This window comes from Pogona vitticeps, chromosome 4 (genome assembly GCF_051106095.1).
Source record: "Pogona vitticeps strain Pit_001003342236 chromosome 4, PviZW2.1, whole genome shotgun sequence".
Lineage (NCBI taxonomy): Eukaryota > Metazoa > Chordata > Lepidosauria > Squamata > Agamidae > Pogona > Pogona vitticeps.
Window position 1 is genome coordinate 189,606,051 of NC_135786.1, and position 72,089 is coordinate 189,678,139.

A 72,089-nucleotide genomic window follows, 5' to 3' on the forward strand; every position below is an offset into this window, starting at 1 on the left:
TCACATGACTGCTGAATAAAGCTAATGTTACCATGGGATGGGTTGTCAAACTACAGCTAAACTAATCATATGCACAGCACTAAGACTTCTAGCCCTGAAATCCCATTCTGTACAAATACTTAGATTTGACCCTTGGAGGCAGTGTTCAGGAGAGCACCAATGGAATCTATGCCCGCACAGTTTTCTTTCTCTTCTCACTTCATTGTGTTTCATCAAATCAAAGTGAAGGACAAGGTGTCAGTTTATTTCAGTCTAAACCATTGGCTCCTGTACTCTGCCGCAGTTGCCGGAGTCCCAGCCTAACTTTAATGCTTCATTCTGGAGTTGAGCAGTCACATGAGTGCTCAGGATCAAACGGAGTTTCATGATCAGGAGTTTCTGCTTTTGCGTGAAAGGAGGAAAAGGATATTTCAGTAAAATGAAAGCGTTTGCTCTGATACAGAGAGTTTGACAATAGTTAGGTCAAATGCAAAGGACAATGAGTGAAATCAAAGAAAATTCTCTTTTCCTGCCCCCTGGAGATTCTGTGTGAGAGAGTTGGATGGTGCTACATAAAAAGAGACAGAAAAAGAGACTAAAAGTTCAGACATATTGTGCACGTGTAGGGAGAAGTTGTGCTACCAACATATCTGAAAGTGAATGGGTTCACAAAATTAATATTTTTTCCTCATGACACTAGAAAGCATTAGAAATCCAAGGCCACTCTAAAAGTGGAGCGAATGTTGCTTTGGAGTGCTTTTTGTGTGTTTGTGTCTGTGCGTGCACGCAAGTGTGTGTGTGTGTGTGTGTGTGTGTGTGTATGTATGTAGTGATGCCTTGCTTAACGGGTGCCCCGTTTAATGACGAATCCACATAGCGATGTGGATTTTGTGATTGCAAAAGCGATTTCATTGCGATGTTTCCTATAGGGGAAAATCACTTTGTGATGATGGTTCCCCCCCCCATCATCGCAAATGGCCCATTTTTGCACAGCTGATCTTAGCAAAGGCCCCCATCAGCTGCGCGAAAACGGGGCATTTGCGATGAGGGGGGAAGCGATCATCCCAGAAAAGAGCCAGGAGCCACCCCCCCTCCCCCCCAGAGCCCCCCTCACGCTGCTTTCAGAGGCTTCCCCAGTGCATTTCCACTGCCTATTTACCTGCTGGGGAAGCTTCTAAGAGCAGCGTGGATCAGCTGTAAGGCGGGGAGGGGGAGGGGCCAGAGCGGAGAAGATGGCCATCCACTGTATTTTTGCCCAGATTCCTCACTTACCAGGCAGCGGAAATGGAGGCCGGATAGTGGATTTTCGCATAAAGGTGAGTTTTAAGCCCATAGGAACGCATTGAAGGGGTTTCAATGCTTTCCTATGGGCTTTTTTAATTTCGCATAGCAACGAATCCGTATAGTGACGATTTTGGCTGCACAGATTATCGTCGCTATACGGAAGGAGATTGTAATACATTCCTTCTCAAAATGAATCTAGGGGAAAATGTTGGTGATATACAATTGTGTGCTTGTGCCTCTGTGTGCCAGTCCATGTTCATATACACTGCATAGCTAGTAAGCCTTCAAGAATTAGGCTGATAAATAATGTTTCCATGGCCAAATACATTGTGTCATCTATGGGATCTTTCTGTAGCATTTCCCATTTCCTAGTGTGTCCAGGATGTAGTTATGTTAGTCTCTTGAAGCAAAAAAGAAGGAATCGGTTGGCATATGAAAGACTGGTAAGTTTTATTTGGAATAAGCAGATTGTAGTGCTCCTTCATATGCAACAAGATGAATATTAACAAGTGGGCTACAGTCCACAGAAGCTTATATTACATAAGAATATTTTAGTCTTCTAGATGCCGATGGACTCCTTGTTGTTCATATTGGTACTTGTCACTCTTGAAGTAGCACAATCATTTCTCTCATTAAGACTCAATGGAAAAAAATATGTTGAAATTACCATGATACTTTCTATTTTTCCCCAAAACACAGGCTAATACAATATGGGGCTAGCAAATAAGTATTTATATTGTGACCATGTCAATATTCAGCAGAGTTGATTGGCATTTGAATAGTAATTTCCCTGACTCTTTTGTTCTGGACACATGAGAGAGTTATTTATTATTATTCTGCTTTAGTCTTTAATTTACTTCTCTGACAAGAGACTGTTAATAAGCTCTTCAGCTGCTTCTAGAAAATGGAACAATGAAACTGAATGTACAAGAGCTAAGGATATGACCCCCATAATTTCATATGGCTTTTGCAGATGCATGGCAGCAAATTCATGGATCTGAACATTAGTTGTCATTTTCAAGCACTGTGAGATTTTTTTTATCATAAATGGAATATAAATGGATTGTTTGCTTGTTTGTTTTAAGAAATGAATGTGGGAGGAAGTAAAACTGACAGATTCCCTCAATCTCTAATTAGCCATGTCAGCTGGTAGGAGTTCTAATGCTGCCTAGATAATGCCTCACAGTAACACAGTTCAGTATGCAATGGCTTTGTCATAAATATTCCACCTACTATGCAGGTAAGACTTTCAAGCTTCTGAACTGGACATTCTGCTGTGTATAAACAAATCAGCAAAAGAAGTTGAGTCTGCATCTTCTGGAGGATTTGTAGATACATCTGTATCTTTTAGGGAGACATTTCATAGATTACCATGGATTTCTATTTAACAATAGCAACAAGAAGAAAATAATTTGTATGCCTGTAATGAGTAAGTCTTGGTGTAATCAGGAATGGCCTTGCATGTAGACTACGTTAAGTAGTAATATGAGAAACAAATTATTTGTGCTTAGGGTTCTTTAATTAGAACCTGTCATTTCTACAAGGCTCTGGTAGATCAATGTATGGGCTTTAGTAGAACACAAAGTGCATCTATCCATTCTGAAGTGTGACCATGTCTGATTCCTGGTGGAAGGAAGAGAGTTGTTAGTAGGAGATGACAGCCGGATAGCTGGATTTCCCACAATCATCAGGTGATTGGTCACTGCATAGAAGAGCATTCCTTCTGAATGGCATCAAAGACCCCTCCAAGAGTTTCTGTTTAGAAATAGGAGGCCATCACACAAAATGGTAATGCTCTTGTTTTAAATCTCTTTGAAGGCAAATCAGATCCATTCTGAAGGCACCTTACATAAACAGATGCAGCTGTGGGCAGCTTCTTGACCAGTCCTTTAGGACCAAACCAGACCCAACAGACCAAACCAGAGTGGGAAAAGAGTGGAAGCCCTGGACAGGGGTTCAAATAGTGTAGGTAGGACTAATCTGGGGATGGTTTGGTTCATTCCAGTGATTATATTATGTGATTACCAACAAAGAGTGAAGCAACTGTCCCTGTAGCAGACCTTGACAATTTGTCCAGTTGTGTCCAACTCTAGGGAGTGGTGTTCATCTCTATTTCCAACCCATAGAGCTAACTTTTCTCCGAAGACAATCTTCTGTGATCACGTGGCCAGCGTGACTAGACATGGAATGCCGTTACCTTTCCACCATGGTGGTACCTATTTATCTACTCACAATTTTGCATTTTGCATGCTTTCGAACCGCTAGGTTGGTGGGAGCTGGGACAAACAATGGATTAGATCTTATGACTGCAGAACTTCTGACCTTGCAGCACAGAGGCTTCTGCGGTTTAACCTGCAGGACCACCACGTCCCTTGTAGCAGACCAAACAGTGGGACAAATGCTTGTCTGATAAAGCCCTCAATGGTCCCTCTGATAGCAATCCCCTTTGCCAATTTACTCAGCTAAGAGGTGGGGAGGATAAAATGGTGAAGCTCTAATGAGGGTGCAAGTTCAACAAAGCAGCAGAAGAGCCTGAGTTTAGCTCACTAGTGATCTCGGCTCTTGCAAGGTGATTACTTAGCCCTTCCCAAATATTAGTGACTTCATCTCTAGTTTATTCTATCCTTTTAGCCATCAGCATTGACAGGCGTTAAATATCAGGCTACCTCCCTTATCACCCTAAGGTCCAAGGTCTGCTGGAGACAGAGAAATACCAAGGGAAAGGTTCCTTCAGAATCCCTTCCTCATTCTCCTCAAATCCAACATATCTGAGGGTTGTTTTGTCCCTCACCCATAAATCTATGCCAAGTATTCAAAATCGACAATAGTTACAGGGACTATAAGGACACAAAGATTTGTGTTAGAATACACCAAGTAGGATGTTGTTAACATACATGAGAGCTCACCTTTTGGTAGCGATCTTCAACACAAATTTATTTTATCTTACAGATTTACACCAGTATTTCACGGTCCACTCTACAAAATACTGCTTTTTCATAAAATTTAAAAGATGTTAAATTAATTTGTGCTTGCATTAAGAAATGTGATAGGTCCATTTAAACTCTGAATGTGTTCAAGCTTGGCTTCAATGGATTTCCAGGGGAGAAATAATTTTGTACCTGTGTAATAGCCATCAGTCCATCTCTCTTTATTCTCCAGCCATCTGGTGGGAAATCAGTTGAATATTTTCAGCTGGTTTAAATATCTTGAGCTTTGCAGCAATTCTCATGTCTCCACTGAATGTTTCCTCAGTATCCTCAATTACCTGTCAGAGATATAACCACTCCATCTCAATCTTGACTTCTTCTGTTACTCTATTAAGTTCATTAAGAGCATCAACAATGATAATGATAGTCAATCCTGTAATTCTGAAAGTACATATTTCTGTGAAGCATCAGGGGGAGATAACATGTACCATGTGTACTAGCCTTAGAAAAAGGAGCAAATTTCTAAGACATGTGCTGCCACTGAGTGTAACACACCTACACTGTTACAATACTGGGAGTATTGTCCTGTTTACCTGAGCAATAAGAACATGATTCCACCCAGACAGGCATTAAAAAAAGGTCAAATCAACATAGAGCCAAATCTGACCGACTCTTTGGGGTTGTGATATTAAGTTTAAGAGACGGTACTTGATTAATTATGCATAATTATGTTTTGAAGGCAAAAGAAGAATCCCCCTGGTATAAAAATACAGTTGCTGAGGAAGCGGCAGTGGTGATGATTGTACCCCAGAGTGGAAAATAGTGAACTTAGGCAATTTTACCTTTAAAGTTTTTTTCATCCCAGTAGTGTTTATGTATGAAATTATAGCACAGCATTAGCTGAGATGCATCTAAGGCTACATCAGGATCAAAAAAAACGCCATACTGATGAAAATTGGTCTTTACATCATGTGTTCAGTTAAAAAAAAATTGACTTCATCCATTTTAAACTTGAAGCAAATCCTGCAGTATTGACCATGTCGTTACAGTGTGAGAACAGTCCCTGGGACTGGGCATTCACTACAAATGAAGATACTACTACGCTGGCTGAATAGCTCACAGGTTTAGGTATCTGGCTGTGGAGCCAGAGGTTGGGAATTCAATTCTGCATGATATCTGTATGAGAAGAGACAACCTGTGTGGCCTTGGTCAAGCTGCACAGTCTCATGACATCCCCAGAAGAAGAGAATGGTAAACCACTTCTGAGTATTTTCTACTTGGAAAACCTTAAAAGGGTTTTTGTCGTATATCAAAATTGACTTGACAGTACATGATTATTATCATTAAGATACTACTAGTGCATTACTGAATTTGGAGAGTTGAACACACTACAAGAGGAGTACCTAGCCTACCTCCCATGTCCTCACTTTATTCATATGTGGTGATTATGGAACAAAGGAAAGGCTAATTGCCTTGGAGAGAGAGAACAAAGGAGTCGACAGCAGATGTCCAAACCATGGGAACCTACTGGCAACGCCCTGAGGACTCTTTTTATTGACTTAGCATGATTACATAGTATGTTATGAGAGAAACAGATAGGATACTAGTTACGTAATCATAACTAGGATTGGCTAAAATAACCCTTTGATCTTATGCTCTACCTCTAAGCAAAAGGGCAGAAGAAGGGGCTACCGTGTCTGCTGGCAGCTGCCACTTCCTGCCAGGAGTGTGTGCACGTCTCTGAAACAGAATGCAGCTACAACTTTTAGGCAGGAATTTCCCACACTCATATAGTCATTACAAAATTTGCAGAAATATTTCTGTTCATGCATAGGCACTGCACAAAAGCAAGGATCTTGGAAAATCTTGTTTACATGGAGAACACGAACATGAGCAAGAAGCTGTCCTCTTCAGGCACAGTGATGACTGTGTACAGCACAATGATGAAGGGGCAGGGATAATCAGTATTAACTGCATCCAAACCTCCATAACTGCTGAATAGGGTTTGAATGTTTTTGAATCAGAAATTGACTCCTCAGTTGTTTCTCTCTACCAGCACACATCTATTTGTGCATTCCATTTGGTAATTGTTGTTTGGTTATTTTAATAAGAGTTGTTCCAAAAACCAAGAATAGTTGGATTCCCCATCTTACAGCTGCAGAAATGTCTGTTACTATTACCTCACTTGCGGCAGGTCACAGCGAAATCAATTACTCTGAGCTACAAGTCTTTGGGTCTTTTTAAATGTTTATTTACAAAGCATATAAGAGCTCAATTAAATTAATGTATTAGGGTTTTGGTTTTTTCCATGACTGGTATTCACATTACTGAACTTGCCTGATTAACCTTTGATGAGCTTTTCTGTCTCCTTGAAAAATTTCCTTTGAGTTTGTTAGCATCAACCGGGCACAGGGCTTTTCAGTATGTTGTGACATCATAAATATTCTGATAATATCATCTGCCTCTGGAGACTGATGCATCTTGCTGATTTCCAGAATTTCTAGTATTCTCTCTAGTGATTTTCCATCTATTTCAATACTTTGTTTTGAGATCCCTCCCTGCTGTATTCATCTCAGCTCCAGCTAGGCTGCTGGCAATTGACACTTACCAAATGTGTTTTGATTAAACACTCCTCAGTGCTACACAGTGTTGAGGAGTTAAATGAGTTTCAACCAAAAAAAAATCTGCAGAGCAAGAGTTGCCCACATCTAAACTAAAGAAAAGAGGTAAGATTAAATAGCACAAGTGAATTTGAGAGTGTCATCCTACATATCCATGGAATTCAGCCTTTAATAACAGCAGCCTTTAACTCTTCTGCTACAGAATCTACATTGTAAACCTCAATAGAAAAGGCCCAGAATGGAATACCAGGTGTGGAGCCTGGAAATATCCCAACCCCCACTGGGAGGAAGGGTTTCCAGAATTCCTGGGGCAACATTGGCATGGTTGTAGTATGAAAATAATTTTCCTAAGTTCAGAGCAGAGGGCAACAGCTCTTCTAAAGAAAGGAGCACTATTCCACCATCTTTCTACTCTACTCTGAAGAAAATGCTGTCATTTATGTTATTTATATACCGACTTTCTCAACATTTTAATCAGTTAAGGATCATTGGGCAGGAATCATAATTTCCAAGGTCTCCAGTGGGAATGGCCAGTCTTGGCAATCAAGGGGATGTAGTTCAATCTACAGGATATCTCAGGCAGCAGAACGCCACTGTAACACACCCCTGTGTCTTCTTCAGATTAGGAAAGAAAGAAAAGAAACTTAGGAAATGTTCCAAGAAAGTTTTTGAGAGACTCAGCAGAGTTACTGTACTTGCTGCTACTTGCTATTCTGGGCTTAGTAAGTTTTCTTCTCTTGCAGATCAAAATCCTGTGGCAGGCTAGTGAGCGGGAAAGTAGCACTGAAATAGGCTATCTGCTATGACAATGTGATCTGTAGGAGCCTGACCAATTTTGCTCATAAATTCAAAGGATAGTGTTTACTGAGCAAGTATGTTTTCTTAATTCCTCGTAACATTCCTGATGTAAACCTCGATATTCTCTCAAAAGCCTCAGGAAATGTTGACCACCCTTATTATCTTGTGTTTTTTTAACTCGGGGTTGGACCAAATACAGGCTACAGGGTGCTGTAACCCCCAAAGCCATTAAAAATAATAAACATGTTCTATCATGTCAGTTCTACTTATTGCGACCCTTCTCAGGGTTTTCCAGTTAGTGAGTACTCAGAGGTGGTTTAACATTCCCTTCTTTGGGGAGCATCCTGGGACTGTGCAGCTTGCCCAAAGCCATACAAGCTGGCACTATCCACAAGAAGCACAGTGGGGAATGGAACTCCCAATATCTCACTCCACAGCTAGATACCTAAACCACTGAGATGTTCAGCCACCTCAAAAAACTCACAAAATTTATCAAATTGTAGCAACTGAAACCAGAATTCTGGAAACAGAGAGGGTCACTTCTTCCACATTTTAGGTACAATTCCTGGTGAGTACCGGGAACATAAAGCTAGTCTCCAGACCTACTAAAGTTGCCAATCCTTTGTAGTTGTTGTTTAACTAAGGATGCTATGAAATGATCTTGGGATGTTATGATAGTAAGCTATAGAATCCTCAGTAGTGTTACAACACATTTTGTGTCTCTTTATGGTTAAAGGCCCCTTGGGTCCTTTTGAGAAGACAGGTGGGTTATAAATAATTCAAATAAGAAAGCACACGAATAAAAGAATGAATGTTCTTTCTTTACTGGTTTGTTTGCAAACAAAAATCTACTCTAGTACTCTTTCTCAGAATGATTGACTATGTTTCATTTTGAAGGCAACCTATACCTCTCAGTCAGCTGCCTATAATTATTTGAGTTTGGATCAGCAGCCCTGAGCAAGAAGGGAGTTGGCAAAAAAGTTGGAACTCTCACAATTTTTTTCTGAACTCTCACATACTGATCTCTGATTTCTCTAGTCTTCATGGTTTACTCTTTATTCCGCCTTTTATCTGCATTTTAGAGTAACAGGCGCACATGGAAAAATAATAAATCTATGTTAGATTGTTAGTCAACCCTTTGTAAGGAAAAATAATAATTAGACGTAAGATGCAGACAAGATGCATTTGTAATTCCTTTTAAAATCTCTTGTCTCTTCTTTTTCCATTTCATTTGCAACAGTTTTAATTGCCTCACACAATTTGCAGGTAACAATTACCAATGGCAATTGAAAAAAATGTTATAATAATCTATATTCAGGAGCACATGGAGACTATGCATGAGCTGACATGATGTATCTTTTGAAATTGTGTTTCTTTTTCAAAGGAATGTTATGTCAACATAAGAATAATGTTTCTCGGTACACAGACCAAAGGAAAATTTAATAAAGTGGAAAATTTGTATAAGGCATTTGGTGTTTTCAGGTGAAAATACAAAGCCTTACATTGATTTGCTTGAGTCAACATCTAGGATTATTGGTGTATCTCTTTATATGAAATGGACTGTCAGTCTAGATTCAATCCAACAAGGACGAAAACATGGTGTATTTTAGCACACCCACTGTTGCATTTTTTAAATGCAGTGATCAAAATCTCAATATGACTGATGCAAAAAGTGTCAGTATGAAGTTCTCTCTCTTTTTGCAAATGTGAATTTAATATAAAACCAAAACTTGACCTGAACAGATCATAACAATTCAGAAAACTAGTTCTCTTACTGTACTTATGAGCTTTGTGACAGCATGCTATTGCACAAATGTTCACAAACATGAGCAGCTGGCAATAAATACATATTCTAGCTGTATACGTGGGAACCTACAAATAAATATCACACATTCCTAAACAACTTTGCACAGGAGAAGAGTGATATATGTAGAAAACAGTGCAAGACTTTTATGGAGAGGACTTCATGTGTAATCTGTAACATTGTTCATCTGCTCATAGATACTAGCATAGAGATTGGGACACTTTATGTAAACTCTATCAATCCCATTTCTAGCCTTCGGTCATTCACCAAAAGGTTTGGAAGAATCTAGTATACAAATCAAATTGGCCACCATGGGATTCTTTATTTATTTATTTGTTCTTATCGGTGTTCCACAATTTAAAATGATGGATACACAGGATATATAGGTAAAATAAAAAATAAATTAAAATGTTAAGATAGACTGTTTTTGACCAGAAGTGGGCTACTTAAAAGTGTTATCTTGGCCATTTGCTAGAATTTCTTTTGTACATTTGTTCAAGCATAAATTACATGCACATAGGAAATAAAATATGAAATTTACTGGTTTAGAAGTGTAGAAGTATGAGAAATAAATTGCTAACTTTTCACTTCAACTGGTTACATTTTTCACCTGTCAAGTATGAAATGACTGGTTATGACAATGATGGACTTTGAGTCTTTTTTCAAGTATAACCTAACCTTTAAAAAAGGAAGAGGAGGAGGTTGGCTCCTATTAGGGTTGGGACTGGAATTTTTAACAGGTTTATGAAATGTAAGATGTGTACATAAATCCTATCATGAATTCAAGCCCTGCTACACAATACATTGACATTCTTAGGGGCTCAGAAAATATCTCAGAAGTCAACTGAAAAATCTGTGGGATGCAGGTTATGTTGATGCATTTGTTTATTACATTTTATTCCACCTTTCTTTCCAATACATTTGATTTTCTTACAAGGTCCCCCCCACTTCTGTCCTGACAACAGTGCTATCAGGAAATGTGGTTTGAGAGCAGATGACTAGACCAATGTCATACAAAAAACTTTGTTGCCAATGAAGGATTTTAGCAGGAATATACAATGGAACCTCAACTTACGAACATCTCCACTTATGAACATTTTGAGTTACAAATGGCTCCGTTCGCAAAATGTTGCTTTGACTTGTGAATGGAGCCTCGACTTACAAACACAAAAAGGCTCTCTCCCGGCTGCGGTGGAGACAGCGGAGCACTGGGGGACTTAAGCTGGCTGGGTTTCTTTGGCTGTTCACCTCCCGGCTAGCCTCCTGCTCGCTCCTCACTGCCCTCCACCATTTGAATTTCCTGCCATTGGCCCACGGAGGGTGTCGTGGAGCAAGTGGAAGGTGAGCTGGGAGGCGAGCAGCCAAAGAAACCTGGCCAGGCTGAAGCCTCCCAGCAGCAGCGGTCACAGGCTTCAGATGGGAAAGGTGCTCCTTTTTCCTTTTTAAAAAACTGTTTTTGGGTGGGTTTTGGAGGGTGGGTTAGGACTGGGGGTGTTATGTTTCTGTGCTCTGTTGTCTTGTTTTTGGGTGTGGGTGTGTGTGTGTGTGTGTGTGTGTGTGTGTGTGTGTGTGTGTGTGTTTTGCAGCCCCGGCGTGGGACTTGCTCTGTTGTATTTTTATTTTTCATATTTTTTTAAATGCTGCAATGTATTAATCCCATTCCCATGCATTTCAATGGGAAATGGTGCTTCGACTTATGAACATTTTGACTTGCAAATGCCGTTCCAATATGGATTAAGTTCATAAGTCGAGGTACCACTGTATGGAGTTTTTAGGACTTTGGCTGTAGATAGTCCTCCTTTTCTGTTTCTCCGCCAACTTCCACCAAAAGGTCCTACCTTTTCATTCTGTTTCTGCCAGCCTAGCTACCAATCTTGCAGGATTATTCCTCTAAGACTTGTTTATTCAAGATGCAGAACAGGACTAAAAGCCATTCAGGGTTGTCTGTGTTTGGCATAAGCCATTTGGATTTAACAGTAAAATGCTAGTGACTGATTGCCCAGGTAGGCATACCACAGTTATGGTAATATTCTGTATGAATTATATTTGTTCAAATGTAGAACTGATTTGCACTGCAAAAGTGAGTCAGTTGTACCAACCATGAAGACTAAATAACTGAGTTTTCTGATATGAAAGCTTATTTGCTGTGTGGTATTATTCCTGAGATGTTTTTGCCTTTCAATTTAAGTACTATGCACCTAAATAGATAGCATGAAAAATCACCCCAGGGATCCCAGAAGCTGACATGTCCTAAGGGGAAATGTTATATATTCTGTTTTTGTGGAATGAAATACATGAGCAAACAAAAGCTTTATATGAATGTAACATCTTCCCTTCCAAACAAACCGCCATAGTGTATAATCCTGTGCAGATGGAAGAAAGAAATAAGATGGTGTAGGGATGAGAAACAAACTCTGACATTTCTGCGAATCTAAATAAGTTTTGTGGACGTGGAAGTGCCCATGTGAACACTAACTCTGTATGTTTTACCAGTGAAGAGTAAGGTAAACATTTTGGATCCCAGAAATCGCAAACTGGAAATACGTCTGGATAAAGTCATGAAATACCTCTGGAATTTGTCCTGGCCTCCCCAATACAGCATGTCTTGTTCCTGGAGAACAGCTCTGTAAAGATTATACGTATACACTTTTGACATATATGTGTGACAATCCATAGCCCTACTCATGGAAACTTAGAGCTAAAGTGCCATGATGGGACACACATCACAAAACATTCTTCCTTTCCCTTCTCCCTCGGTCCTCAAAGCTTCCCCCCAAATTAATTCAAGAGTTTTCCCCCAGTTCTCAGGATCTGGTTTTTGGTGTTCTCAGGGAACATCACTGGAAAGGAAGATCATTTCCTCTGACACAGAATGGTTGTTTCATGGTTGTTGTTGTTGTTGTTGTTTTGACTTACACACCACCCCATCATTCTGGAGCACCGTCTTGGCAGTTTGCAACATAATTATGCAAACAAAAGCTTGTCCCCACCCCACCAAGCTGAGTACTCATTTTACTGATCTCAGAAGGATGGAAAGCTGAATCAGTCTTGAGTCGGCTACTGGAACCTGACAGGATCCAACCAGGTCACGAGCAGAGGCATTTCTGTAGTACTGTAGTTTAACCACTATGCCACAGGGCTCTTTGGATTGGACTTTCAGGTTTAGATACAACCCCAAGGAAAGTCTTGCACTAGTAGAATTGACAGGATGAAGTTTTATAAAAATTATTGAATTACGAACAGGGCAACCACCAAACTGAATCATAGTCTTGCTTCACTCAGCCAATTAAAAAGACCACTGCTGACACGAAATACATGTTTTGAGAGCCCGTGTTTCCCAGCATGGAGAAGAAAAATCAATAATGTAGCAAAGTAGGATTAAGTAAAATCACAAATGCCAAACTTTGATTAATTGGAGGCATAGTACTGGCACATAGAATTTCTGTCCATTCCTGATATCCCTGATGGATAAAGGAGTTCCAGTACTATACTATTTTATCTTTAAACAAAGCAATGAGTTTGAATAAAAGCAGGCACATCAAATTTTTGGTACCACTGTGCCTGTCATTCACTTATCTTTGAAACAATAAATGAGTTCATTGGTGGGCTGAAGTATATTCATTAACATGTCTATCTCTATACTACCATGGGATATGAGTGTTAAAAGAAATGAGCTATTGATTTGCTGATTTAGTCCTTCATTTTTAGGCTCTTTCCACAAATGACACTAAGAGTGCTTTGGGGGCTTAAAGATACTCCATGAGAATATTTCAAATGTGGTAAAGAAAGCAAAAAGAGAGAGGAGGGGGCAGATTTCTATCTATTCATCCATCTATTTAGCTAACATATTCAAAGGCCAAGTACCTTGGTAGGTACCAAGACAAGTGTTTTCAAGACAGTGTACAATAAAACAATAACATGGTGAAATCATAGAGTAAATTGCTCAAAACAGCATGAAAATAAAACAGATAAAAACTAGGACTAGAACAGCTAATCCCTGAGACAAAAGGATGCATGAGAGGTTTGGCCTTGGCAGGAGTTTTTGCATTACAAATCTGGTAAATGCAAAACACATAACGAGTTGGGATTTTCCAGTACAGTGTGACTTGACCAAACAATATGATCAACTCTTTAGTTCACCTGAAAGCAATTTTTTTCACCACTTATCAAAAAATGCCTTGGACATTTTCTCTGACAATGTGTTTTATGTTCTACCACCTTTGCTCCATGTAGTGTGGGAGAACCTTTCTCCTCATCATTCATAGAGTAGCTCATAAAGAAAGAACAGAGCCCAATGAAGAAAAGACAAATGCGGCAAAAGAAGAATTAATCCACATGTCACTGAATGGGGTTAGGTCTGTTTACCTGATAAGGATTGGCAGATGAAACAAGTGGGAGGGAAGATGAGTTACCTCTGACCCAAACCCCTCTCAACCCATAGACATAGTCGCTGGGCTGGCACAGAAGTTGTTTCCCATTGGAAAGTGTCCTTTAGCTGCTGGCTTGCGGCAGTGCTGGTATTTTCCCCAAGCCATCTGCTAAAGGGCACTTTTCTGTGGGGACCCACTTTGTGTGCATATAACTCAAGAGGTCCAAAACTCAGTCTTCACCAAACTTGGAGGGACTGTAGAGGAGAATGTGATGTTGGTGTCTCTAAATGCCTGGGGAGAACTTTCCTGAGGGGAACTTTTTGTGGATGTATAACTCGAACATCCGAAACCTAAACGTCATGAAAGATGCAGGGCTTATAGAGGAAAGTCAGGGGAAGCTTCTCTGTAATGTTGGTGTCTCTAGGTGTCCTGGGGAAGTTATTTTATAATCTAGCAAATTAAAAAAAATCACTAAAATGCATTGATATATATTTATTGGGGAGGTGTTGCTTCTGACAAATAGAAATGAACAAATCAGTGATTTTTGACAAATTTTGTAATTTGTTAATTCATGCCCATTTCTAATGTGAAGCTTGAAGCATTTCAATGGCTGATCAGACTGCAATCTCCAGACCTTGACTCCATCTCCAAAATAAATTACCAGATGTGGCACAATACCAATTGTTAAGGAGGAAATGCTCTCTGAAAAAGATGGAAAAGAATGGAATGCAGCTGACTGTGATTTGGCTTTGAGATCAATGTGACCTCCCAAGACCTCAAGGCTCACAAAGTATCTTTCAGCTAAATCTTTCACAGAACTATGCATGTGTAAATTCTAGTGAATCAAAGTGGCTGCTGGCCACTGAACTGTGGATTGCCCCTGTCTCTCAGGAACTCAACCAAATGAAAAACTAGTGAGTTAAGTAGGAACATAAGAACATAAGGAGAGCCCTGCTGGATCAGGCCAAGGGCCCATCTAGACCAGCTTCCTGTATCTCAGGGTGGCCCCAGCAGATGCCTCTGGGAGCACATGAGACAACTAGATACCTGTCTCCTGATACCCCTCCCCTGCAGCTCGCATTTTGAGGTACCTTCCTTTTAAACCTGGAGATTATACTTTCCTATCATGGCTTGTAAGTTGCAATGGACGTTTCTGCCAGGAATCTGTCCTATCTCCTTTTAAAGACATCTAGGCCAGATGCCATCGGCACATCCTGTGGCAAGGAGTTCCACAGACTAACAACACATTGGGTAAAGAAATATTTTATTTTGTCTGTTCTAACTCTCCCAACACTCAATTTGAATGGATATCCCCTGGTTCTGGTTTTGCGTGAGAGGGAAAAGAGCTTCCTTCTGTCCACATTATCCACCCCCTGCGTAATTTTATATGTCTCAGTCATGTCCCCCCTCAGGCATCTTTTCTCTAGACCAGTGGTCCTAAACCTTGGGCCTCCAGATGTTCTTGGACTACAACTCCCAGAAGCCTTCACCACCACCTCTGCTGGCCAGGATTTCTGGGAGTTGAAGTCCAAGAACATCTGGAGGCGCAAGGTTGAGGACCACTGCTCTAGACTAAAGAGCCCAGAACACTGTAGACTTTCATCATAAGGGAGGGGCCCCAGTCTAGTCATCATTTCAGTTGCTCTCTTCTGCACCTTTTCCAGTTCTACTATGTCTTTTTTGAGGTGCGCAATGCTCCAAGTGCAACATTACCAGCATTTTGTACAATGGCATTATAATGCTGGCTGTTTTATTTTCAGTCCCTTTTTTAATGAAACCTAGCATTGAATTGGCCTTCTTCATTGCTGCAGCAAACTGGGTTGACACTTTCATCAAGCTGTCTACCAGCACACCAAGATCTCTTTCCTGATCCATCACGGACAGCTCAGAACCCATTAGCTGATATCTAAAGTTTTGATTATTTTTTTTTGCCCCAATGTGCATTACTTTACATTTTCCTATATTGAAATGCATCTGCCATTTTGCTGCCCATTCTCCCAGTTTGGAGAAGTCCTTCTTCTGGAGATCTTCAAAATCCCTTCTGGTCTTCACCACCTGGAAAAGTTTTGTGTCATCTGTAAACATGGCCAACTCACTGCTTATCCCTGTCTCCAGGACATTTATGAACAGGTTGAAAAGCACCGGTCCCAGGACAGATCCCTGTGGCACACTGCTTTTCACCTCTCTCTGTTGTGGAAATTTCCCATTGACATCTACTCTCTGTTTCCTGGTTCTCAACCAATTCTCAATCCATAATCCTGTCCTCTTATCCTCTGACTGTGGAGTTTTCTGTGTGTGTCACTGTGGCCAGATCAGACCTCTTCAGGAACAGGCACAACTGGCACATGAGTTTTAATTTTGCAAAGGTTCTCCTGGCCACCACCAAAACTTGGGCATCCAGACTCAGGGATGAAACCAGGAGCAGACCCAAGCTACATACCTAAGTTTTCAGGGGGAGTGTAACGGAGCCCAGTACAGACTGACGCAGCTCTATGGTGTAGTACCATTACATTTGTCTCTTCATTTTAAGTGTTTGGTCATACAGTGGTGCCTTGCTTAACAACATTAATTCATTCCAGTGAAATCGCTGCAGAGCGAAAACATCATAAAGTGAAATATAAAAGCCCATTGAGATGCATTGAAAACCATTCAAAGCGTTCCAATGGGCTGAAAAACTCACCGTCCAGCGAAGATCCTCCATGGGGCGGCCATTTTTGGTGCCTGTAGAATGAGGAATCATCCAAAAACACAGCGGGGAGCCATTTTGAGCACCCGGCAGCCATTTTGAAAACCCGACGACCAGCTGTTTGGATTGTCATAATGCGAAGAATCAGGGAACTGATCTTTGTAAAGCGAAAAAAACCCATTTAAAACATCGTCGTGAAGCGGATTCGTCGTTATACAGGGTAATCGTTAAGCGGGGCACGACTGTATTATGCTTGTTGCTGTTGCTGGTGTTGTTGCTTTCAGAACCTGGTTGCACTTCTTTTTTGATTATTTATCTGGTTTTATCATTATTGATTTATATGGTTTTATGTTGCACATTGCCTTCTGTACCATTAATCAAAGAGTGGAAACAACAACAAAGACAGAGCAAATAGTTTCACCCCCTACAATGTGTACATGCTCATGTGAAAGATCAATTAGAAGCAGACAGACTATTTTCATCAAGCTATTGAAAAATATTTACAATAACATAAAAGTCAGAAGATGAAACCAGTTTATTGGTAGGAAAAAAATCCAGTGTACCTATGCCCTTTAAACTACATTTTATGCAAGATGTGAAATTTCATTGGTAATACATAATCATGTCAAATATCTTTCTTGTATAATTTACCGATTATTTGTGGGTATCCCATATACCTTTTAGATACTGTAGCTATTTACTTTCCTTGGTGTTTCTGAATTTGAGCACTGAAAACGTGTAAAGATGAAAAAGAGCTTTGGTACCAAAATTACCTTGGCTGTAGGTGATATTGTGCAATATTAATAGCATAGCTTTTGTCGTAATATTTTATACTGAACAGTGTAATAAAAAGTAGCTGGCATCATCAAGTCTGAGAGTTATTGTGAGCATGAAGTGAGTTTTGAAACCTCAAGATAGAGGGTAACCACAATTCCATTAAAGTGGGGAATTGAGTCAAAGATGTTCCCATTACAACTGCACTGATATAACAAAATGAAATATGGCTCTATTTCCACACATCACTCCCATGATGAATGACAATATAAACTAACATTCACCATGAAGAAAAAATATATAGAAGAAATGGAGGGGGGCTGCATGGAACTTGCAGGCAAACACCATGAATTTTTGACACCGGGTTTAAAAATGAATTTGCTAAATTTGCTAAATTTATTTAAATCTAAACTGAAATCTATTTTAAAGCACAAATATTGAAAAAGTCCTTCTGAAGTCAATGAAATTTACTTCTGTCCAAACATGGTTAGAGCTCAAATGAAATATGGGAAAATTAAGATCAAGCCTGGAGAATCTGAGGACATAAAACAAATTGAAGTTATAAAGACAAATTTCATTTCCTGTTCATTACCCTCCTTTACCTTTCTTTCTTTTTCTTTTCAGATAGGAAGCTGAATCTGTGGGCCAAATTAGACAACACAGGATACACACTTAGAAAATATGCTTCCTCAGGTTGTGAAAGACACCTTTATGGCCTTCTATCACAGAAGATGATTTTCTTAAACTCTATATCATCTTTAACTTGCTTTGTTTTGTGATTGGCCATTGGTATGTGTGGCGATCACCTCTTTGTGGCCCCTATTTCCTTGGGCTCCACACAGGTAAACACGCCCTTTTCACTGCCACTAGGTATTCTCTTAATACCACTTCAAGTCCCACACAGGAACTGCCACCCCAAAAGGTCATATGATTTATGATTGATTAAGCATTCTTTTATTATTATTCAACAGGAAAATCATATGTGAATTGGTTCAGATGTTAACACTTTTAAGATCATGTAGTCAATCACTTTACTATCAATGTTGTATCTCTCTTGTTATGCTTAGGCGTTCATTCCTGCTTGTTACATGTGTTTTACTTTCAATATTCTCTCATAAACATCTTTAACCTGTTTCTAAACCCTAATACTCTCTGTACATCTTCTGGTCCCTGACTCTTTCTACCTCTCCCTGACTCCAACTGTCCCTAACTGTCCTTCAACTCCTTCTAACTGTCACTTCAGCTCTGCCCCTCCTGCTCTATCCTTGGCTCCTCCCTCTTAGCTGCTCTGGTTCCTATTTCTGAGGAAACCATCTCTGAGGAGGGGGCACTTGTTAATTATTCCTTCAGTTCACCTCAGTGCCCACCTAATTAGGTTGTAGTGCAGAGGAAGCCATATTTTTTTCAATTAGGATGGGGGACACCCCATACCAGGTTGTTTCAATGGAAACAAATCAATTGGTTTTTTTTCCTCCTGCCCTATGAGAATTCAGAAAAAATTAAAGGGGATGCCGCATAACCATTTTTGTTAAATCTTTTTTTAAAAACTAATCCTCAGAATAAATTGCTTACTTTGAGAATTTTAGTTTAATTATATTATTATATTTTCTGATAAATATTATATTTAAATATAATTTTGTTTCAGGGATGTTGTTCTAAGAACCACTGAAAAAATAATTGAACAGTTGAATAGTAATGGGATGGGCTTCTTTGACACCGAAAGTTGGCCTGAAGGGCCAAAAACAAGGATTATGTTGCTTCTACTCTAGAGTGAAATCACATGTATTTTCACTAGGTTTTTAGGAGGTAAATATGAAGTCTTCTTCCTCAGTTAATCTCACATATGTAAGTCACAACTAGTGGGGAATTAAATGCCAAAATGTAAATAAGTTCTGTTTATTCAGTGGACCTACACTAGTTGCAACTTCCTAATGAATTTCATCCTGTGTGTTTATCCTAACTTGGTATTGTTTCAATCCACATTTTCTTTTAATTTATAATTGATCATCAGGAAATAAACTGGACATTTGCTTATCTTATCTCTTAGGCATGTAACTCTGAAGGATTTGTGTTCCTAGTGGGATAACTGTTATACAAGCAGGAATATATATATTCTCCTTAATGCATGATCTGATCCTAAAATAGTCAAGAGGAATATGTTCTAGATTTTCTAAACACCCCCAAAGATTTATGTTTTACACTTTGTAGTTTAGTAACTAAGTCCATTGTCAAGAAATTCACTGAATTGGGATTCCATCACCACAACCACCACCTTTAATTCTGAACTGAAATCTGTGTCAATATAAATTATATTGTAGTTTCAAATGCAGTCTCTGGCAGAACAGTTAAACATTTAGGGGGAAATTATATGGCTTATGTGTTCACTTTTCAGAAAAAAACCAAAGCCATCTTGCTGTCTAACTATATATAAACATCTAACCATGAGAGTTTCAGACTGAAGACCTTGAATAAAACATCAAAAATCTTTCTATTTCTCTGAATTTTACAGCAGAAGTAAATAGAATAAAAAGTCATCTCGGAACAGAAGTAGCTATTTCCTTTTAAGCATAGGCAGCCTGTGCTTTGTAGCCTCTAATCAATAGGACCTTTCAGAATGAATAACAGTGCATTTCAGATAGATTAATCATTATTAGCAAGATGTAGGCATAATTTATTATTAAGGAACAGGCAATATACTACAACGCTTGTCAGGACAAGACCAAAGATGTCTGGACTAGGAGCCAAATTGAGGTCTAAATATATATAATTAACTAATTCTCATAAAAACTTTGTTATAATTCCAGCTTCTTTTGCTATAATCTACCTCACCCAACGAACATAATTTCCCTCTTCTTCTGACAGCAGTTACAGTCATGGCCAAAAGTATTGGCACCCTTGCAATTCTGTCAGAAAATGCAACCCTTCTCTCAGAAAATTGTTGCAGATGCAAATGTTTTGATACACACATGTTCCTTTCTTTGATTTGCATTGGAACAACACAAAAACAAGAAGAAAAGTCAAATCTGATACAATCCCACACAGAAACTCAAAAATCCACTGGCCAAAATTATTGGCACCCTTAACTTAATATTTGGTAGCAGCCCCTTTGGAAAAAAATAACTGAAATCAATCACTTCCTGTAACCATGAATTAGTTTCGTACACCTCTCTACTCTTTGGACCATTCTTCTTTTGCAAACTGTTCCATGGCCTTCAGATTTGAAGGACGCCTTCTCCCAAATGCTGTTTTGAGATCTCTCCACAGGTGTTTTATGGGATTCAGATCTGGACTCACTGCTGGCCATTTCAGAACTCTCCAGTACTTTGTTTGTAACCATTTCTGAGTGCCTTTTGAAATGTGTTTCAGGTCATTGTCCTGCTAGAAGACCCATGACCTCTGGTGGAGACGCAGCTTTATGACACTGGCCACTATGTTGTGCCCCAAAATTCTTTGGTAATCATCAGATTTCATGATACTGTTTGGACAGTCAAGGCATCCAATGCCAGAAGCAGCAAAGCAACCCCAAAACACCTTTGAACCTCCACCATGTTTGTTTGTACGGACTGTGTTATTTTCTTTGAATGTCTCATTTCTATTTCTGTAAACAGTGCCATTATGTCCTTTACCAAAAAGCTCTAGTTTTGTCTCATCTGTCCACAGCATGTTCTCCCAGAAAGATTGTGGTTTTGTCACATAAGTTTTGGCATACTCCAGTCTTGCTTTTTTATGTCTTTGTATCAGCAGCGGTGTCCTCCTGGGTCTCTTACTATAGCGTCCCTTTTCATTCAGATGGCGACTGATAGTGTGAGCTGACACTGTTGTACCCTGTGTCTGCAGATCAGCTTGAATTTGTTGGGAAGTTAATCTGGGTTCTGTACCATTCAAACAACCCTTTGTTGCTGTTTTTCAGTAATTTTGCTCTTCCGTCCATGTCCAGGGAGGTTAGCTACAGTGCCATGGGGTGCAAACCTCTTGATGATATTGCACAGAGTGGACACAGGAACATTAAGATCTCTGGAGATGGACCTGTAGCCTTGAGATTGTCAATGTTTTTCCACAATTTTTCCTCTCAAATCCGCAACTCTTTATACTTCATTCTTTTCTCCATGCTCAGTGTCACACACAACTCAAAGGTTGAGTCAGCTTTTCTCCATCTTAACTGGTTGCAAGTGGGATTGCTATATTGCCCACAACTCTTACTTGCGACAAGCGTGTCTAAATACAAATTAAAGGAACATCACATGCTTGAAAAGCAATTATTTCTTACAATTTAGACAGGGTGCCAATAATTCTGGTCAACAATTTTTTGGGTTTCTGTGTGGGATTGTATCAGATTTGACTTTTCTTCTCTGTGTGTGTGAGTACCAAAACATTGGTTCACCATTGGCAGCGCAATGACAGTGGCAAAACTATCCATTTTCATCTTGGCAATCCTCTAGTTGTTGACCTCCCTCTCTATTGATAGAAGGGATATATTGTGTCAAGGAACAGACCCTGTTCAGGACCTGTCAGGTTTCTGGCATCCCAGAAATCCAGCCAATCAATGCAATGCACAGCCAGTTTCTACTTGAAATGTATAGAAGTGTCTTTTGCATGTGATTTCCAGAGCCAAAACATGAACAAAATGAGGGCATTTCCAGGGTTTCTAACTTTTAGAAAGTCTAAAAGAAAAACACACATCTTCATTATAAATTACCAAAAAAAACCCAATTATGCTGAAGAAGAGATGTGTTGCAGGCCAACAATAGATAGCAATCTATAAATCCTCCCTCATTCTAGTTTCCCACAAATTGATAACTTGCAACAATCAAAATTGGTTTGAGAAATGAGGGGAAAATGAGTATGTTTATTCTGAAGTAAAAGGAAATAAATTAGGCCAGCGCAATGGACAGCCTACTTCTGCACATCTGACCAACCAGAATGCAATGAATGGACTATGGCAGCAATAAGAGACTCAGTGTGGAATTGTGGATAAGGTAATGGATTATGGCTCAAGAGATAAGAGTTCATATATTCACTCCACCATGGAAATTCAAAGGAGGATGGCAATGATAAGACATACACACCCTTAACTATCTGACTTGCCATAGAAACACTATTACGGTCACCATAAACTGGGTGCAACTTTATGGCAGCAAACAGCAACAACAAATGGTATCAATGGAGTGATTAAATCAATCAATCAATCAAGTGTCAGAGACAGCTGGGGACACTGGAAACTACAGCCATGGACAAGCATAGCCATACGCCTCTTGGCCTCTCTCTGAGAGGGGGTGGTTTGCATTTGCCATCCTGCTTCAGGGAGCAAAACAATGAGCCAGCCTTGCCCACACAGTTGCCCGTGGAACATGCTTGGACGAAGGCAGAGATGCTGTAGAGCCAGTCCCTGCACAGAATCCCTGAATTATGTTCTTTTAAAATATGTTTATGCTGTACTCTTGTCAATATGTGCATAGAACAGGTTGTATAGAAATGTACATGGCTTATGGCTTAGTATCCAAGGACTAGTTATATCATGCAAAGGTGAAAAATGCAGCCCATGTTAACTCGTTTGGCTAGCTCACAAAACAGCCACATCGTTTCCTTATCCACTTGCCATAAAGAAGGAAATACAGTTATTCAGGCCCAGTCTATGCACATATATTCAGAAATAAATCCTACTAAGTTCAGTGGAAATTAATGTCCAAATAAATCCATTTAGAATTGAATCCTAAAGGTCACAAATATTTTCTCCTGTTCACATTGTTCATGTCAAAGGACTTCAGCCTGTTCATCATCCAAGCTTCCATTACCATTTTAGAACAGCATAACTATGGAGCCGGAAGGGTAACAAATCAAGACTTTTTTTCCACAATGCGTCAAACCAGAAGCTTCAACAAATGGTGGGGAGTGGGGGCAGGGAGACTTGAAAATATGAACTGTTCATATGGGCACAGTATCTGTTGCACTGTATCATTTTCTTTTATCGCAACTCTTGTCACAGAGGGGAAGCTATCATGCCTGGTGTCCCTAAACTCCTGCATATCATGGTAATCTGTCACCAAAATCAAGATTACAGACTTAAATACTCTATGTGTTCTGAGAAAAAATATGCCATGAATGGTACTGCACTGACCTTTTCAGTATTCTGCTTTGACTGTCTGTCCATTCCAGTCGCAGGTTGTGGAGACTGTAAACAGGAGAAGATGGGAATGGCAAGCGAATCAAATTACAGAATACTAAAAAAGGTCAAGCCAGTACCATTTATTTTACTTTTCACAGAACAGATGAGGCAGAAAAAGTTATACCTCAGACTCATGACAAAGTATAATGAATACAGTAAATGGTACCAATTGCAAATTCACTTTTCCATCAAATAGTTGTGCTAAGAAGAGGGAGCTATAATATCTCATTTCAATGCAATCACTTGGAACATTTCTTATTCATTTTGAGTGCCATTGGTATCAGAAATATGTTGGATGAATTCTTTCAAAATAAAGGCTTGAACATCTGTTTTTCAAATTAATAAAATTAAAACCACCACCACCTCAAAACCAACCCAGCTGTCACACTGGAATTCTCTGGGTACTGAAGCTTGACTGGTGCAGAAGAAATAGAGTCACCATCAGTGGCAGCAAGTTGTCATTAATTCAATAGTCTCTATTTCAAGTTCAGGTCGTGCACAACTGATGTGCAATGAACTGAAGTCATATGCAAAAGCTCTTTAACAGGTGGTATTGTACTGCTGCTGGTGACATCACATCTGAAGGAGGTATGCAAAAAGATTTGTGGCCCTATGTCTATGTCTAAACTAATCAACCAATTAGGTAGTTTACAGTCATCATTAATAAATTAATGTGAAAATACAGAAGAATTTTATTTTATATTTTTGGAATAGTGATGCCCTGTTCTGATTCAGCAGCGAAGTCTGCTGCTTTGTTAAGTAATAATTCTTTTCTTGGGTCAGCAAATTATGGAATCTCTGCAAAGTCTCTTGCTGTACAATTAGGGGAAAAAAGGAAGAAAAATTTAGGTTCAGAGAGGGGAGGGAAATTACTTTGAAGAAAGATAAAGAAAAATGTAGGCCAATTAAGGGTGTTTTTTCCAGTTGATTAAATTGGCTTGCTTTTAATTGAATCATCAGTTACTTAACTGATTACAGTTTTCTAGTATTGTGAGATGGTTAATGAAAAAATTTATTCATATTCACAGGCTGCTTCTTTAGATCAGCTTTAGCTGGTTCAGAGCAACACTCTGCTTCCTCCAAAGATCTGTTACCACACAGCAAAGACTCATAGTTTTGCACCAAAAATAGTGCTTATTAACCTATTACCCAAGTCAAGAAATGTGTACACTCTGCTTAAAACAATGTTATCAACACTTAACAGTCATGCATAGTTCCAGTTTTTGAACTTCTCATTTTTAATATATGATTAGTTAATACATTGATTAATATGTTCACCGAAAAGGAGGGCAGAACAAATGTATGCATGCCTATGTGAACGTATTAAATTAAGAAGGACTTGCTATAAATGCAGTCTGCAGTTTTAAGCATGTCAGTGTTAAATCATGTTCAATCAGAGCTTGGAAAACTTACTTTTTAAGGCCACAGTTCTAAGAAAGCCCAGCCAGCACAGCCCCAAGCTCTGTTTCCAACATTGTTTGAAATTCTTTAAAGTGTCCAGAGCTGCATGGTTGGGGGGGGGGGGGAGATAAGAGACTAGTAGTGTAATTTTATACTTCAAATCAAATGTTAGACCCATTGTATTTGTAATTACTCCCAAGTAAATATGTTGATGAAACAACCAGACAATGAATTATTGAGTTAATTTTCCTTACTCTTACTTGAATAATTTTTTCTTGTCCTCTACTCTCCAGTTGAAGTCATAAAACAATCCATGACCTTCCTACCTTCTTTGAACGAAAGACTTCACTTTCATAGGGCTGGATAGAAACAAGTATATCATTTAAATAAACTATTGCTAATGGCGACTAAAACTGAAACCCACAGATATCAGTAGGAACCTTCTGATATCTATACACAAAATGAATTTGGTTACATTCTCAGCACAGCATGTTAGGAAATTTAAAAACTGCATGTACAGACCTTCTGTCCTGAGTTATACACAAAGGGCACAATCCTGCTACCTGATGTGATGCTGCAAAGGCAATTTCATAAGCATTATAGGGTAGACTGGAGGGGCAAGGTGGGGGAGTAGCCATTATCTACAAAAACACCCTTCAGGTTGCTAGGCACTCTATCTGGTGACACTGGGTCTAGAGGCCCTCCACATGTCGATTGGGGCCAGGGATAGTATAGGGATCTTGCTGGGTTACTGCTCTCCTGTGACCCAGCCATTTCCTTACTGGAGCTGGCGGACTTCATCTCCATGGCACTGTTGGGGTCCCCTAGGCTTTTGGTCTTGGGTGACTTCAACGTGCATGCGGAGGTGGAGCTTTCTGGTCCAGCTCTTGAGTTCCTGGAGACCATGGCCTCCTTGGACATGTCCTAACATGTCAACTGCCTTACACACATGAGTGACCACACACTGGACCTAGTGTTCTCCACTGAGCAGAGTTGAATGTGCTCCAATAGTGACTGACTTAGTGTCTGTCCCTTTTTCATGGTCGGATCATTGCCTAATTAAATGCAATTTCACTGTGGCTCTCCCTCCCTGTGGGGAGCAAGGACCTGTTTTAATGGTTCGACCTCAAAGGTTATTGGATCCTACAGGATTCCAGGATACCATGAGAGGGATTCTGGCCAATTTGACTGGTGTTCCTGTCGAGGCTCTTGCTGACAGCTAGCTAGCCACCACCACCAGGGCTGTTGGCAAGATTGCAACTAAACACCCTCTCCGGTGCAGAGATCGCCCTTCGCACTGGTTTAATCCAAAGATGTGATCAATGATGCAAAATAGGAGAAGGCTAGAGTGCATATGGAGGCAGAACCCGACAGAAAATAATCAAATAGTTGTCAGGATCGTGACTAACCTCTACCAATCTAAGGTGAAGGCTGCTAGTCGATCTTACTTTGCTGTCCAGATAAGCGAAGCCTCCAACCAGCAGGCGAACTTTTCTGTATAGTTCGCAATCTATCCGGAGTTGGTCATAGTGACTGGCCTCCCACTAGCATCTCACCTGACCAATTTGCATCCTTTTTAAAATCAAAAGTTGAGGCAATCTGCTGGGATCTTGCCCCCTATTTGAAAACAGTGGATTGAGCTGAGACGTCCAGCGCCCCATCTTGCCCGATGAGACTTGCCTGTGACATCAGACATGGTGGACAGAATGCTTGACCACTATCATGCCACCTCCTCCTCCCTTGACCCTTGCTTGGCCTGGCTAATCAAAGCAGCAAGGCCTACAACATCTGAATGGGCTACAGCAATAATTAGTGGGTCTCTGCAGGAGGGCAAGATTCCCCTTGCCCTCAAGGAGACACTCATTAGGCCCATTAGGAAGAAACCAAGCTTGGCGGAAGACAATATCGGTAATTATAAGCCCATTGCCAATGTTTCTTTCCTCAGCAAGGTAGTTGAGAGGGTGGTTGCCAATCAGGTGCAGGCTCCTCTAGATGAAACCAATGCCCTGGATCCATTCCAGCCAGGCTTCAGGCTGCGACATGGCATGGAAACAGGCTTGGTCATCCTGTTTGATTCTGAGGGAGGCCAACAGGGGCAAAATGTCTCTGCTGGTCCTCCTGAATATCTCAGCTGCCTTTGATACCGTTGACCATGGTATTCTCCTGGGGAGGCTCTCTGAGTTGGGAATCGGTGGCCTGGCTCTTTCCTGGTTCCGTTCCTTCTTGGAGGACTGTTCCCAGAGAGTGCAGATTGGAGAGAGTTTCTCAGCCCCGTGGAGCCTCAATTGTGGGGTTCCGCAGGGGTTGATCATCTCTCCAATGCTGTTTAATATCTACATTAAGCCGCTGGGTGGGATCATCAGGGGATGTGGGGCTTCATGTCATCAGTACACTGATGATACTCAGCTCTACATCTCCTTTTTTTTTCCAACAGCGGTGGATGCTGTTTCATCCCTTGAGTGCTCCCTGTGGGCTGTTCAGCAATGGATGCAGATGAATGGACTGAGGTGGAATCCAGACAAGATGGAGGTCCTTTGGGTGGGTGCCCCAGAAATCAGTGGTCTGGGAAAGTCCCTTTCCTTTATGGGGGTGACTCTTACCACCACGAGTGAGGTTCCCAGCTTGGATGTACATCTGGACCCGGCGCTCACCATGGAGAACCAGAAGTCATTAGTGGTCCATTCTGCACATTCCCACCTTTGGCAGATTGCCCACCTGTGTCCTTTTCTTGATGTGGGGGCACTTACTACTTTGGTCCATGCGCTTGTAGTCTCAAGATTAGACTACTGTAATGTGCTCTACATGGGGCTGTCTTTGAGATTGACACAGAAACTTTACATGGTACAAAAAGTGGCGGCCAGACTTCTTACTGGGGTGAAAATGTACCAACATGTTTCCCCCATGCTGGCCGCCTTGCATTGGCTAACCATTCATTTCTGCATTGATTTCAAAGTTCTTACGATTACATATAAAGTCCTAAATGGTTTAGGACCTCAGTATCTGGCAGAGTGCCTTCTCCCATCCAGTTCTGCCAGAGTCACTTGTTCCAGCCAGGCCCGGCAGCTGAGGGACCTAATGCTGAGGGACATCCAGAAAGAAAGAATGAGGAACTGGGCCTTCTCAGCAGTGGCCCCTCACCTCTGGAACAACTTGCCCATGGAGATCCACCTGGTTCCCTCTCTGGGTGTCTTCAGAAGCAAACTCAAGACCTGGCTATTTGGGCAGGCTTTCCCTCCTGCTGTATCTTAAATTCACATCTTACCATCTTGGATTTATAGTGTATGTTTATTGTTTTAACTGTTTTTAAACTTGTAATGCTGCCCAGAGTAGACCTTTGGTCTAGATGGGTAGGGTAGAAATTCAATTAAATAAAATAAATAAAATAAAATAATTGTTACCTGTTTCCCAGGCACTCTGTGACATACCTACTTTTTTGCTGGTTGCACAACAAATCACAAAGGAGCTATGGAACAGCGATCATTCTCCTGGATGTGCAGCCGAGGAAATGTAAGACCTGCTTCCACAATTGCAATTGGCTTTTACAATAGCATTTTGCCCCAAATGTCCTGCCAATAAGGCAGTCAAGGATATGACTTTACGGATCTCTAAACAGTGAAAAGTCATGCTAATTTCTCTGAAATTATCCACAGTGAAACACTGGTTCTGATTCATAACACTGTATTTCTTGGTGTCCTGAAAGTCAGAAAAGTTTCGGTGCACGTGTATCTTTATGTACCGACACTGCTGTATCTTTCCTGTGGTATTCATATTTTTATTGGATTTTAATGTTTGATGTGTAATATGTTGGAAAAAGAGGCAGCCAAGTATAATAGTTCACCTGATCATCCCATTTGCCACTGCCAAAAGTAGAAGAGTCTCATTACAAATTTGAACACTAATAGCAGAATCTGACGCCTGCTGTTCAAAAGCCAATCTCACTGAATTTAATAGGTTTCTCTCATTACTAAAGCCCCATTCAGGCCTTATTTAAAGCATGCTCATTCAACATATACAGAGGGGGAAAATGCTAGCCCCAAACTATCCATTATCATTTCTTTCTTCCTCTGTGTTTTGGATCATAACTTTCTGAATGGATCAGCTATCTGTTTGGAACCCTGGCACATTATGATTCCAAATCACATGAAGAACTCCATAGAGGTTCTCTGGTTCAGGCTGTCACTTCTGCATGGAGAAAGGACATAGAGGAGGGCAGAATTTCGTTGTTAGATGGTTCAGGATCCTTAGCAAGATAGCAATTTCTACATAGCAAAAAATGAAAACACATTTTCTTTCCATCATCATGATAACATTTTTGTCTTTTAGTTGTTAAGTCATGTCCAACTCTTCATGACCCCATGGACCAGAGCACGCCAGGCCCGCCTGTCTTCCACTGCTTCCCAGAGTTGGGTCAAATTCATGTTGGTAGCTTCAGTGACACTGTCCAACCATCTCGTCCTCTGTCGTCCCCTTCTCCTCTTGCCTTCACACTTCCCCTGCATTGGGAAACTTTCCCACACTTTCCCACACATTATGTTTCCATGATAACATAATGTGTGGCAATAAATAAGAACATGAGGACACACCTCAGCCCCTGCTTGGGCACCTGCATAGAGTGCCTGTATTAAGCACATAGCACCATGTAACAAATTATCTTGCTTCAGTGAAGGCAGACTGCTTAAACAAACAAACAAACAAAAATCTAAGACAGAGCTATATGGAAATAAGATATACACCTTAACACACAGCTACTATACAAGGTTGTTCAGGAATGAAATTCATAGGATGTGTTTATCATGGTAAACCAAAAATACGACTGTGTAGCATTAGTGCTTATCTGCACTGCCACAAAAATCTGGCATTTTACTGCAGATAATTCTACAGGTACTTAACTTGCTTCAATATTTTCCCCTTAACTACAAAACTACGTGTAGTGATTTATTTATGCTGTAATTACTTTCTTCCCAATGGCATTTTATTATAAAAGGATGGCATTACAAACATCAGAAATATAACAGTTCCCCATATTAAGTATATGTTATGAATTCTAACATTATTGGACTTTTTAGGTGATAGAAGTCTGAGATTCCCTTCCTCTCCCATATTTCAAGCTTTAACTAGGTTAAAGATTTATATTGCCTTAATCAGTTCATTACATTGAGAGCGGAGATGTTACCAGTGTGTGTAATTACCTGCTTTGGAATATAGATTTCTCTGGCTCCCCATGCTTGGCCTCATTTCACCCAGACGTTCTTTTCCCCATGTTGTTGTTGTTGTTGTTGTTGTTGTTGTTGTTGTTGTTGTTGTTGTTGTTGTTGTTGTTGTTGTTGTTGTTGTTGTTGTTGTTGTTGTTGTTGTTGTTGTTGTTGTTGTTGTTGTTGTTGTTGTTCTTCTTCTTCTTCTTCTTCTTCTTCTTCTTCTTCTTCTTCTTCTTCTTCTTCTTCTTCACCATCAAATTTCCTCCAACTTCAGGTGACCCTATGAATGAACAATCTCCAAAATTTCTTGTCCTCAACTGCCCTGCTCAGCTCTTGTAAAGTCAAAACTGAGGCTTTCTTTAGGGAACCAGTCCACCTCATATTTGGTCTTCCTTTTTTCCTGTACAGTACAGATAGTGTTTATGCTGATTTCCTATCTTGGGGCAACTTCCCTCCCAAACTCGCAGTGTTCGTGTTATGCTTGTGCATATAACAGATAAGATTTAGACTAATAACGCCTCCAAAACCTCATGGCCAAGTATCATTAGTTGGACAGTGACTTCTCCTACATGTGCAGGCAAAGTGAGAATACTGTTGCACCAAACATTGAGCATTCCTAGTTGTTACAATGGGAGGTACAAGTTTGAGTGAGAGCCTTGTATTTGTTGTTTTGCAATTCTGGCCTAAAGCCTATGGTTTAAACTGAGGACATCATAGAAGGACCTTCCTGTCCTCTTCTCTACCTGACAGTGTCTCGAGCACCTGTCTCCCAAGGACACCAAACCCTGCTGAGTGATCAGGAGGGGGTCTGTAAGAGAGGGAAGGGAATCCATGGCACAAGAGCCATGGGAAATGAGAGGCAAAAGGGGACATCTTATGAAAGGTCCCTATCCCTTTCTCCTTTAGTTCCTCATACCATAATCTATCCATTCAGCAAGCACCTTTTGGGAGAGGCATCTTAGGTGACTGAGGGACTTCTGGGGAAAGAATAGAATGGAAGAGTTACATTTTGTCTGTTCCTGTGCTTGTTTCCCTGTGCCCAGTTCTTTTCATGGTTGCATAAGAGCTATGCATGTGAAATGTTTATAGTTCTAATGCATAGAAGAAATAGGGTCAGGAGTTATTGTAAATATGAATAAGATTAGGCTTCAAACTTCTATATCCTCTGACTTTGCCTACCAAATTCCATTCAGGTAGAAAAGTAAGTAAAGCCAGACTCTTTTCTATAGCACATGTTTCTCTTTGTTCATTTTCATCTTCAAAAAATGTCCATTATTGATTGCCCTCCCGCCTTTGCCCACCTCCTTGGTCTTTCATCTAGATTTTCATTTAGAATGAACCTTCACAAGAAAATGTGGAGACAACCCAACCTATGCTCATTCAAGCGTTCACATCTTCAGGTTCAAAAGAACAAATTAAACATGTAAAGCTTAAAGCATTTTAATGTGACTCAAGACTTAAATTAAGGGTATTCGTTTTTGTGCCAAAGTATTTGGCATGAGGAAGAAGATAGTCTGACAACTCTGTCAAGCTTGGATCGTCAGTATATATATTTTAAATAGTCTTTGCTAAGATCTAGTAATGCCAGAAGTAAGATAAAGCAATAATACAGAGACACTATACAGATGTTGGCTGCTCAAGAGGGTGGTCAGGGTTTGGCAGTACTGTATTTACAGGCATATGGAACAGCCCAATAGTCAAAGCTTTTGAAAATAGAAAATGGGGAGAGAAGTGCAAACCAGAATAATTTGTTTTTTCAAAAAAACTATTCCAGCAACTCTAGAGAAGAAAGCTTGATTCTTTGAAACGAACAAAAAGAAGTCATTTAGGAGTTGCATATTTGAAAATTTTACAATTAAAATTTCTGCTGTTGCTGAGAGATAGAGAGAGAGAACTGACTTACAGGAAAATTCTAGGCATATTTATCTGACATTGCAATGGAATGACTTCTGATTTTGTATGATCCGTTGGTGCGCATCGCCGAAAGGAAGCCTCTTTGCCACACAACCCCCCCCACTGGGATGAGGCGAGACATGGATCTCACTCTTCATCTTGACAGGTGAAGGGAAAGCCGCTTTTGTGAATAATTTAAAATCAGAAATTGGGATGAAAGACTTGGTTAAGGCTAAGACAAACAAAGAAGTCCCAGAGGGTAGAGTCATAGGGCCATTTCCTCACCCACCAGTGCCTAATCTGAGAGTATCACCACTTGGGCTACTTCCCAAAAAAAGTGCCAGGAGTAAATGACAGCATCCCACAGGAACTCTGCTCAGTGCGTTATATCTCATTTGACAAGGCAGTCCACATGATATGGTCATTTGGGGTGGGAGCAGAAATGGCAAAGCGTGATGTCCAATCAGCATTCCGTCTCCTTCTAGTCCATCCTGATATTTTGAGTTGTTGGGTTTTGCTTTTGAGGGAGCATTCTTTATGGATAGGGTCCTGCTGATGGGCTGTTCCGTTTCCTGTGCAGCTTTCGAGCACTTCAGTTCCTTTTTGGAATGAGAGCTGAGACACAGGACGGGTTTAAATAGCTCCACCTATTATTTAGATTATTTTCTTTTTTGTAGTGAGAAGGGCACTGGCCACTGCAAGTTGTTAATGGAGGCTTTTCAGTTGATGGCCAGCGAGTTAGGGCTTCCATTGGCTGATAAGAAGACATAGGGGCCTTCCACAGTGCCTACATTCTTGGGCATTGAATTGGACACTTGGCAGCAGGCCTGTAGGCTTCCAGCAGTGAAGATCGCCCATCTTCGGGCAAGACTGATTCGCTTAAGGGGCCAGAAGAAAGTTACCCTTAAAGAGCTTCAGGAAGCAGTAGGGCACCTTAAATTTGCTTATAGAGTAACTGCACCTGGAAGGGCTTTCATTAGGAAACCTCCTAATGAAACCTCCTAATTGTGTGGCCATGAGTAGCCTAGGCAAACCCTGCTACAAAACAAGGATGATTCAAGGTGTAAGACAAGACTTGGAAGTTTGGCTACTATTCCTCGCGGGTTTTAACCAAGTGTCATTCTGGAGATTAGAGCTTAGACTGAGCTTCAGGTGCAGACCGATGCTGCAAGATCCTTGGGGTTCAGTATTCATTTTGGTGGGCATTGGTGTCTGGCTAGATGAGTGGCAGAAAAAGGGATTGGTGAGAGATTTGACATTTTTTAGAATTCTTTCCTATTGTGGGCGCCTTTTAATTGTGGGCCCAGGACTGGGCCAATGCCATTGTGAAGTTTCGATGTGACAACTTAGCTGTTGTTCATAGCATAAACAACTTAATGTCCAGATCTGAATGGGTTATGCAGCTAGTATGGGCGTTTGTGTTACGGGCTTTCCAGTTTAATAGTGTAGTACTGGCTAGGCATATTCTCGGTCTTGATAACAGCATTGCTGACACCCTGTCTCATCAACAGATCAGTGGTTCAGGGCATTGGCTCTGGGGGCATGCAGGTTGCCCGAGGTTCTTACAGCAGAGGTATGGTAGATTGGAGAGGGGAGGCCACAAGTGCAATAGGGCTAGCATTCGCTCCTAGTACTCCCCGTGGATACGTAACAGTGAGCGAGGAATTTAGATTGTTTAGGGTAATAGAAGGATTGGAACCAGTATGGCCAGTGCCAGTGGATCACTTACAGTAATTTGCAGTTTATCTGCATAGGAAGGGTTTAGCCCCCAGTTCGATTCAGGGCAAAATGTCCATACTAGCGTTCCAAGCTAAGACACTTGGGGTTCAGGATTCCACAGTTGACTTTAGGGTTAGGAAGATGATTGAAGAATGGAACAAGGAGTGGATGAGAGCACCTGACAACAGGTCTTCTATGAGTTCAGACATATTAGTTAGATTTAGTAGACTTTGGGTTACCATTTGCAGAGACGGTTATGAGGCTTCATTTTTTCAGGCAGCCACTTTTTCGGGGCCTTGAGGGTTAGTGAGGTGATAGCTGCTGCAAAAAAATGATATTTCTCACATGGCTTTGCAATTGGAGGATGCGGCTACAGTACTTTAGACGGAGTGGTTCAGTTGCATATACGTTGGTCCAAGACAGATCAAGTTGGCAAGGGGACTTATGTTATATTAGGTCAATGCTCCATTGCAGAAATTTGCCCAGTATGGGCGTTGCTGGCAGTTTTGAGGAGCAGGGAACAATCACAAGGATATTTGTTCTGCCACAGTGATTGTTCCCCATTAACTGGTTATTAGTTTTGGAAGGTTACCAACCTTTCCTTGCAGCAGGTGGGTTTGCATGGGTGGTGTTTCAGAATGCATTCATTCTGTATTGGGGCAGCATCAATGGCAGCAATACTGGGTTACACTCCAGAAGCCATTAAGAGGCTGGGGAGATGGACTTCAAAGAGGTATAGTCTTTACATTCATAACATGCCACAGTTTTAGGCGGGTGTCTAGCTGTTTTTGTTTTTTTGTTTGTTTGTTTGTTTGTTTTTGAGATGGAGGATCCAGATGCTAGGCCACAGTTATATCTTTTGGGCAGCTAAATACAGTATGCTGCTAGATCAGCATGGGGCCGAGACTTAGGACTGGGAAACTCTGCCTGGCTGGAATGGAAAGGATGGAGAGGCATGATGTGGGCAGAGTTTCAAGAAACAGGTTACCTGGGAATTTTGGGTTTGCCCCTGGATATATTGTTGGTGCATTTAGGGGGAAATGATTTAGCCAAGCATAATGGCAAAACAATTATTTTGGAGGTGTTAAGGGACCTGCAGGAGTGGAAGTGCAGGTCCCCTGCAACCAGACTGGTCTGTTCCGTGTTATGTCTGAAGAGTGGAATATGACCCGCAGTGCCTGAACCAGGTCAGGAGAAAAGTTAATAGAGAAGTTTGTAGGGCAATGCGCCAGAGTTTGGGTTCAGTTATAGGTCATCCGGATATCCGTTTGGAGATGCCAGAATTGTACAGGGGTGATGGTATTTACTTATCAGATCAAGGCATGGAAATATTTTTGACAGACTTACAGTGGGGCCTGCGTGCTGAGGTGTTCAGTTTGATGAGGGAAATGGAGCATAGCTGAGCTGGCCCATTCTGGTTGCAGGCAGTGTGGAAGCAACAACGATCAGTGAGTGCCCAGGGAATACAATGAAGGCGGTAGCTCAACTAACCTCATGGTGCTGTGGATTGTGAGGTTACTGTGGGGGGGAGGCCTTCCCCGGGCCAGGGTTTGCCAATGATTGGGGACTTATAGCCTGGAGGGGGGGGGTTGCTTAAGGCGTCGCCCTGCATCACATTGTCCAGGGGACCACGAAACAACGGGGTGGGGGACTCACCCAAATCTGGTTGGGGAGGGGGTCCCATGAGACCTTCCACCTCAAACCCAATCCCGCACTACTGCAGGCCCCCCTGCTTGGGAACAATAAGAATCAAAGTCACCTGTTTAATAAAGTGTGGTCCTAATTAATCCAACACCTGTGTCTCACCTCTTTATTCCGGGGGGGGGGGGCAATGTTCAATGGTACATATTGTATAAAGGATTGATCCTTATGGTTTTGATTTCAAAAGACAAATCTGCAATGCATCCAATCATAACTATCTCTGTTTAATATCACAGCACAGATTATATTCTCTTCAAAATCTGTTGGATTCTGTAAACCAATGTGTGGAAGCACAAAAATGCAGTTTCCTTGTGTTTAGGATATAAAACTGAAAAACCTGTTATTCAATAATTCAGCAAAGCAGGATGTTAGATAGGATGCAGCTAGATGATATGATGTCTGCTACCATTTATTTACTAAAGTTGGACTATAATTTTGTGGTCCTCTGAACTATGCAATAATTTATTGCACAAACAACATTCTTTGGTGTGCATTATTGAATGAAATTCTATTAATGAATGTTTGCAAGGGAAGAACTATAAAATGAATACAGAGATTGCTTTAATATTAATATGAATTGGAAGCAGTGACTGGGGTTGGAAGAGAATTGCAGTAATCTGGAGATTCTCATTGAAATTACCCATTATGCACCTTCTGGGTTGTTAAAGTGCTTTCCCTCCCCACATATGCAAGCCTAGGAGTATGTTTGTGTGCTCAGATCATGCATATATATTTAAAATGTGAGCTGCAATTTGTCCCATTGAAAAACAAATGCATTCATGCTTTAATCAATTTGGATCACGCCATTTACGCACTTCCTCAAATGTACAAAATGGGTTCATTCAGAGAAGGTCATAAACAGGTGGAAACCTTATTGAATATGTCAAAGATCATGGACAGATCTTGATATCTGACAGAAATAGAATATGGACTTTCTCCCTCTCCTTCATGCTGCAACTTCCCAAATAATATCTGCTCCAGAGGGTTTCCTAGCCCTGTGAGCATTTTTTTGAAGTGCATAGAACATGGGAGATCAAGCTGGCCCCCCTTTGCTGTCTTTCCACAAGCAAGTAAAGACCTTTAACTTCAGGCAGTCTTTCTCTCAGTAACTAAGACAGGGTCTTTTTTAAATTATTATTATTACTTTTTCCTTCTCTCCCAGCTTTTATATGGTTTGTTTCAGTATTATAAGATACCTTGGATTACTTTGAGGAGAAAGCTGGGATGTAAATATTTTTAACAATTAATTAATAATAGCAAACTGCAAGATGGAGAGGAATTAATTGAGTCAGGTAGAAACAGTTTGACCCAAGGGCAATAAACACCTAGATTTGGGCTAAGGGAAAAAAATTGTAACCTGATAAAAAATAAGTGGTGGGGTGGATATGCAGGAGGCATTGGGAAGAGCATAACAAAATCAAAATTATGAGTTTTCACACATACATAGATGTCATAAATGTATCTATAAATTGTCGCTGCATACCTTAAAGTCAAAACTGACTTATAGTGACCGTAATAGGGCATTCAAGGTAAGTGAGATATTTAAGGAATGGTTTTACCAGTTCTACTCCCCCAGTGAGTTATCATGGATAAAGTAAAAGTAACATAAAAGTTTAAAACAATGGTAGTTTGTATGTGTTAACTGGTTCTTCTTTTCGATTGTGGTGCCTGGTGGATTAATGTTTTAAACAACATAAATGATCAATTTTAAGATATATGCAACATGTTTCATGTCTTTCACACATTTTTGTGCTGTGTGTCACACAGGGGACACTTTAAAGTTCACTTAAGTGCATCTTCTATAATTCGTTTTAAAATCACCTGCATCCTGCTCTGATCTTGCAAGAATTCACAAGTGAAACAGTGTTAATTTTCCTCCCATCTAGTTCTTATACACTGGAGACAGTTTTTGCAAAATAAACCATAACAGACATCAAAGAGAGATAGGGCAGCAATAATGATTAAACAAATGACTAAAACTTAACTGGTGCAGAACCTTTTGATCTTTCATGAATGTCATCACTGTGCTGAAACTATGATCAGGACGGAAATGTTTTATCAAGGCAATCTATCCAATTTATTGCCTGATGGACTAATGTAAATTGTCAGTGTGCATGAAAGATAAGAAAAAAGATGCAAGAGGGTGAAGACTGTCTTTGAGTGCAGTCTGGCATGCTACTGGAAGATAACATACAGAAATTGAGAGGGCGAATGGCATTTTTGTTCCCTCACATAAAAAGGGCCAAGTATTTCTACCAGATTTCAAGAAGCAAAATCCACAGATGGGCAAGACATTTCTTGGGATTGATTATAAATACACAAGATGGGCAAACTTTTGAGTTTCCCAGAACTCTGTCAAGCTAGAAGGTACAAAATTATAAGAGTATGGAGGCCTGCAATTAATCTTAGATACACAGATATCAAACGACATTTAGCAAAGCTTATGGAGAAGACGACAATATAGGGGAACCTTTCTGTGGAAGTACAAGTAATGCAGGAACTCAGACATCTGTCTCTAGCTTTAGGTAGATAGAGGTTTCTTTGGCAATATATAGCAGATGTTCAAAGAAACAATAACCCTTGTACAAATAAAAGTAGAGATTAAATTTTAGCCGCTGCACTAGGTAAAGGAGTTAATTAAGGTCAAACAGAGAGTATTGCCAGGTTTTATAATTCTCTGTGCAGTCTCTTTCAGTGGCGTAAAATCTTCTTTCTCTCATGATTTGTTGCTTTTGAAACTGCTTTGGAAATTATTTATTTTCTGACATTGCTGAATGTCTAGCTGATGGGAAGAGGCAGTTTTGTCTTTCCAGACATCTGAACAGAATGTTTGCAAAGGGTCACACATTTAACATATCTGAAGAAGTAGATTTTGATCTATAAATGCTCATGACAAAATAAATCTATTAGTCTTTAAAGTGCCTCAATATTTAGCCTTTTACAGTATTTTCCTCTTGTTTCTGTCTTTTCCCCCTCTCCTTTTGCCAATATGCTGAGACAGACTAATATAAGTTCTTCTTTGGAAAGTACCATATCTGATGTAAGTGGAGGAGAATGTTCTTGCCAGCTTGATTGCTTTTTTAAGGGCTGTGTGAATACCATCCGCTTCAGTTCAGTCCCAATTATTTGTCTTGCAAATAGCAACCAACACACTTCTGATTTGTAGGCCATCTGCTGCGATCTGTAGCTGAGTATTTGAAAGCATTTGTATATACTTGTATAGGTTTAAATAGTGGAAAAAAACATGAAAATTGGTAAAATAAAGAGCTGTGGCTTCGAAAGGAGAAGTAAAACTCAGTGCCATCAACTCCTGCTTTACCTGTAGTGTACAGGCAAAACACCTAGCAGTTCCCTCCCTCTTCGAATCTTGAAATTTACATAAATTTACTTAACAAGAATGTCTGTTGAATGGGTTAGACCACAGAAGCCTCTGTTCTGCAAGGTCGGAAGACCAGCACTTGTAAAATCAAATCCTTGCATCAGAGTGAGCTCCCGTCGATTGTCCCAGCTCCTGCCAACCTAGCAGTTCAAAAGCATGTAAAAATGTGAGTAGATAAATAGGTACTGTACCAACTCGGTGGGAAGTTAACGGCATTCCATGTCTAGTTGTGCTGGCCACATGACCATGGAAACTGTCTATGGGCAAACGCTGGCTCTAAAGCTTGGAGACGGGGATGAGAACTGCCCCCTAGAATTGGACATGACTGGGCTAAATGTCAAGAGGAACCTTTACCTTTACCTTACCTCCAGCTAGTAGATTTGCTTCACAAATGGGTGAAATACCTGATTTCTGAATGACATTTTTAACTCATTCTTTATTGAACAGAGAGAGGCCCAGGAAAAGGAACTGGAAAAGAATTGGGAAAGTAAAAAACCAGGACCAGGCATTAAAAAAGTAAAGTACAAAATGGGCAAGAGGAGAGAGAGCTTAGTTCTGGTCTCTATTGCTAATGTAACCTACCCCACTCTAATTTCACATGAGAGGCTCAAGTCACCATGGTAAATTCACACACACAGGGACTCAATCAATTGGATTCTAAACTTTAATACAAAATTTTATCTATAGCTGCCTAGAAGAAGAAAAACTTCACAAATTCGCAACCACAACAATTGTATTGTTTTGTTTTTATACTCTGTTTTATTATACTATGTGAACTGCCCAGAGTGGTCTGGGTTGCCAGATGGGCAGTACAGAAAATAAGTAAGTAAAATAAATAAACCACCCCTCTATTGAAAATGAAATTACTGTAACGCAGAAAGCAATCTCAAATAAACTAACACCCATTTCTCATCTGCCAAGATGTGAAATGGTTGCCAGTCACAGGACAAGGAAATTTATTTGGTCAATCTAAGCCCTCCCAGGGAATCCATTATTTGTTGGTACCAGCAGTGGTTGGGCTTTTCACTGGTACTTTGGCTATCAATTCCTTTTTGTTTTCAGCATTCTAGTTCTGTTATAGCATTACTTTCATTTTCCAAGGGATACTGGTTGGCACAATAGTTTGTTTGTTTAACTCAGGTTTTTCAGCTGAAGCACTGAAAGGCTTTGAGGAGCTCCAAATGGATTCAGGCTCCACTTTGGGCTTCCTCATTAAGCTTCAGATAATCTTAAAACTGATAAGTACACCCACTTCATTTTGGATTCCAAAAAACCTCCTTACCCAAAGAACGGCCCTATAGTATCTTAAGATGCAGATAAGTAACACAGGAAAAGAGCAACAAACATTTTTTTAAAAGCTTGTGAAGGGAACATGTCAGATACTATCACTTTCTGTCCAGGGACCCAAGAATCCCACACAGTGAGATGCCTGGATGACTCCACCCACATCAGGGGTGGCTGAAGGTACTATGTCTTCCATGTCCAATCCAGGCAAAGATGCTGAAACACAAACTGAGGGCATGGGTTCTGGGAGTTGAGGGACAACCCCCAGGGAATTTGTGGGGAGTGTTTTACCACTGGTGGATGAAAAATATAAACATGGCTCTGCTGATAGTGGAGGCAGAATTAGGACAGGAAAAAAGGAGTGAGGAATCCTAGAAACCCCAGTTAGTGGGGAATGATTCTCCCCAAGCCCGGAAGCCAGGGATGACACAGGGGGAAAGGGAGAGTCAGAGATCTTGGGGGGAGAGAGAAAATACCTCAGTTCCAAAGGAAGTGACAGGTGGGAATGAGCCAAAAGGGAGAAAGGAGCTCTTCAGACAGAGACAGTCTGGGAAGGGAAGGAGGTGAAGAGAAAATCTGAACCCACTGGGAGGAGGAATAGGGGGACACCCAAGAAGAGTGGTCCAGAAATTGCTGGGCTGAGGAGTTCCCTGAAGAAGAAGTAGTCCTGGGTGAGTGGGGCTATGTATACAAGGATGATCCCTGGAGAGGAGTACAGGTATAGTTCCTGATGCCCAGAGGCAGCAAAGTTTGGAGACGAACAATACAAACCTTATTATTGGAAAGAAAGAGAAAGGGAAAGAGTGGTCAGAGGAAAAGAGACAATTCTGCCCTACTTGTGGATAAACCCTGACAGAGAAAGTTGCCCCAGGAACACTCACATCAAGAAGCCAAGAGACTTGAAGCACTGGAAAGAGAATCCTGCCACTCCTGTTCTTGGTGCAGTCATACTGCTTCTCTCTCCAGGGGTCAGAGCTGAGAGGGAGGATACCGGATAACTGGACTGCAAGCTTTGATTGAGTCTGGAAAGCAGTGGAGAGGATTAAATCCCACCCCCACCTCCCACAGACTGAAGCCTCACTGGAGAATAGAATCTGGGAGTGGCCGACTCATGAAGATGGAACCGAGATTGCATTGTTACATTGTTATATCGAAGCAAAGGTTTGAATAATGCATCTTAAAAAAACCCAACCCTCAGGGTTATAGTAAATGCATATGATTAATTAAACAGAGCTTGAACTAACAATTTCTAAAATCCTTTAACCAGCATGATCACCTGCCATGCTGACTATAGGATTCTGGGAACTCTTGTACAAAAAGATAATTTTCCTGTGTATAAAATCATAAATAGAACTCCCCCCCCCCCACGGCCTTTATAGACCAGTGGATTAAACCAGTCAGATTTGGCCAAACGTTTGATTACAACAAGCTGCCATCTGCATTGAACTGGACCCTTCCAGCTAATGAGACTTACACAGGCACGTCAAAGGCAGGTGAGAAGCCCTTAAGCATAGTGCATGAGCTTATTTCTGTGCTGCTATAATGGCATTACAAAGCTAAGCAGTGCAAACTGTCATCCTACTGACTAACATGAAATATTAGGCTGGAGGAATAAATCACATCTTATGCTTAATTCAGTGGTAAATTGCATCACAGTTGTATAGTGCGGGAGTGCAGAATGCACACTGAGTACAAAAGTTTTCTTCAAGCACTTTGATTTCTCAAAATATAGACAGCACACATGCTTTTCAGAAATTCTGCTGGAGTGTGAAATCCTAATTCTGCCATAACCGTAAGGCCTGCTTGCTGAATAAACAAAAATCCCAATATGCATCATTGTCACATCAAAAACTATCCTGGAATATACACTAACCCCAGAATTGTTTTTATTGAATATTATACCAGATAATATAGATAAGGCAAAGACTTATCTAATTATATATATAGTCACTGCAGCCAGAATGCTTTACGCTAAGAACTGGGGAAAAAAAATCAGAAGCAAGAGCTTCTCCTAGAGAAGATTTGGGAAGCAACAGAAATGGATATCTTATCAGAATTGCTGAAGGACTGTCCAATACAAAAGGCAACTGAATAATGGGATTTATTATATAAATGGCTTGAGACAGTCGCTAGAGATTGATTAACATAAAATTACAGTAACTGCAAGTAGGAATCAGGAAGGGCATTCAAACTGTAGAAAGGCGAAAAGTAGTCTTGATATTATAATGCGAACAACAGGATTTGATGACAGTATATTTCATGTTCTCCTTCTCCCCCACATTTCCCCCCACATTCCCCTTACCTTCTGTACTCCTTACCCTATCCCCAGCTTTAAAATAAAATTTAAAAAAAAAGCAAAGGAAAAAAACCACTATCCTGGAATATAGAAATATAGAGCTGATCTTTTACAGCAATGGGTCCAAGCTATCTCAAAGATGGCATATTTAAGGAGCTTGCCTAGGTTTTAAGATCTTCAGGGGAGACTTTTTGCTCAGTCCCTCCACCATTAAAATAGGTCTTTGCTCCCTGCGGGGAGGGAGAGCCACTGAGAGGTTACATTTTATTAGGTAGTGATCCGACCATGACAAGGAAACTGACACAAGGTCAGTTACCATCAGGCCACACTTACTCTGCTTAGTGGAAAACACCAGGTCTAGCATGTGACCACCCATGTGGGTGGGGCTATTAACATGTTGGGACATGTCCAAGGAAGCCATGGTTTCCATGAACTCAAGAGCCGGACCGGAAACCTCTGCCTCCACATGGATATTGAAATCACCCAAGACCAGAAGCCTCAGGGATTCCAACAGTGCTGTGGAAACAAAGTCTGCCAGCTCTGGTAAGGAAATAGCTGAGTTGCAGAGACTGCAGTAACCCAGTAAGATCTCAATACCATCCCTGGCCCCATCTAACCACCAAATCAAAGCCTCTTGAACCAAACCCAAGGTTCCCAGCATATCTGCTACTCTAAACAGGCATTTTCTACATGTTCAAAAGTCCCACCCTTTCATCTCTAAATCATCTAAGTCCTCTATTCTATATTTATAGTCTAAAAAAATGTATGAATCATACACAAACATGCACTGAAACATAATCAGCAAGGGAAATAATGCTTTAAAACAGAACCAGTGTCTCCAATATTATGAAGCAGAGATTAGTAAGTAACTCTGAAAATGGTCTGTAGCAGCAGTTTATATTATTATGATCTGCTTTGTGCACCTGTCAAGGAAAAAGGCAGGACTTATAAGTGTAAATAGATAAACAAAAGGACGCTAAAGGTGACTATTTTCTGTCTGGATTTGTACTCCTGCTTTGCTTTCATCTTTAACTTTTGGAGTACATCACTTCTCTGCTCTGTACAGGACAATGTAATCACACAGGTTCCTGGAGTGCCTTTACATTTTGTTGTTGTTGAGTACTGTGGCAACAGATGTTAATGTGTTATAAATGAGCATGTCATTTCTCTCACACCTGTGCTGACAAGTGGTAGGAAAGTTTGCTTGAGCTTGATATACTAGCTGACCTCTTCCTGTCTCTCCTGGTTATATCAAGAATAGGTTCACCTCTAACTGGAGCTTCTGTATTTTTTTTTAATATTATTATTATTTTCCAAAATCGTATGCAGTGCATATGCAGCATTTTAATATTTAGCATTTAAGGAACAATTTTAAGTGTTGCACATACTGTAGTGTTTCATCAGGACAATCAGAAAGAAAATAACAAAGGAGAGGGTGCGAAGAGATGAGATGGAGATGAGCCACTAAACTTGCTTTCTATTCTTTCACACATTTTTCACATCGGTTCACAATCACTGTTGTCCTGATTATTTGGCACCATTGTTTGTAACCAGAACTTTTTCACCCTCTCATCTCAGCCAATCTGGGATCCTATAATGAACATATTGACATCACAGTTGCACCATTTTGCCAAATCAGATGTAACAGTGAGATTTCACCTATTTATTTTTTTATTTGTTGCCCATCTGAATGATGGTCACTCTGGGCGGTTTACAACATCAGTGAGGACAAAATGCTTTCACTGTCATCATTATCAATGGGGAAAGCAATGGAACATACATGAACCATCTGTTGTCCTATTGCTGGAGAAAGGCTGCAATGAGATGCAGTAAATAATGTGCATAAATAAACCCATTTCTATTACCTACACAACTTGAACAGTGCTCACTGTCCTGCCATACTGGTGATTTCATTGGTTGTCAAAGCAGCTCATCAAGTTTTCTCCCAGTCCAATTTATGCGTAGGTAGACTAGGATATGGATGTGTGTCTGAATGTCCAACTCCATTTTGCTTCTGTGAATGAGGGATCATCTACTAATAAATGACTGTCTTTGGTGATGAAGTCATGAGTCAGGTTATGAATGTTTGAATCAGATTATTTGAACATTTCTCCCACCAACCTAGCAGTTCGAAAGTATGCAAATGCAAGTAGATAAATAGGGACCACCTTGGTGGGAAGGTAACAGCGTCTGTGTCTACTCATGGTGGCCATGTGACCACAGAAGATTGTCTTTGGACAAAACGCTGGCTCTATGGCTTGGAAACGGGGATGAGCACCACCCCCTAGAGTCAAACACGACTGGACAAAAATTGCCAAGGAGAACATTTACCTATTTGAACATTTAATATTTAAAACTTAGGATATGAATTCCATCCAATAAAAGAAGCAAGCCATTTAATCATGATTGGAGTAAGAAAAGCTGCACCAGATTCATCATTTATATTCTGACTAGCCACTTTATGTACTGAGTTTACACTGCAATGCTTCTACAAGACTATAGCTGGACTCTCTGTAAGTTACAACTTCAAAGTAAAGTAGGAAGGTAAAAGTAAAATAAAGTAAAATGGGGCTAGATGGGTACAAGGCAAATTTTCTGTGACTGTGGAGAAATTCAACCAGTGCAAATTATGTCCTACCACATGTACAAAAGAAGATCTAGCAAATGGCTGAGATCGTGCTATTGAAATACTGTAGCTCACTTCTGGTCAATTTGCTTAATTGTGTTATTTATTTATTTATTTTAATTTTACCTATATTTCATATCCATCCAGGCAAAGGAGAACTGTAACTATAGGCAATATCAGATTTTTGAGTCAAATATTCCTGGGATGAGGCAATTCAACAAACATTTTTCATAGCTGAAGAAGACTGAAGGTCATAGTTTCGGACAAGAATGGTTCTAGAAGTATGGAGGGTTAGAGTACTATCCAATAGGTGTATGCTATGTTTGTTAAGGGGAAAAAGTTCCAAGCAAGCATGTCAAAACAATATGGTTTTTTTTTTTCTTTAAAAGAGGCTTCAGGAACATTTTAGTCATCAATGAGTTGGCTATTCAAAAACATATTTCATTGAAAATAAAGGAAAAGGCTGCATATTTGGACTTTCATTTGAATGCACTATTGGAAATATTAGAAATTAGAAAAAAATAGTAAAGATATTAGAGGAAATAAAAGTTGCCAGTTTTCAGAAACGCATAATGCAATGACCCATGTTGATTGCATTACCACTAAACGTACTTTAAATATTCCATGGCATATACTTTCAGAAGATTATATTGAAGACAATACTAGTTGTGAAAATGTTGCTTTAGGAATCCAACATGTTAAAAAAATGGCATTTATGAGGTAATATTGACTATATTTAAAGCAAACACTCCAGATCCATCCAAACTGCTAGACCAACAAGATAATGGATGAACTGTTCTGAGCACCAGAAAACAAGGACTGCAAGCTCTAATCCAATAGAGCTTTGGAAGAAAAGTCCCATGTACCTGGTTCAGCAATCACCATTTCCATATGGTTCTGTTAAAACCTGTGGATGATATAAAAACTTCCAAGCGTTATTTTAATCACAATGCTAGGCTTCATAGATGTTTTAAGCATATTAAATTTGTAAGATTGCATGAAGGTCACCATCTCTCTCATCTTTTGGCACATAATTAGTCAGGTCATTTGAAACATATTAAACTGATGTGCTAGTTCAGAAAAAAAAACACTGATTTTTTTTAAAGGATGAAGAATAGAAACTTTGAGAGGGATGATGCTGCCAAAAGTGAAGGGCTGTTTGCTGACTTTAAAAAAGTCTGCATTTTGTTTTTGTACAATGCTCATGGAGAAAGGTCTTGCAATTCAACACCACATAGATATGTTCTTGTAACAAGCAGAACTGAAAAACTCTGGAGCCATTATCAATTCAGTGGAGCAAGCAGTTAAAACATTTTGAAACAAGAATAGTTTCTAGGAAGTCCTTCAAGAAGCTTTAAAAAAAACAGCAGGAATTTTAAAATGAAGAATAATCTCAGTCAAGAAACTTCCTAATAAGACAAGTTAACACTAAAAGTATGTTTTAACAAAAAAAAAAGTATTGGTGGGAAAAGAAAGACAGAAGTTAAACAAGTGGACAGAATATATGTTGAAAGTCATTGATTTTGTTCTTATTTATGTGAACAGGAGGTTTTCTGAAAATGATCAAATAATCAGTGCAGCAGCATTTTGCTTGCTTAAAATTCAAGTTAATGACTTGAATTTTAAGCAAGCAAATCCACTTATGTCTCTAGGAATTACAGTCCCCCAAAACGAGGGCAATCAGTTCTTAGAAAACCAGAGCAACTCACATTTGTTTCAGGAAATGTACCAACAAGGAACACCCTTTGTAGAGACCTATCAACTCCTTGCTGCTGCAAAGCTTTTTATATGCAGCACATCCATCTGTGAGTCATCATTTTTAAATTTTAATTCAGATCAGTCAACAGGAAACATTTTTAATGATTCACAAGCACTCAGGAAATGGCTTTTCTTACATTTCAAAAACAAAGTGTCATTAACCTTAATTTTTATTTTAAAAACAATGGTGTAAAAATAGAATAAATATGTAATATTAGTCACATTCAAGATAAGAGTGCGAGAGATAAATGTTAGCAAATCTGAAATATGGTGTCTTTTCCATACCCCTCTTGTATTAGGATCTAAAGAAGAAAAAGTAAGTGATGAAAATAGAAATGTTATATCTTGCAGAACTAATTTTTGTGGTTGAATTTCTTAGTACACTGCTTGTTTTTTTCACAGAGAGACAAAAGTTGATAAGGAATCCATCCGTGTTCTGCTACTGTTGCTAAGATGAATTTTACTCACTTTGTCATTTCATGTTTTCCTTTTCAGGTTTCCATGGACACACACCTTTGCCTATTGCTGAAGAAAGATGAGCATACATCATTTCTGTCAGAGATGAGGACAGTTGTGAACGGTCATGTGTTTCCATGGAAACCCAAGTGTATTGGCATACCTTATTATCACACCCCATTGTGTGAGCTTTCTCCATCTCTGTAAACATGGACAAATGTTTGCATCTTCTTCAGAACGTACAGGAAAAATTCTCATCAGTAATGGGTAGTGATTCTCTAGAGTTGTAGTACCATATTTTTCCATGTATAAGACGCCACCATGTATAAGATGCCCCTCACTTTTCTAATCCAAAATTAAGAAATCTAAGTGAGGATTAGCAAGTGTAGGGGGAAAGGGATCAAGGTGCTGCAGGATCACTTTGATCCCTGCTTTCCCCTCCACTTGTTTTTGTTCTCTCCTCAGCTTACTTCCGTGTGTAAGATGACCCTCAATTTTTCAGTCTAAAGATTTTGGACAAAAGTATAGTCTTATACACATAAAAATACGGTACATCTAAAGAGAGCTAGGGCAGCTTATATGCTGACAAAGTTGAGAGGATTTAACCACAAAGACAAATATTGGAGTCTTATTCAGTTCAGTAGAAGATGTATTTGTAGCACAATCAGTCTAAGTTTCTGCAGAGTTAATCTTGAAAATGTGTACTTCTAGCAAATGGAATATGCCATTAATTCTTCTGAGGACTCCTCAAAAGATATGCTGTTCTATCTCCTTTGGCCACATTTCATTTCCCTTGGCAATACATTAATTCAAAACACAGATATTCCAGGGCTTTGCCCTGTTCCCATTATGCATTTCACTACAACCCATAGCTCAAACTTTTCATTTGATCCGAGATTCTCCAAAAATGTCTCTGACTGTGGTTTGTTTTTAGATTTTCTGGTGGTGGAGAAGTACAGGCAGTCAGACTGGGGATAAAACTGTTTTGATTTGCATAAATTTCCCTTTGCCATCTAAAACCTGAGCCTTATTTTGCTTTACAAAGAAACATTTTTCTTCAGCTAAATTGTTATGATATTTTGGGCAGGTCACAAGTACACAAGAGACCATTTTGTCTCTTGCATACATATTTTTTTCTTCAGCTGAGGGCAGTAATTTGTCAATAACCATGAACATGCTGGTTTGTCTTAGTTATTCAAGTACCACACAGAATTAAGAAATCAGATTTTTGAAATAATATGAAACATGTTTTAACTGTATTGCTAAAACATATTTTGCATATCTTAATCCAGAGTACTGCAAGATCAAACAACAGTAGAAAGGAAATCTAAATATTAGAAGTGTAAATGGCTGAAATCCTTGTTATATGATGGGAACAAATATAATTTTCCCTCTGTTCTTCTCTGACAACAAACTGCCATAATTCTCTGGAATGCATACACATACTTGCTTGCATGGTCTCACATGCTTCATGCATACTCCCAAGAATCATGGTAGTGGTGGCTTGTTTGCCAGAGAGAAACAAACTGAAAATTACTCTTGGGCTTATGCGGCAAACCAAATTTCAACCAATAAGTGTTTGCAGACAAAGATGGAAATCAGGAGATGAGACAGAAAAATCTTGGACTGATCCAGGACCTCAGCTTGAAAATAAACAATAAACAGAGGGGAGAAAATATACCGTGGATAGAGAAAAGAAGCAAAGACTGAAAATAGGGGTGGTACTGAACCTTGTGCATGAAATGTTATTAGGGAGAGAGTGGGAAGGGGTTCAACAATTGATGAAGAGATGATAGAGCTGATAGAGTTAGAAGGAAGAGCTGACAGAGGTAGAAGGGTTGGTGGGAAATGAAACTATTCAAGGGGTATCGAAAAGTCACATTATAATATGGCAGCAAGATGACCCAGGCTTACAAAAAGGGCTACAAACAGGGAAACCAGAAGAGGAGGGGAGTGAGCAGGAAGACCAGTTCATAATGAAAGAGGGTCTGCTCTATTATAAAGAAAAGGAGGTAGCTGGAAAAACGGTGTTGGTAATCCTGACCAAACTAAGAAGCTTCATGATGATTTTAGCTCATGATGTCCCCATGGCAGGACACATAGCAGTGGAAGAAACACTAGAATCAGACAAAGGATTTTCTGGCCCAACTTGAGAAAAGAGGTAGAAAAGTACTGCCAAACATGCAAGCTCTGTCAGAAGACACAAAAGAAACCTCCACCTGGTGCACAACTAATTCTACTTCCCTTAGTAGATAAGCCTTTAAACAGGATTGGGATAGCTATTGTAGGACCCTTAACTAAATCGTAAGCCAGACAGACACACATCCTGGTGATAATAAATTATGCATCACGGTACCCAGAAGCCATTCCACTCAGATCTACACACGCCAAGACATTAGCCAAAGAACTAATGGGAGTATTTGCATGGGTCAGTTTCTCTAAGAAATATTAACTGACCAAGGATCTAATTTCATGAGTGCCACCTTGAAAAAAATTATGGGGAATGTTAAAATTGCATCAATTGAAATGTCAGCATACCACCCTAAAACAAATGGCCTAGTAGAGCATTTTAACAAGACATTGAAGGGGATGTTAAGAAAATTAGTGGTGGAAAAGCCTAGGCAGTGGCACTTGTTATTGGGACCTTTAATGTTTGTAGTTAGGGAAGTACTGCAGGCATCAACAGGCTTTTCCCCATTTGAGTTATTATATGGACGCAACCGCAGGGGAATCCTAGACTTGCTGAAGGACCAGTGGGAAGTGGAGAAAATGGAAAACAGACAGTAGTGCAACAGGTGTTAGAGATAATGAAACATTTAAAGCAAGCCCACATGATGGCTAAGCAAGCCCTAGGTCAAGCCCAAAGGAAACAAAAAGAAAGATATGGTAACAAGGTGAGGCCTAGGACCCTGGAACCTGGACAGAAAGTATTACCTCTCCCTTCTGACACAGCCAGGTTATTCGCTCTGTAGCAGTGGCTGTACGAAGTGGTCAAACAAGTGAGCCCAGTAGACTATGAAATAAGAATGTCAGAGAAACAAAAATAAGTACAAACCTTTCACATAAATTTACTCAAGAAATGGCAGGAAAGGGAAGCTTTATTTGGGGAAGAAGAAGACGTGTGTTTAGGTCCAGAGGTGAAGGAGATGCAGTTGCAAGAAGCTTCATTATTAAACCTAGGTGGGGAATAAGAAGAAGGCCAGAAGGAAGGGATTAGGGCTTTGGAAAAGGAATAGGAACATATTCTCTGTTACACCTGGATGCACCAAGAAGGTAGAACATAGAATTTGTACTCCACCAGGGGTAGTGGTGAGGTTGAACAGCCCTACATGGCCACATCACCTAAGGAAGGTGATTGAGGAAGAGGTTGAAGAAATGCTGAAACTAGGAGTTATTAAACCATTTTCCAGCCCATGCCGTAGTCATCCAGTATTGGTGCCTAAACCAGATGGAAGTACCCATTTTTGCATAAACTTTAGAAGGTTGAATACAACATCTAAATTTGACGTTTATCATATGCCTAAGACAAAGGATCTCCTAGAAAGAACAGGAAAGGCTAATTTCCTTACCTCTCCAGATTTGACTGAGGGTTACTGGCAAATTCCTTTGATGGAATCTGATATGGAAAAGACCCCTTTCACATCACCCCAAAGGTTGTTCCAATTTACTCACATGCCATTTGGGCTGTGTGGGGCAGCTGCAACTTTCCAAAGATTAATGCAGCAGTCCCTAACCTTTTTGGGACCGTGGACCGGCTGAGCCTCTGAGGAAGGCAGGACACCCCTCATGCTCAGGCGTGCTCTCGGGCATGTGCAAAGTGATGGGTGATAGTGCTCGTGTGCCAGTGCCGCCATGCATGCTCCCCCAGCCCATTTGCGCATGCCCAGGTATGCCTGCACGCATGCCCATACACCCACCCACCCCTTCATGTGGGCTCTAAGACACTTGGCTGCATGTGTGAAGGGGTGGGAGAGTGCTCACGCTGGCACTGGCACACATGTGCATGCACAAAACATCTGTGGGGAGGGGAGTGCATGCAGGGTGGGAGGGCAGAGAGTCTGTCTCCATGGCACAGTCTGGCGTAGGCCATGGACTGGCACTGGGCCATGGACCAGGGGTTGACAACCACTGGATTAATGGACATGGTGCTAGCTCCTATTAGAGAATATGCTGCAGCTTACATAGATGACATTGTTGTGTTTAGTTCCACCTGGGAAAAACATCTACAACATCAGAGATCAGTATTACAGGAGCTAAAAGGGGCTTCTCTGATGGTGAATCCCAAAAAGTGTAAGGTGACTCAATCTAAAGTTGATTACTTGGGATTTGTAGGAGGACAAGGGACAGTGACTCCTCAAGAAGGAAAGGTACATAAGGTATCTATGTGGCCTCACACACGAACCAAGAAAGAAGTCCAAAGGTTTTTGGGTTGGCTGATTATTACAGACAGTTCATCCCCCAGTTTTCAGAAATTGCTGCACCTCTGACTGATTTGACAAGGAAGAAGGCTAACAATCTAGTACAATGAGGAGAATCTGATGAATGAGCCTTTAACACTTTGAAAGACAAATTATGTTCTTATCCTGTGTGATATGCTCCCGATTTTGGGTTGCCTTTCCTCTTGCAAATTGATGCATTAGATAGGGGGCTAGGGGCAGTGTTGGCCCAAGAAGTAGCTGTAGAAAAACACCCTATATTATACCTAAGTACCCCGAGAGCACAAAAATACTTCTTTATTGAAAAAGAAGCCTTAGTAATCAAACAGAGGACTCATGCCTTAAAATACTAACTGTTAGGAGCTCCCTTTATGTTGGGGACAGATCATGCCCCTTTGAAGTGGTTAAATCAAATGAAAGAGTCCAATCCCCGATTGACAAGATGGTATCTAGCATTGCAGCCCTATTCATTTGTAGTTAAACATAGGAAAGGGGGAGCCCACATTAACACAGTTAATTTTTTCCAGCAGGGATTAGGGGAAGTCGATGAGGAGAACCATTGAAGAACACTTGGAGGGGTGTTTGTGTGCGAGTAAGGGTAACAACAAAAGTGTTACACAGAGTGTACCATCTGTCTCTCCTAGTAAAAAGACAGAAGAGATAACTACCCTTATATAAAGAGTAGGACAGTTACAGATGGGGACAGAAACACCATGGGGTGATATTCAGGTGGAAAAGGAAGAGAATTTTTAAAAAGGAGAGGGGGCAGAAGCATGCTGGACAGAGGAAAAGAAGAAATGAGAGGAGAGGAGAGTGACTTAGTGGAGTTGGTGGAGGAAGATCCTTGGACTGGAGAATGGGTAGAGTTCAAGGTACCCAGAGAATATGCTGAAAGGGAGTGGAGAAGAAAGATATATAGGAAGCCTCCATACTGGGGTGAGACGAAGGAAAGGAAACAGGGAAAGGAATATAAGGCATAGTTGGAAAGAGAGAAGCAGAGGCGGGAAAGCAGGAAATGTGTGGAAATCCCTGGGAGATCCTGTGGGACCAGCCTATTGCCACCCCCACAGAGAGTGAATCAAAGCAAAAAGGTCTGGGAACCCCAGCCAGGATGGGTTTACTACCCAAAGCCTTGAAATACATGAATAATATGACCAATGTAACAGGCTACAGTCTGAACTAGGATCAAGAAATTATGGGTTTATCACCCCTCTCTGTCACATTCCCAGGGGTTTTCAATAGGCAACAGTCCAATAAACCAGTCCAATATCAGAAGTCCAGAAGATGCAAATCAGATACCAAAACACCAAAGCCAAAACACAAACCATAGTCAGCAGTCAGAGTCCAAAGCCAGAGGTCCAGGATAAGCAGGAGCGTGGATGCAAGCCAAAGTGTTTGACTTGTTGCTTCCACAAACTTGCAAGCCTCTGAGTGCAGATTTTATAGCAACAGCAGTCATCTAAACACCTCATCCTGCTAAAACTCAGGGCTGGTCGACCTGATGTTTCTACGGGAAGCATTCATGCGAGCTTCAGATCTTCGTGTCATGAGTCCTTGACAAAGCTTTTCTCTCACTCTGGCTACTGGGGGAGGAGAATCTGGTGGTGATTCAGCTGCCTGTGATTCTGATTGCCCAGCATTCTCCTCAGCTGTAATTAATCCTTCAGATTCCAGATGTTCTTCGGCAGAACTCATGACACTCTCGTTAAAAGGGGATTATTCTTATTACAAAACTGTTAAGACATACAGTATGATTTGTTTCTAAAACCTAAAACTGAAGAGATGAACAAAACGGAGACAGTTAACATGTTAGGCAATAAAAATGTTTTATTCAAGGACTTTGGTCTGTTTGATAACTCTAACAGAAAGAAGGTGGGTAAGGAGGTACTGAGTGTGAGACAACTTCACACCATGTCAAAAAGAGCTTCAGTAGCAGAGAGGCCATGTACCTTAATTCCTGATATACTGTATGCATAATTATGTTAATATGGCATGCATACAAGACACACATGGGGATAACCTAATCATTGCTGGTGTTGTTACTTTCTCAATGCTGTTTTCACTCAGTTGTTACAAGATTTTATTGAATGAGATTGACATCAGTAAATAAATCAATAAAATATTCTTTCACCTATGGTCACTTTAGTGGGTAATATACAAGAAACTGTTCTAACTAAATAAGTATTATTAGAAACCATTATAACCTGAGCCCAAAATAGTTTAGTTCCCTATGTACATGTTTATAGTAGAGGTTTCCTCTTTAATTTCATTTCTTATGCACCTTCTTTCAATGCCTGCAGCTAGAACTTCCCAGGAGCAATCTCTGATTGCCAAACTGTGGATTAGTAAACTATTCCTAACCACCCTCTGATAGATACACAAACACACACACATTGCTCCATTTCCTTTAGTGGAACTACTATGGATGGATGGTCTCATCTGTCTTTTTTGCATTTATTTCCTCCCTTCTGCTTAGCTTTGCCTTCAAGTTTCACATCTAATTTATGTCTAGATTTCTCTCAGTCCCTAATGCTGCCCGAGGAGAAGAAAAGACGATACAGTACCATTAGTGCATCAGTGTATAATAAAAGGAGCTTACACTGTAAAAGTAATCCTCATTGATCGAAGCCTCCAATGACATATGGCATGAAATAGTATTCTTCTGGAAGAAAGCAGACTGTGATGCTTTCCCCCTCATGACAGGGACCAGTTCAGTAGCTGCTTTTATGCTTTCACTCAGAACATGGAGCCTTTCAGTTCACATCTGGGAGGGTAAAGTGCCATCACAAATCCAGATTGTAGGCTATAACTCTTGTTGTAGGAGAGAGAAAGAAGAAAAACAGTAGGCCTGTATTTTATGTTCTAATACAGAGTGTACAAAATTTAAAGGTCTCAAGCAGATTCTCCTATTCTCTATAATATAGTGCTAAAGGGCATGAAAGATGCATGTAAGATTGGTGCTTCTGGCATGTAGTCCTAAATTATGTTTCGTAGTGTTCTCCAGGAACACCTTTTTCAATGGTGATGTTTAGAGAAGAATCCAGACATTTTGCTCTCTGACATTCCAAGAAAGGGTGCTATCTTTTACTCTAGGATCACTTCCAATTCTCTGATTATTAGGACAAACAAATACAGAACCTGAATACATCATCCTTTTCTTGCTGTTTAAATGATTGAATTATTGTACAGACAGCCTCATCTTGAAAGACTGTGAGTTGTGACTAGAGATGGGGACGAAGCATCAAAATGGTGCTTCATCTTGGTTGTTCATGAGTCATCAAAGTTGATGGCCCACAAATCACAAATTGCCCCCCCCCAGTGACCCAACAAACAACGAATCAATTTGTGATTCATCAGGCTTTTTTTTTTTTTTTTTTTTTTTTTTTTTTTTGCTTTCCCTCCTCTTGCTATGCCCACAAGTATAGTAAGAAGAGGGAAAGCAGGGATCAAAATGATCATGCAGCAGTGGCTGGAAATCCCTTTGATCCCTCTTTGATCCCGTTCTTTCTCTTCTTATGCTGCATGGACATAGGAAGAGGAGGAAAGGGGAACGAAGCTATCCCCCAGCCTCGTGGGTGTGATTCCCTTTGGGCAGGCTTTAGCAAGCCACCCAAAGGGAAAACCCTTCTCTGCAGATGCCCCGAAGGAACAGCTGATCCGTGGGAGTATAAGCAGATAGGAAATACAGGGACAAATATAAGAGTTATATTCGTTGCTTCATATTCATTGGGGTCTCTGGACCCCAAGAACACAAAACAACTGATATCTGACAAATCATGGATATTTAATGAATATCCTGATTCATTTTTATGTTCGTCCCCATGTCTAGTCATGACCGAAGGGAGGGAGTTTGCTATTATTTCTTGCAAGTGCCTTTTGGGAGGAAAATATTACAAACAAAACAAAACAAACACCACTTGACCGTGTGTGTGTGTGTGTGTGTGTGTGTGTGTGTGTGTGTGTGTGTGTGTGTGTGTGTGTGTGTGTGTGTGTGTGTGTGTGTGTGTGTGTGTTTTACATTAATCTGTGTCAAATCATCTGTAGTTGTAAAAAGGCATGTCTGAAACAGAAATATGGTAGAAGTAGTGTATTTACTTATTTTTAAAAAATTTAATACTCTATCTAGAAACTTCAGTGTGTGTGTCTGTGTGTATACATAATTCCCAGATCACAATATCTGTTATTTATGGTTTTATCACTGATTAGGGATTCTGTTTATCTTAAACAAACAAAAAAATCCACTGTTCTCCAGCTTGACAAATCTATAGGAAATGCCCCTGTATTTTTGTATTAATGTCAGGAAATGGTGCAATATAATGTCCACAACGCCAGCAGAAAAAAGGATACCAAAGTTTACAAAGCAATGGGCAACCTGAATGTTGACACCACACATGTCAGAAGTCAACATGATCTATGACAGTGGGTCCCAACCATTTTGACACCAGGGACCAGTTTAGTTGAAGACCCTTTTCCCAAGGACTAGGAGGGCTGGCAAATGTCCATCTGTGGATGTGGGGAAGGTGCATTCATGCATGTGGGAGGTGGGTAGGTGTCCATGTGTGCGGGGGTGCCTACATGCATGTGGTAGGTGAGGTGCATTCATACATGTGGGAGGTGGGTAGGTGTGCATGAGGGAGGTGGGCGAGGGGACATGTGCATGAATGCAGAAGTCAGGGAGCTTCTGGGGCGGGGATGTGTGTGCATGTGTGTGTGCGTGCATGCATGCAGGAGTACATGTGTATGTGCATGCGGGTGGGTGGGAGTGCGCACATGCATGTGTGCATACACCCACATTCCTTCAGCCCTCAAAAATCTGTCTTGTGGCCCAGTCCTTCCAAAGCCACAGACCAGTACCAGTCCGTGGCCCAGGGTTTGGGGACCCCTGGTCTATGAGATATCTTTTTCAGCTCATTGCCATTTACAAAGAGACACCAAGGAAGAAAAAAACTCAGAACCTGACTACTTTTTTTATCAGTTAACCACTTCTCACCCAAACACAATCCAATTGTCAGGACTATTTTTCAATAAATTATCTGAGTGGTTTTGTACTGTCTGCTTCATATCCTCACTAACCATAGACTACATAGTATTTATATTATGATACATATGAGTGTAAGGGGTGGGTGGGGGAACTCTTCTGTCATCCCTAGCAGGTTGCTCACCTCTTCTCCATACCCTCTGAAGGACTAATCAGAGATTCTAGCAGCAGTGCAGCTCAAGAACACAGATGGTGGGACAGGGCATGCTGGCAGAAGCAAGAACGAGAAAGATCCCCAGCTGGAGAGAGAAGCCACAGGTGCAGCTGAGTTGCAGGGGTGAAGGATAAAAGAGTAGGAATCATAGAATCATTGTTGTTTCGTCATTAAGTTGTGTCTGACTCTTTGTGACCCCATAGACCAGAGCACACCAGGCGATCCTGTCTTCCACTGCCTCCTGGAGTTGGGTCAAATTCATGTTGGTAGCTTCAATGACACTGTCCAACCATCTCATCCTCTGTTGTCCCCTTCTCCTCTTGCCTTCACACCTCCTCTTGCCTTCACACATAGAATCATAGAGGCCTACAAAGCCATCAAGTCCAACTCCCTGCTCAATACAGGAATACAATCAAAGCATATCTGCAGGTGAGGGTTCTCAGCTTTGGGATCAGAAGGATGGTCAGAGATATGGAAGGAACAACCCCTGTTTTTTGGGTGGGGGTGGGGGTGGTGAAGAAACCTGGCCCCTACTCCTTCAGGACCCCTAGAGAAGAGAGTGGATTCAATTTGCTCCTGGGAGGCACCGTGGTGGGTGACCCATCTTCACACATACACATAAATGTTGACAACACCAATGGCAGTAGTCAAGATGTTCTACAGGATATCCTCTTATGCTCAGTACCTTTCACACTTGTTGTAAATCAGCCCTCAATAAAGGTGGGCATGAACCACTGAACTGGTTCAGTGGTTCAGGATGGTTTATTTTTTGGCCAAAAAAGGTGTTTGGAGCTTCCCCAGCCCCACCTCCTCTGGCAGCACCTCGGTGTCCCCGCCCTACCAGGTGCTGCCTCTGAGTGGTGCCCACTGGAGGAGGTGGGGCTGGGAAGGACCAAAACCTGTTTGGCCAAAAAACAAAACAGCAGAAACTGCTGCATCTGTGATTTGTGCCCTTATCTAGCCCTGACAGTTGCTACGTGTTTGGGTGAGAAGTAGTCAACTGATTAAAAAAGTCAGCTTCTGGTTTTTCCCTGTGCTTGGTATCAGTTTGTGAATGGTAATGAGCACAAGAGGTTTTCCTGTAGATCATCTTGACTGCTGCCATTGGTGTTGTCAACATTCAGACTGCCCTTTGCTGTGTAAAGTCTCGCATCCTTTTTTCTGCTGGCAACATGAGTATGATATTGTCCAACAATACAAGCTATTTCCTGTTTTTTGAATCATGGGCACAGAAGCACAATATCCCACATTTGTAAACCAGAGGTTTGTGGATTGTTGTTGTTGTTTTAAATAACTGAATAAGATTTAAATTAGCAGTTGGTAAGTCAGCACAGGGTCAGAAAGATATCGCATGGATACATCTAGACTAGCTAGTTGGTAAGTCAACACAGTGTGAATAAGTCAATCCCTCTCAGTGAAGGCCTTGAAGCTCTATGAAGTTCCGAGATGCCCTGATGATGGGGTTTGGGCAGTCCATGAGTGTCACAGTGGTCTGCTAAATGGGGATCAGAATAAAGGGAACCCCATGTTAGTGACTAACCATGAAGGCTGAAATTCAGGCTGTCTGAACTTAAGTTCAGCCACTTAGCTCAACTTGGGAGGGGTGCCTATTTTAGCCACAGCACTCTGGTGCTGAGGGTATACAATCCTTAGCTAGAAAGAGAGCACCCCACTTCTTCAATCACCAGGAGCTTCTTGTTCTGATGGTAATATTTCTCCTTTCCTCTCACAGTGCTGCTGTCCTTCCTCCACAGCTGCAGTCCTTACCAAGAAGCCTGCTAGGCCAGTACATCTCAAGGGGAAGAGAGTTCACTTCAGGCACATCTTGGTCGCTTTTGTCCAGCCTGGGAGCCCCTTTCAGGCTTAATTTTCTTTCTGAGTTCTTTCACCAATGTGGAATATATTTGAAGTTCCCAAGAACTCCTAGTTTTGCTACACTGCTTGACAACTGGATGCAGTTGCAACATATAGTGATGACGTCAGTCATGGTCTCTTCCCTGGCTTTAGGTCCTACTGTGACAAGCAAACCAGAGACTGCCACAGGGCTCCACAACACCTGACTATAGCTTCCTGGTACTAAGACGTCCAAAGGCACAGGAGGAAAATAACACAAACTGCTATAAGAAAAGCAAGACTCCTTTGCTGAGCAGTGTATATCATAATCTGGCAAAATGAATCAATTTTTTTTAAAGTTCACCTGTGCTATGTTACTGTTCTGCTGTTCATAAAAATGACACCAATGTCACTGTAACATGATATTTTTCATCTCATGGTGTTCAGATACTGCAGCATCCAAAATGGAAGCTCTCTTATCCAACCCCCCCACCCCGAGTCAATGTCTTGGTGACATGATCCTACTGAAGCAGAAGCAAGTGTTGTATGTGCTTGAAACTGGCTTATGAGGATTTATCCAAAGAGGGAGAGCTAAAGTGAATATTTCAAAAGTTGTTCAAGGAGTACAGATGTACACACACACACACACACACACACACACAAACACATGTATAGGAACAGATAATACCATAAATCAATCTTCCTAGCTCCTGTCTCTTTGAAAATGGTGCAAAAGCTATTACGTTTTCATCTACACAATGCACTTGGTGTTTTACTGCAATCCCAATAAAGCTGCATTTTCCATACAGTACTTATTTTTGAAGATGTTGATCATTACTTCTTTGTGATTGTTTATAACGCAACCTATGCCAATGCAATCCACTGCTGATTATTTCAATGCTTTAGGTGACCGTGAAATGCTCTATTTGTGTCACTGCATTTTTAAAAGCAGAGCAGCTTTTGGAGTTTTTAATAGCTCTCTTATGACTGTACATTGGACTAGGAACAGAAAAGAAACTGCAAGAGGAAATTGGTTTGGACAACCGGAGCTTCTGTACATAATTTATATTAATTTCTGTGGGAGATGTTGGCTCTTAGAAACTTTTTTTGTTAAGAAAAGAAGCTGTGTGAAATGGCTTATTTAATATGATTATAGGATCCAGCCCCATTTCTTGGAGATTAGACCTGATTGCACAATGCTACGTTATTATTCTTAATAAAATTATTGAACTGAAGAGATGAGATAAGTGGCACTTTTTTTCTTTCCAAGAAGTGGATTATTCCCCAACAAATGCCACTTGCTTAATTTAAAAAAAATAAACAGCTAATTCTCCTATTATATAATCCCAAGCAGTAGTGTTCCAACCCTATGCACACTTACTTTGCAAGTTATGTTCTACTACCGGGTAGGTGGGGCTCATCAGCCATGGAAGGCAGCCCATCTAGGAGAAGGAAAACTCCGATTTCAAACCTCCACTACCTTGTGGCTATATCCACTCATGGAAAAGGCTTCAAGAGTTAACCTAGAGGCAAAATCCGGAGCTGGAGTCCCGAAGGCAGCTCGTGTCGTTCTGCCAACTCCTGCAACGTTGCTGGAACCAGTTGTATTGGCTCTTGCCTTTCCATTGGACCATTTCAGCAATGTGGAGAGGGGGGATCTGCTGCTTGGGTAACAGCTTATCCTCCATATTACTTTACCCGGGCTTCATGCTCTGGAGAAGACACTCCTCGATTCAGAGCATGTTACCATAGTCTCTCGAGACTGAAGGATGCCTATGCCTGCCTATGTTCTACTGGTTCCAATGAGATCTGTCTCTAAACTAAACATGCAGAGGTTAGATGTTAGAAATGTTACTTTTCAAGGCCACTAGCCATGGTGATTGGGGGATATGCGGACTTGTTCTGAAATATACTTAGTCTGATTTTTGCAAAGAATTCAACTGCTGGATAGTTCAGTAATTTAGGTTTCTGGTTGAAGAGCCAGAGGCTGGAAGTTTGATTCTCCACTGTGCCTCTGTGTGTGTGTGTGTGTGTGTGTGTGTGTGTGTGTGTGTGTGTGTGTGTGTGTGTGTGTGTGTGTGTGTGTGTGTGTGTGTGTGTGTGTGTGTGTGTGTGTGTGTGTGTGTGTGTGTGTGTGTGTGTGTGTGTGTGTGTGTGTGTGTTAATGATCTATAGGGTCCCTTCCAGCTTTGCAGTTCTAAGAGGAGGAGGAGGATATAACTTTTATAGTGAAGTCTCCTAAGAGAAAGCAAAACGTTAGGTTTTTCAGGGAACCACCAGCAGCAGGTAAACAAAATTAGGGAAGTGGAGCCTGATCTATCTATTTCATTTGGGCCCTCTGTGCTCACCCCTGACCTCAAAAGCAGCCATTCCACTGAGCTGCTGTAGGAGGAGAGCTGAGCAGCATGGACTGCTCCATCAACTCTGTTGAGACATCTTGATTGTTCTCCTCCCTCCTGAAATGATATCCACTCCAGCTAGTCATTATTTGAACATTGTCACTTTAGGGAACTGTGCTAGTGTTTGCTTGTTTTCATCTTCCAGATCCTTTCACTGGGGTGTGTGTGTGTGTCTTTTAGATTGCAAATGTGGGAGGAGGGCTTGTCTTGTTTGTTATTGATCTTACAAAAGGTGTTTTGGGAGACTTTTCTGGCTGAAAAGCAGCATAAAATGCTTTAAGCAAATATTGTGATACCCAGCCACTGGATCTCACAGTAAAGTCAAGTGAAAAAGGAAGAGTACATCATGGGAAATATAATTTCATTGTTCACCATTGGGAGAAAAGAGAAAACATAAGATCTGCCAATTTCAGAGCCTTCTCAGCAATTATTGCTGCAAGAGGATGATGGGAAATTATGCAATGAAACAACAGTTAAAGGTTGTCTGGATTTGATGAACCAGGATCATGCTGAAAATGTGGACATTTTGCCTGGAGAGGAGAGGGCAACCTCTTTTCTTCTTAAATGCCTGTTCATCCTGGCTGATAAAAGCTGCTAGTACCCAGGTAGGTGAAGGTAAATGCTTCTATGAGAAACAGCTGTGTTCATAGCTTATCAACATAGCCAAACAGATATCCATGTTAGTCTGATCCAGTAAAACCAGTGAAGAGTACTGTCATATCCTAAAAACCAACAAATTTATTACAGCTTGAGATTTCATCCTCACATGCTCTGCAAAGGGCAAACATGTCACAAAAACATATTAAAAATAATTGAGACGTATCTGACCTTGGAAATTATGATGCCCAAAATCCTGTTGATATTTGCATAGACTTACCATGGCTACCTGATGATGTGCTAGGGCACATCTTAGCAAGATGCCAGGCCACATGCCAATTGTGCCACTGAGATGTGAGATGATTAAGAAAAACCTTGTACTAGCACCAAAAGGATTAAAAATGAGGGTGAGTAATGCTTTTATTAGAGCACTAATATCCACAGGTTTCTTCAGAAATTTGATAGCAGGAATATGAGATATATTTTTTAAATGAATTAAGGAAGAAAATGAAACTCTTGTATGCAGATAGCCAGCCACAGGTTGTTAGGTGTCTGATTCACAACAGTCTAGTTCAGTGGTTCCTACCCAACCTTGGGTCCCCACTAAATGTTCCTCGACTAAAACTCCTAGAAGCCTTCACCACTAGCTATGCTGGCCAGGATTGCTTGGAGTTGTACTCTAAGAAAATCTGGAGTCCCAAGGTTGGAACCACTGGTCTAGTTTGAATCTCTCCATTTTCAGTGTTTATAGTATGAAATTAAGTTGTCATTTTTTTCTTCACAGCCACCTCATCTTAAATAGCTACAGAGCAATTAGAATAATAATCCTGTTTGGGTGAAACAGAAAGCTAGCCAATGCTAATTTGTCAGGACCGAAGATAAAATAATGATGAATGGGTTCAATGCAGGACAAATTTTGTCTACCAGAAAACAGGGACAGCCCTGCTACCAATACGAGTGAGGCAGTCAATTCAGTCAGCAGGACAGTAGGGAATGGTAAATTCACCGCTCTCCTTCCTGTCCAGCCAGGGTCTCTACTGCCTTGGAGAAGTGCCACTGATCCACACAATTATCCAGAGCTGGCTGCTCTATTAGTTCCTGGCCTGGATGTCCTATGAAGAAAGAAAGGTGAGGATATTACAGAAGCAGCACTCATCCTCTACTCTATCAGTAATGTAGAGAGGAACCAGGCATCAGCACCTATAGTCCATTCGCCCAAGGACAAAGATGCATTGGCAGTGGAAGCAATGGTGAATACAACTATGATGTGGGAGCATCCCCCTTACCAGGGAGAGGTATGTCAGGAGAACATGTTGACTATCTCCAGAAAACTCCTCCTCCTCCTCCTCCTCCTCCTCCTCCTCCTCCTCCTCCTCCTCCTCTTCTTCTTCTTCTTCTTCTTCTTCTTCTTCTTCTTCGGTAGAAGGTAATTTTGTTCAACAATGCTCTTAATGCTCTTAAACAATGCTCCTCAAAGCCAGATATTTTGAAAAATAGCCATCTCCAGCTGCAGTTGGCACTTCCTCCTCCTTATTGGGGAGGCATTTCCCCTCCCCATGCTATACTCTCAGCTGGCATATTTCCTGCCATTAGTACATCCTTCTTCAGGAGCATGGGATGTGAGCATTTCTGCTGTACCACATCTTTATAGCCTTCAGTAGGACAGGAGATGAGCACCATTGCCCTGGTAATGGGCATTTTCCTTCCTTTTGTCAATAACTTTTGGGGAGGGGAGAATTTATATTAGCAACATGATGTTGGGCAAGTGCAGTACCATAACTTCTAACAACAGGAAAGCTTGGTCTGCCCAGGAGAAGATCATGGCAATGTAAGGATACTTGTCACCAACCAGCATTCTATTATGTGGTTTACTTTTACTTTACATGTAGACAGACTGGATTACAAAGATAGCAAAAGTCTATGTGTAGCATTTAGAAGTTAAATATTTGTTGTCCACTGAGTACAAGATAAGATATACAGTTAAGTGAAAATGATTTATGTAAACAAATCTTGGATTCAGTTTTTCATACTCTAGAGTTATTTTCACTTTTTACAGTATGTCAACACGTATCTACTGAAAAACATGTCACCAATTCATTGAATCTAATTACTGTAAAACATGATTATTCCCAAAAAAAGAAAAGAAAAGAAAAGAAAAGAAAAGGAAAGGAAAGGAAAGGAAAGGAAAGGAAAGGAAAGGAAAGGAAAGGAAAGGAAAGGAAAGGAAAGGAAAGAAAGAAAGAAAGAAAGAAAGAAAGAAAGAAAGAAAGAAAGAAAGAAAGAAAGAAAGAAAGAAAGAAAGAAAGAAAGGAGGTCAATTGAGTTTGACAACAGGAAATAAATTTAGATTCTCTTTTCTTTATCTGAAGGGGTTTAAGCTGGAAGAACAATTAGACATTGTGTGAGAACTAATCTTCACTACTTGAAATTGCACAAAAAAGTTAGATTGGAGTTATAAACTTTAATATTTCCCACTACACAATTATTTAAGCACTAATTACCAAAAGTTAACAATTGGTTGATTCTTTAATGGGCCAAAGCAAAAGACTGCATTGCGTTTTTTTCTTTGTGTTGATAAATCTGTCATCTTCCAGTGACTAGCAACAATTTTTCAAACCTTCCAAATGTGCAGGACATATTCCATTAAGTTTATAAATTCATTAAAGCTCCTTGGTACCAGATGGCAAAATATAAGAAACGTTTGAAGTACTCAGTAATTAAAGCTGTTAAACGCATAATGGCCTAGCTGTACATTTGACAGTTTTCTATATATGTTTGTGCTTATAAATGTTGAGTAAATAACACTTCCATTTTTGAACAACTTGGGTTTCAAGGCATTCAGATGGAAATATTCATGGCTGTGACAAATTTATATTCTGGTTCTTGAATGCTGTATTTCCTTTCCTTTTTCTTTAGGGCAGGGGCCATAACTCTGTTTCTGACAACCATGAAAGGGCTCACATGTTGATTTATTAAACATGCCAGAATTTGAATGTTGCAGTCAATTGGTAACTTTCCCAAGAAAGAAACCATTCTGTTTCTTTTCTGCAAAATATTGGAATTTCTATTGGTTCTATTCAGTTCCCTCTGAGGTTTTAGTTGCTGAACTCAACATTCAAGAAGCGTCAGGCTCAGTGATTGTAAGAACAAGCAGAGCTGGAAATGAGATGTCCAAAAGAAAGAATGTGTAGTCTGACAGAAAGGCAGTCATCCTTCTTAAGAGTGTAAGAGCCTTTTAGGAGACTTCATTTACTGCAATGAGAGCATGCAGTGCTCATAAAGTTACTGAAAGTGAACTACACATCTTCCATTCATGAGCATATCAATTGCAGGAAAAGACATTGCCCCCTTACCCCGGAATAAAGACCTGAGACCAGAAATTATGGATTAAACATGGACCACACTTTACTGAATATAATCATTGTTGCCAATCGTTTGGCAAAGGGGGGGTCCTGCCATAGTGCAGACTCAGGTTTCAACACATAGGTCTAAACGGATCCTTTTAACAAATGTATGAGTCTCTGGCCCAAATTTGACACCCCCCAGTCCAAATTTGACCCCCCCCCCGACCTTCAGCCACCCTCTCCTTGTTGACTATTGGTCCTGGTGTGTCCCCAGCGCATCTTCCCCCCCCCCCAGCACTGTAATTGCACGATCCACAGTGCTGGGAGTTCAGACGAGCTATAATTACCTGCTATTGCTCTGGGACTCACCAAAATACCTGTTTAATCCACACTAATCACCACTGCATAGGGACTAGCCCTGCTAAGCCCCATGCCCGCCATCGAGCCCATCCAGCTGAAGCAGCAGGCTCCCCTTGATGTCTTCAAAGAAGACAATCAAACCTCATTCGGAAAGATGTACACCATCTGACAGAAAAAAAACTCTGGCTTATCCAAGCGAATCCTCTGGTAACCAATCACTGATCCAAGGCCACTGCAAACAGCTCTGCAGATTTCCCTGTTAACACTCTGACGGACAGTGCTTACTGGTAAAAAATTTCTTGCATCCCTCCATGACAGCCAGGGGATGATGGTTGACCAAACAATGCGCATGGCAGGATATGTGGCTCTCAACCAAGTGAGGTCATGAATCACATTAGTGATCAGGGCCTTCCCACAATAGCGCATCAAATCATTGTCACCCAGGTGTATCACCAACATCTCTGGCGGGTGATGCCCAAAGGCAGTCACATGGCAAATCTGGTTCCAAAGCATCCCTTGGCGCCCTCTCCACTCGATAATGCTTCTGCGCTTCTAGACCAAGACAACTCCCCCATGGAGATGCGGTGGCATACCGCACTGCCCAAAAAAACGTAGCTTTGATGTGTCTTCTCTTGGCCACCACTGCACTACCTGCAAGACATAAACAAAACAGGCCGCTATCTAGACATTAGGAAGTGCCCTAACATACCTACTATAGGAGGATGAAGCCCATTGTCCTAACTGTTTGATATCCTCTGGGCAGTAACTGAGGGCTGCTGCCATGGATGCTGCACCAATTCTGAAGGAATGCGTACCAAATCTAAGACCTTGAACTCCTTCCTTTTGATGGACCAAATCTGTTAGCTTCCAGAACTGGTACTTCATCAAAGGGGAACCATTCCTATGTATAAAGAGGTATCCCAGGTTCGGTCCTCTAAGTTTTAAATATGCTTCCATAGCCATTACAGGGCAGATTGTCTTAATGTGACAATGTGACAGAGTAATACCCGATCCTTTGCCCCATTCATTGACCTTGGATCAACATATGTGGAGCTGCATCATCCCATCCACTACCTTAACATCTTGTTATTGTAGAGCTACCTTAGTTTTGGCCCCCTTTCCTGAGGCAACTACTTCACTAATCCTGAGGGTGCCAAAAATGTTAACAAAGAAGCTGCCCTAAATAAAACAACTTTGAACTCATACCTACAAAGAACCTCCCATTGCCTACAAATACCTTCCAACAGCTCAGGTGATACTGGAGCTGTCAAGTCTTTAACCCTGCCTCTTTCCTTAGACCAACCTTCAATCATTTTTCGAATATGGTAGTCCGATGAATAGCCAGTGCCAATAATTTGCTCTGTATAGTTCCTGGCACCAAATCTTGCCTATTTAAATACACTATAAACTGCTGAAGATGGTCCACAGGGATTGTCCACAAAGGATCCAAGCCCACTAGTTCTTTAAATTTCTGGAACTCTATACTCACTGAAGAGTACCCTTTTCTCATCCTCAGTGCCAGGGCCAGACCTATTGCCCTTTCTGCATCTTCATGCCAATTTGCCAGACATCTGGGGGAAGAGTCTCTGGAAACTCGTTGGCTCCTGGATCTAACTCTCTGAACTGCTCAATCTGTTGATGTGATAATGCATCCGCTAAGCTATTGTCAACGCTGGGTACGTGTCTGGCCTGTTCCAAAATATTAAATTTCAGGGCACATAGTGTGAATACCCTAACCAAAGCTATGGTTAACAATCTCACATCTGAATGGGACGTGAGATTGTTAACGATATGAACCACCACTTGGCTATCACACCAGAAGCATACCACTGAATCAGTCCATTTGCTTGCCCAAGGTCATAAAGCACTGACTATGGGAAAAAAAACTCCAAAAATGTCAGATTTTGGGTGATACCAGCATGGTGCCATTCCTCCAGCCACTTGCCGGCACAACACCTGCCTCTAAAATAAATTTCGAACCCCGAGGAGCCTGTAGCTGGACCTGAAACTCAGCCCTAAGCATCTTCTGACCTCTCCAAAAGGAAATGCCATTGAAATCATCTAGAAACTGCCTCCAAACTTCCAAATCCTCTCTTATACCATACATAATCCTGGTCTTATGGAATGGACGATGCAGCCCCTGCATTGCATTACAAAGCTGACCCAGAAAGGTGCAACCCGGCGCCACCATTCTGCAGGCAAAATTTAGATGTCCAGCTGTCTCCTGTAACTCCCTCAGGGTCACTTTCTTCCTTTGTAGCATTGAGGCTACCCTGATCTTAAGGTCAGCTAATTTTACTTGAGGCAACTTAGACGTTTGCTGAACCATGTCCAATTCAAGACCTAAAAATGTCAGGGTCGAAGTCGGCCCTTCCATTTTTTCTTCAGCTAGAGGTAGACCTAGTTCATCTGCCATTGCTTGGAAAGTATGTAAGATAAATTTACACCTTCCTGTGTTTCGTTCACCACACAAAAAAAGATAATCATCTAGGTAATGGGCCATATTTTTACATCCCACTCTAATCCTAAGCTTCCATTCAAGAAAAGAACTAAAGTGTTCAAAAGCTGCACATGAAACGGAGCAGCCCATAGGCAGTGCTCTATCTATATAGAAAAAAACCTTGAAAATAAAATCTTAACAGGTCAAAATCCTGTGAGTGGACTGGCAAAATCCTTTTGCCTGCCTTGGAGCATACGCTCTGAAGCATGTGGCACTGGGGTGATTCCCCCACCCACCATGCATTCGTGCCTAAACCTACATGGTTTCTTGGACCACACACCCCTTGAGTTGTACTCCCAGCAGAGCAGGCAGGGTTGAACCACCTGCCCCGCACTTACATGGGGAGCCATATTCACTGCTGCCTTCCTAATCAAATGCCCACTATCCATCCTGTCCCCTAAATTGGACCTGGCCAGGGTCATTGACTGTAACCAAAGGCTGGCCAGTGGCTCATCCAAAAGTAAATTGGAGTGAATGGCACTTCTCATACAGAATGCCTCGTCATAAGAAAGCTATGCCTGCTCTGCAAAATTCACATATGCCATATAAATGAGATTTAAATATTGGAATAGGGAACAATGCCCACCAAGGCTGGGCCTGTACTACCACCCCCACGTAAATTAAGAAACCCGGCAGCCAATTGGACCAAGTCCTATCTAGCCTCTTGCACTTAAGTCTCTCCTTGTCCTTGTCATCTTTTTATCCAGATCTTTCTTTTCTACATTTCTATTCAGTAACTCAAACAAATCCACATACTTTCTTTTCAAATCTTCTCTTTAGTTTCTGGTGTCAAGTGGTCACCCAGAGGCATCACACAATCCCCAAATGGTAATGTTTGTAAGGGCACGGTATTATAACCCATGTCTGGAACTGAAGGGTATGGCCAAACACTCACACCAGTAGCTGGAGTTACTGGGGCTGGAACTGTAGGTTGTGTGAATGGCACAGCTCAGCTGTCTAAGTGGGAATTTGTATAGGGCCATGAAGCACTATGAGCCCCAAAAGTCTGTGTATTATATATTGGACAGGGCTGTGAAGTAAATTGGCCACTACCAGGCCAAGGCCACATCGGCAGTGTCAATGATGAGCCGGGCACAGTGGCTAAACCACTGCCTGGCCAAGGCCAAGCTGGAAATGGTATGGACGTGCCAGGTGTAGGTGCTTGCCCTATGCTCGGCCCAGGCCATGCAGAGAACTGTGGTGAAGTGCCATGTGCAGCAGGGGACTCACTGACAAAGGTATCATGACAGGCTCGTCCCTGCCATCTGTGTCATCCCGACCAGTTTTCCCCATTGTCTCCTGCCTGCTTGGTAGTGTACTGGACACTACCATAACTGAACTAGACCTGTCATCGTCCATGTCCCGGTGTGATGCCTGCACCATCGTCAGCTCAGCTTCCTTTCTGGGTGTGCCTTCCATGTGCTGTTATGCTTCTAAAACAGCAAACCTAGTCATTAGGTTGTCTGCCAGAGCCTTAAGCTTAGCTCTACTGTGACCTTTGGAGTCCCTAGCCTACCAGTGCACCTGCACCTTACTAGAGGGTTGCACTAGTGATCTGGTGGCTTCAAGAGCAGTGATCTTATCTTGGAGTTGTTGCCAGATGGGCCATGACTCCTTGTCTGAAGAAAACTGCGGTGGTGAAACCTGAGGTACTGGCCATTTTTTTGGGCAGCTGTTTTCCCTTCTTATTCCCTTGACCCTTCTTTGAGGCCATTTTGCATTCTAAATTTACTCATGACCACTGAAAATTGAAACATCAGTATCCCGGCCCCTAGATTGTGAAGCAACTTCTAGCTTACCCAGGCAGCACTGAGAAATGGGAGCTAGGTAGCAGGAATTTATGACTGTGCAGTTCTTCCATACTCCAATATATTATTATTATTATTATTATTATTATTATTATTATTATTATTATTATTATTATTATTATTATTATTATTATTATTATTATTATTATTATTATTATTATTATTATTGTTGTTGTTGTTGTTGTTGTTGTTGTTGTTGTTGTTGCTGCTGTTGTTGTTGTTGTTGTTGTTGTTGTTGTTAAATCAATGCAATCAATGAATTATAATTGATTAATTAATTACTCACTATTTGTGTATCCCCCTAGGAACCCTAACTTCCCTAAAATCAAATTAATTAAGTAACCTAATATTCAATATATTCAATCAAATTCAATTACTCAGTTAATTATTAAGGTAATACTTATTTTATTTATTTATTATTGGATTTATATCCCACCCTTCTAGACTAAAGTCTACTCAATGTTATTAATTCTTCAACACTTAATTAATTGCTACTTACAATTACTCAAGTGATTTAAATGATTATACTACTAAAATTTTTATCAGCTTAATTGTTTATCAGCCTGTAAGGATAAAAACTAATTCTAAAGTATCATTAATTATATAACGTTTCCTAAAATCACATCAGACAAGACTATCACAAAACAAAGGAGCCTACTAAACAACTAAGATTGTCTTTAAAACTCTCCTGTAAATTGTCTGCAACCAACCATCTAACGTACTTAATTCAAAAACAGGCAGCTGAGAGACACTTGGAAAAAAGGGGGAGGGGGGAAAAAGATGCACTGCTCACTGAGGAGCCTAATGGCTGGACCACACCACCCCCTACTCTGCAGATGAGTGCCAAGGGACTATAGAAATGAATTTATTTCGGTCAATTAATTGCCCTGAGGCCCACTTATCATTGATTAACAGCAATCGTATTATTATTTATACTCCAAAAGGCTGCTCACGCGAGCATCGACGTTGCACCCCTCCTTTAGTACAGTGGAATCAACCAAATCATAAAGAATTAACTAATTAATTATAAGGCAAACAAAGAACAATTAGGTCAAACGTAAAAAAGGTGTTAACAAGGCAAACAAAATTAAGTCAAAATTAAATAAAAATCAATCAGTATAATTGCCAGCCAAACTAGGGGGGGGGCAGCTGATGCTACCCCCGATCCACACGATAAGCTGCGAGGACCTTGCGACCAACTACACAGTTGGTTGAGATCCGAACAGCCAATCTCCTTCTTTAGCAAATGCCAGCAAGAAAGAGGAAGAGAAGAGGGGCGAACAGTCCTTAAATAACCTATTGTTCCCCCCTCTTCTTGAATCTGCTCTTGTGAGACTGAGAGATCTCATGTCCTCCAGGGAAGACAGCAAAGGTAAGCAACAGTGCTGAAGCCCAGCTCTGCAGCGACTTAGTCATTTTCTCATTTCTTACTTCATCGGACTAAATGTGAAAAGGCTCAAATATGTGCCTTTCATCTGAGAAATAAAGCAGGTATCTTGGAATTTTCAGGTTAGCTTGAAGGGCATCCAACTAGATTACTCTTTTGCCCCCAAGTACACAGCTATTCCTTTGGATTGCACACTGATGTATAAGAAACACTGTCAAAATAAAAAGCAAAGACCTCCACAAGGAACAATATTTTTTCAAAAGCTATAAGAAACTGGTTGAAGCACACAACCACAAATACAGTACAGTGGTGTCTCGCTTAACGATTGCCTCGTTTAGCGATTAATTCGCATAACAATGTGTTTTTTTAGAAAATAATATGCACCGTATAATGATGTTTCCTATGGGCGATTTTCGCTTAGCGAAGTTTGGGACCATGCTTCGCATAACGAATGTGATTTTAGGTCCCCTGCTTCACTTAACGATGTTTCTTTTTTTCAATTAAAAAAGTGTCTTAGAAGGGTCAAAAACGGTTCTAAATGCTTGGATTTGTTAGAGGACCCCCTAAGTCATGTGCAAACCTGATTTAGCTTTGATCTGACTTTTCGTTAATTTATGGTTAATTTTTTTTTTCGGCCCATAGGAACCAATGGACCTGTCAAAATCTGACAGCTCCATGCTTTCCTATGGGGGAGAAAACAATTCGCCATAAATTAACGAAAGTTCAGATCAAAGCCAAATCAGGTTTGCACACGACTTAGGGGGTCCTCTAACGAATCCAAGCATTTAGAACCATTGCTGAGTCTTCATTAATTTTTTGTGAATTTTTTCTTCCCCCATAGGAAATAATGGAGCTGTCAGATTTTGACAGCTGTCAAAAATTCGTGGGAAAAAATTCACCATTAATTAACGAAAAGTCAGATCAAAGCCAAATTAACTTTTGCATCCGGTTTTAGAGGGTGCAGAAGCTAATCCAAGCATTTAAAACCATTTTTGACCCTTTTATGACACACTTAATTTTGCAAAAATTGACTTCGCAAAGCCATTGAAATGTATTGAGTCAGCTTCAATACATTCCAATGGAGGAAACATTGTATCGTTTAACAATGTTTCCTATGGG